Source organism: Nicotiana attenuata, unplaced genomic scaffold (assembly GCF_001879085.1).
Source record: "Nicotiana attenuata strain UT unplaced genomic scaffold, NIATTr2, whole genome shotgun sequence".
Taxonomy (NCBI): Eukaryota; Viridiplantae; Streptophyta; class Magnoliopsida; order Solanales; family Solanaceae; genus Nicotiana; species Nicotiana attenuata.
In genome coordinates, this window is record NW_017672009.1 from 94,639 (window position 1) to 166,727 (window position 72,089).

Consider the following 72,089-nt stretch of genomic DNA (forward strand, 5'->3'; position numbering starts at 1 on the left):
AAATAAAGTAAGTTAAATAAAGTAGCACATAAAGCACGTAGACCCTATAGGCATGTTTTCTAACCTTTCATGCAAATATTAGAATATCTCTGCCCTTTTTTCGTTAATCTCCCCATTATTCGTTATTACAAATTATTACAGGCCCAGATAATGAGTACAAGTACAAACATTACATAAAGGAACAACTGCAGGCCTGGGTATGGGGTGCTTATCAGGAGGATAATTATTCTTAACGGTTTGGCTTATCGGTTATCGGATTATAAATGTAGTACTCCCTAGCCATCCAATAAGACAACGGACAGATTGGTATCAGATTAACAATTATCGGACGGTTATCAGGCGATTTATCGGCTAAACCAAATAGAAATTTTTTGGTATAATATTGAAATGGATTCTTTTTTAGGGGTAGTTTTGTTGATTGACTTCCTATACGCATCCTAACAGACCTAATGAGCTGGATAGAATCGAAAATTCAGGTGGGAAAGTTATAAATTGGAATGGACATCGAGTCTTACGAGTTGTTGCTACTTCAAGATCCATATGAAAGTAAATATAAAAATTCTTAACAAATTAACGGTTTATCTGATAAGAAATTGAGTAATCCGCCCCCAAACTGTTAAGCCGTTAATTATAAAATTTCAATCCGTTCACCATCTATTATCCCGATAATCTGATACCAATAAGCCAATAAGCACTCGGTTCGATTAACGGTTTCGGTTTGATTTTGAACAGCCCTAGGCCTGGGAACAGGCCCAAACAAAGTAACCCAGTACTGACTAGGTCTTCAACGGGATTTCTTTCACACGAATAGCAGGCCCAGATTCAAATTCATCTCAAATAGGATAGTATGTCCATTTTGCACAGCCCAAGGCCATACATGAACTCATGCCAAGCCAACAATTACAGATTGACCACTTAAACCAATTAGTGATCCATACATGAAAATCAATTAAATAACCCTGAAGCAATGCCTCATAGAGATAGGATTATATGGCACTTAGCAAGAGTCACCTAAACACATTGGCATTTCGAAAAGCAAGAGTGACATGATTGATTAGGCAAAGAGAATGATAACTAGAATAATCAATAGGGCTTAATCTTCAACAAAGGGGTTTTACACAGAACATAAGTTCATGCATGAGCCATTATTCAACAAAAGAATGGGAGTAACATGTTGAACACAGTCAAACACTAGAAAACCTCATAGGCATATTTACTTAGGGTGAACAAATACAATGCCAAGTTTCAGAAATCAAGCTTAAGGCATGATCTAGAATTAGTCAAGGAGACTTTAGCTAAGAGACTTAATATGAGAACATGGCAGAGCCATAGACAAGAACAAGTGGGATACAATAGAATGTCTAACATGAGAGCCTAGTGAGAGTAGCATAGCAGAACAGATTCATGAGCAAATACTTAATTGAATGTGAGATAACTTTAACACGCTAAGTATCAGTTGATACCAGGAGCACTTATGGTAAACAAGCAACATGTCAGTTTCATATCAACAGGACAGGCAAGCATCAAATTTCGTACTAGTTGGCTATGTCACACCTCCTTTTTCCGCTACTCCCGCAAGGGTGTAAAGGAGTTTTTCCAATTAAAGGACAATCGGAACGGGATTTATTATTAAGATTCAGAGTCGCCACTTGGGAGATTAATGGTGTCCCAAGTCACCGGTTGAATCCCGAACCGAGGAAATTATGACTCTGTTAACAGTCCGCGAACCAGAAATCCGAGTAAGGAATTCTGTTAACCCGGGAGAAGGTATTAGACATTTCCGGGTTCCGTGGTTCTAGCACGGTCGCTCAACTGTTATGTTTGGATTTATCTGATTTCAAAACATGTGTTAGCTTATGTGCTTTTTAACCGTAAACCGCTTTTATTATTATTTTAATGAGAATTACAACGTTGTGAAAACGTGTCTCGAACCGCGTCACATAAATGCACCCGTGGTTGTTGACACATTTCGACTTCGTTGAGATTTGGATTTGGGTCACACAAATGTGCACCCGAGTTTAGGAAGGTAATGTTATTAAAATACGCGCCTAAAGCGACTAGCGCGTTGTTATCTTTGGGGAAAATCGTGAAATTCGCTAACCGGTCCATCCCGAAATCTAAGTATTTCAATACAATATTTATTGTGGGCCCCGCAATTTATGCGTTTCATTTGGCGAGGCTCGTCTCATTTTATTTAAAAGCCAATCCTAAAGCAATTTATAATTTTCTATTTAATTCGTCTCTAATAATAAAGCCCTACTTAATTAACGTGTCAACGTATCAATGCTAGGATATTCAAACAAGTTCTGAATTTAAATTAAAAGAACTCCGCACAATGCTTTGGGCCTTGAAATTGGCCCCGAGCAATTTCAATTGATGTCTAGGCGAAGAAGTGCAGCCCCAACCGTGGGCCTGATACAGACAGCAAATGGCCCAAGCGGTTGTATCTATTCCCAGCCAATATTGATCATTCTAATTCCAAATTTTATATTTCAATTGTATTTAAACAAGCAACCTTTTCAAACAGAACATCACTCTATAATTTTAAAGCTCTTAATGAGGTTGAACCTCCAATTTATTTCTCACGGTGACAGGAATCACTCATTTGATGTTAATGCAGGCATGCAATTGTAAACTCTACTCCTAACTAACCAAACGAACATTGTGGCTAAAACTATTGAGATAGTGCAACATAATACTTTGATTCTCTAATTTTGAGCTAACATTTGATAATCATGAGTTTCAGACTCAAGTTGTCACGACCCGGATTTCCCACCCTCGGGAGTCGTGATGACGCCTACTAATAGGAGCTAGGCAAGCCAATTAATTTAACACTTCTCTCAACATCAATAACAGTATAAAGAAGAACGAGGCAACTAATATAAAAACGGAAGTCTCGAAACATAAATAACTGAAACCAAGTGCGGAAATTCAAATACACCTCTACCCAGATCTGGTGTCACTAACTCACGAACTTCTACTAAATGCTAAAAACAAAGTCTGAATAAGAATACAGTACTGTCTGATCCGATACAAGGGAAATCAAACGAAAAACAGAGAAAAGAGAGACTCCGGGCCATGCGGACGCCAGCAAGCTACCTCGGAAATCTCCGGACTGAAGTAAGCTCCCAACGCTCCTACTGCTGCGCAAAGGCTCCTGCTCCGGTACTATGATCTGTGCAAAAAGCACAGTAGTGTAGCATCAGCACAACCGACCCCATATGCTGGTAAGTGCCTGGCCTAACCCCGGCGAAGTAGTGACGAGGCTAGACAGGACCTACCAAAAACAACCTGTGCAGATATATATATACAAGGCAACAGAAATAACAACAGAGAACATCAACTAAAAAGGGGAAGGGGGCATGCTCGGGGAAAATACAGTGAATACAGATCAACGGATATAACGACGAAACTACCTCAATACCATAGCTCATATATAAGTGGTCGGCGCGCCACACGATCCCATTTCTTAATTCATAAGTGGACGGCGTGCCACACGATCCCATTTCATAATATATAAGTGATCGGCGTGCCACACGATCCCATATTATAGTATATAAGTGGTCGGTGTGCCACACGATCCCATATTATAGTATATAAGTGGACGGCGTGCCACACGATCCCATATTATAGTTCAAAATATCTGACTTTGTAAAGAAGGCCCCATTAGGGGAATTCGACAACATAACATTTTAACCCGGCAAGGGTACAGCTAACAGCCCAAATATCCCGGCAAGGGAGAGTACATAATAATAGTCTACACGTCCCGGCAAGGGAATAATCACAACACATCCTCTTTTTCAATCACTTCTTTCTCAACTATCATATTCTTGTTCGAGCCAACGCTCCAAAATATACCAATCACAATTCTTCCTCAACCGTTCACATTATATGAAATTTATCAATTAAACAAGGAAGTTATGTCACATCATTCGAATTAAGAGCAATTAAGACCCACGGTCATGCTAGACTCCGGTGCATAGACAACCGTCACCATGCCTATACACCGTACTCCACATTTAGCAAGTAGCAAATAACATCCTAATCCTATTCCCTCAAGCCAAAGTTAGAACAAACACTTACCTCGGTCCAAGAATAGCAATCAACTCTCTAATACCGCCTTTCCTCTACAATCCAACTCCGAAACAATGATATCTAGGCATAATTAGTTCAATAATATCAATAAGGGCTCAAAAACATAATCCCATAGCCTAGAAATGAAATTCCTATCATTCTTCCAAAAACACCAAAATTCGACACCGGTCCCACATGGTCCAAACACGAGGCTCGGACCAAAACCCAATCACCCATAACCCCACGAGTTCAAATATAAAATTTATTTCAAGATTCGACCCCAAATTGAGGTTGAATCACCCAAAATCCCCAAAGACCCTAACTCTACCCAAAACCCCCATTTTCTACTTTGAATTCATGATTTAGGGCTAGGAAATTAGTGATTAGTGAAGAAAAAATGAAGGAATTAGGTGGGGAATTACTTACCCAAAAAGTCTTGGAAGAGGGGAGCTTCAATGGAGTCCTAAGGCTTGATGGAGAAGAGAGCTCGTGAGAAGAAGTGAAGAATTCCCGAGCTACTGTTCTGTTTTTAACTTAAAAATTCGCTGGGCAAAATTGCCCTTCGCGTTCGCGGGAGAGGGTGCGTGTTCGCGAAGGGTTAAACTGGGTAAGTTATCGCGATCGTGGTGGAGACAGCACGCGAACGCGTAGAAGGAAATTGCTGGGGTCCAGGAACTGTTATACGCGAACGCGATAGGGAAACGCGAACGCGCTGAAGGGAGTCCGGCAAGCTACGCGAACGCGGTCAAGTGTCCGCGAACGCGAAGAAGAAAAGGGCTAAGCCCTCAGGGTCAGATGACTCTACGCGAACACGAGGCGAGGGATGCGAATGCGATGAAGTAGAAGGCTAAAGCTACGCGAACGCGGAAGAGACCACGCGAACGCGAAGAAGAAAAAACCTGCAATAGCTGGAACAAAAACTTGCTACATTTCCTAAGTGTAAAAACACCTCGAACCACCTCCAATTCACTCCCGAGCCCCTCGGGGCTCCTAACCAATCACACACACTAACTCAATAACATCCTACGAACTTATTCGAGTGATTAAATCGCCAAAATAACATCAAAATCATTGAATCAAGCCTCAAGATCATCATTTTCATTTCAACTTCATAACTTCAAATTTTAGATTTAGGTCTGAAACACGTCAAATGACATCCGATTTCGACCAAACTTTACAGAAAGCACTTAACACATATTTAAGACTTGTACCGGGCGTCGGAACCAAAATACGAGCCCGATACCATAGTCTTTTGATAAATTTTCATTTCATTTTCCTTAATAATTTCAGAAAAATAATTTCACAAGAAAAATTCATTTCTCGGGCTCTCGACCTCAAAATTCGACTCCGGGCATATGCCCGAGTCCCATATTTTTCTGCGGACCCTCCGGGACCGCCTAATCACGGGTCGGGTCCGTTTACCAAAAATTTGACCAAAGTCAACTTTAGCAATATTAATATCAAAATTCTTCAAAATTTTCACAAAGTTCACATATTTCAGCATAAAAGCTTTCCGGCTACGCGCCCGGACTGCGCACGCAAATCGAGGCAAGCAGAAATTGAGGTTTTTAAGGCCTCGGAAGCACGGAAAAAGAGAGAAATCCGGTGATGACCCTTTGGTCGTCACACAAGTTAATGCCAGAATCTTACAACAAACACACACGCAGATCCTAATAGCTCAAATGTACAAGCACAAACGCCTTAGTAGTTCATCAGTCCAATTACTACAACAAAACTGTAATGAAAGCAGTAGATGATTGGAGATTTCAACAAAAATAGGCTTCAACTTCATTCATTTTCAGTTGGAGATCTATATGTGTCAAGTTTCTGGATATGTACCTGGATTTGAAATAGAACAGGAAGAATGAGAGTCAGCAGCAGCAGAGGTTTTAACAGGAATCACAATCAGCAACAATCAGGGATGTTTTTGAAACAAATTCACTTCACAAAGAGCCCAGAAACACAGCAATGCAACACCCAGCAAATGACCCAAAACTGACTTGTTTGAAATCAAAACCCAATCGAAATCAAACCAGGAGTAATTCTGAGCTTTAGCTACCAGAATTTTGAGCTAAGAAATGCAAATCAATCTCTAAACTTGAAATTAACCTCAGAAATTGAATTAAAACAGTACCTTTTTTTTGAGTTTTCTGTAGTTTTTGGATTTTTAGATCTAGGAGAGATTTTGAAATTCAAATTTTGCTAACAAAACTGGTGGAAAGTAGGGGGAACTTTCAGGGATTCCAAACTTGTCATTCAAGGCACTATTCATGCCTTTTTATAGGCCAAATGAGGGGCAGCCCTCAAATTTTCTGTTTTTCTTATTAGTCCCTCACTTATTAACTTGTTACTCAAGTTAGTGCACTATGTTTCTTGCAATTACTACTAAAGCCCTAGTCTAGAAGGTCCTAGAAGACTCTAATATTAACTACCATGTTCTACTCAATTCCAAATATCTAAACTATCCCTGAACTTTCAGCTAAACTACAGCTATAACCAAACAATTTCCAAAGTTCTGAATTGAACTACTGAAGAGTAACCCCGACTTAAACTATTATTGGACTACTAAAGTAATAATCAACCACACAAGTGAAAAGAACCATTAACAAGTCCTGGATTCTAAAAAACCCCGGATTCAACTGAATTAACTAAGAAAACTGAAAATATAACAGGACAAAAAATCAAATTCACCCAAACTAATCAGTAAAAATAAAGATCAAGCACCAAACATGGTTTAATCAATCAGAACAAAAACTGAACTAAAAATCGAGTTATCCCTAACTAATGACAAAATTATAGAGTAAATTCATCCTAGTCTCTATCAGTGAGCTAAAATTCGAATAAACATGAAGATAAACACATAAGAACAGACAAAACAGATTTGACTACTGATTCTAAACGGAATGCCAAAATCGAAAGGAAAACAAAACCTAGATTAATTAATTTTTGAAGCAATAAGGGTCATGGAAGAGAAACAAGTGAAGAAGACCCAAGAAAACTCGCCTATGAGGTCCTAGGGTTCTTCCACTTCTTGGATTTGCAATTGGAACAACTCCAGAAATATTTGGACGTCACTGGTGGTGGATTCTTCATGAGGAGAGTAAGGAGGCTTTACGGTGTAATTTTGGTGGTGAATGGAGCCGGCGCCGCCGTGTGCGGTGGTGGCGGCGCCTAGGGTTTGGAAGATTTGGGGCGTTTGGTTGGGAGTTGGAGGAAAACAATGCCGGATATGGGACGGGGAGACGAAGACGAGGGGATGGTATGAATTTGGGTAGGTTTGGTTGTCCTCCGCCGCCGTGGGCGATTTCCGGCGGCGGAATTAGGGTGGAGGAGGGCGTCGTTACACTGGAGGTCTTGAGAGAGACGAAACGGGGGGGGGGGGGTATGGTCAATCCGACCATTTTATATTTACGTGACCCCAGTTCCTGGCCGTTGATCTGATCAACCTCAACGGCCAAGATCTTCCCCTGATGAAACGGGGTCGTTTTGTGTGGGGTGTGGGACTGGACCGGGTTGGGACGTGGGTTGGGCTGACCTGGGGTGTGTTTGGGCTGGGCAAAAATTAATCAAATCGGCCCAAATCAAGTCTTCACGGAAACAACCCTTTTCTTTAATTTGTTTTCTTTTGTGTTTCTCTTTTTATTTCTTTTATTTATTTTCATTTTGTATTTTATATATTTTCTGATTTTATTAAATGCTAAACTTAAAATAAAATCAACAATTAACAATTACAAATGCAAAATGGACTATTTGTGTTATTTTCTTTATATTTAAAAGCAACTTAACTACTAATTAATCCTAAAATATGAAATTAAATCCTAAACAAATGCCAAGTGTATATTTTTTTTTATATTTTTCATATGAATTAAAATGCACAAATAAAATGCAAACAATTAACATAAAATGACCTAAAAATCCACAAAATTGCAAAATAATGAAAGAAATTATTTTGTTTGAATTTTTGGAAATAATTCATATAGGGCAAAAATCACGTGCTCACAGGCCACACATAGGAGAAAAGTCCAGGCATGAGGTTTACCCTAAGGTCTCAAACAATACTGAAGAGCACAGGATTGCATAAGTCAAAACATATACTAGAACTTAAATGGCATGGAAACATGCCTTAGCTAACCAGTACAACCTTAGAAACTTAGCAGGTTGGACAGGAATGACTCAACAAGGTCTGAAATACATGCATTGATTTATCACAAAGATACTAGACAAGGCAGGGAACACGCATTAGTTTATAAGTAGCAGGGACAACATGTTTGGGCTAATAACATGATCAGGAGTTAACTCTAGAAAAGTATTAAGTTGCAGATGAATGACTCAACAAGAATTAGAACAGGTTCTAGGCATGACTCGACTTATCATAAGAGTACAGAACAAGGCAAGAGCTAAACTCAGAATAAGCAACAGTAATAAGCATTCGAACACACACATTAGAGAAAACAGGCTTAAGAAAACAGAATCAAGGTAACAAATAGGCAAGTTCGATTACTAGAAGGTATAGAGCCTCAAGAAGAGATCAGAGCATATAATAGCATGTTGGGTCATAAAAAAAATCTCAGAGACATAGATATGCAGAGCAAGAACTCAAACGAAAAGAGAATGAAATTGCAAGGGCCATAGGTACTTACCAGTTACAGATTAATGAACAAGTAAATAAGAGGAATAATTTCAGCAATACTCCAATGTCAATAGAGAAAATGAACAGTAGAACCCAGGAATCTCAGTGCGTCAGAGTTCCCAAGGGTTTCGAATGAACCCCGGGCAATGCTCACACTAAGAAAGGTCCGATAATCGAATTCTGTGCTTTCAACCGACCAAGATATTAAGCATCAGATTAGTATGAGACAAGTGAGAATAGTAGAAATTTTTGCAATTAAGGTATGTCCAAAGGGAATCAGGGAATAGGGTTTATATAGTGGTGATAACAAGTAAACAAAAAATGGAAAGAAGACCAATCTCGCAAAATAAGGAAAGAAAATCAGTCATATAGAATAACGAAAAGAAAATCAAGCATATAGAATAAGGAAAAGACCACATACAAACTGATCTCAAACCCTAAGTAATCTGGACTCGATGGAAATGTACCCAAATCGGAGAGATACTATGTGTCCTTTGATGTACCTAGCCGGAATCCCACAAGATCTTCAAGATCGAGCCCATTTGGACCTGATTTATACGAAATACACATTCCATGTATGGAATGACACTTAGTATTACCATATCAGAGTGGTCAGCATTCAGAAAAGGTAAGAAGATCTCTGGTTCGAGGGAAAATGAGGGGGGAAAGGGTGCGAAGATTTCGGTCGCTAGGGTTTAGGTTTGAGAGACGAGAGGGGGTGATGAGAGGATGCAGGGGTGGCTGGGTGAGGGAAAATAATCTCTAGGGTTTGGGGTGAAGGGACATAAGGAAAGGTGGGGATTTACTGTGGGTCATTGATCATTTGAGATCAACGGTCAGGATTAAAGGGGGACGGGGCGGGTCGTTTAAACGGTCGCGACCGAGTTCAGTAAAATGGTTGTCTGGTTTGGGCTTGGGGTTATTGGATTAGGTTTTGGGTCTGAAATTAACTCAAAAAATTGGGCTAAAATTTTAAATACACGAAAATTATAAAAATAATTTATAAGAAGTAATTAACAAATAATAAAAAATATTATTTATGTAGTAAGATTCTTAAAATAATAGTTTAACATTATAAAAATATAAAAATGCTATTTGGGCACAAATAATGTAATAAAATATAATTATGCACATCATATAGGCTATTACTTTAAAATTGTGTAAATAGCTTTAAAATATAATTATAATTATATCAAAAGGAGGTAAAATATTATGAAACATATATGTGGATGAAAATAATAAATTTGGATGATTAAGTCATCACAAAATAATTTAAAGGGGTAATTAATACATATTCAAATAATTTAAATGCAAGAAAATTAATTTTAAAGCTTTAAAATTTATGGAAAATTATATAAAATACTTGTATGACTCTTGTAAATTGGTGATGATGTAGGAGTGATATTTTAAAAGCATATATGATATTTATAAATATATGAGGACAAAATTGGATATCAACAGTGAAGTGGTCAATGTCCTACGGGAAAATATTATTTGCCGGTTCAGAATACCGGAGGACATTGCCTGCGACAATGGGCCATAGTTCATAGGCTCAAAGGTCACAAAATTCATTGAAGACTTGAAAATTAAAAGAATCACATTTTCTCCATACCATCCGAGCGCAAAAGAAAGGCGGAATCAACTAATAAGGTGATTATTCAAAACCTCGAAAAGAAGTTGGATACAACCAAAGGCAAGTGGCCCAAAGAATTACCAGGAGTGTTGTGCGCATACCGAATGATGACTAAGTCAAGCATGGGAGAGACATTTTTTTCTCTGGTATATGGAGCAGAAGCTCTAATCCCGGTGGAAGTAGGAGAACCGATCTTGCAATATTTCTGGGTGGACGAGGAATAAAAATAACGAAGCTTTGCTAGTCACTTCCTGCTCACTTTGTTGCAACCAAGCCTTTAACTTACTCGCCTCAGCAACTTTTGCTTCCAGCACCGGGAGGCGAGCAGCAATTTGGTCCCTCTTGGCCAACAACTGATCTCGCTCGGACTTGAGTCCTTCTTTATCAAGGATCAATCTTTGAAGGCCCTCGAAAGCAATTAAGGTGTCATGCAAAGCAAATACCAAAGTTAAAAATTCTATCACAACAAATCAAGAAAAAACAAGCAATAAAAGAGCAAGCTCGGTACCGCTGTCGCATTGTGCTTGGCATTATTTAACAAACACTCTCCCGAAAGAGAGTGTATTTTCTTCTTATCCTTTTCTGAAGTCAGTGGCTTCAGATAATTGGTGAGTTTCATCGGTAGGGATAGCAAATGGCACTCAGTAGAGACCAAGAGGGAGACACTCCTCCTCCTCTGGGGATCCGCAGAAGGGGAAGAGTAGTTGTGCCCCAAATTCCCATGGTCTGGGGACTGGGTAGGAGGAACATCCTCCTCTCGGGCATTTGTATCCAGTGGGGAAGATGTAGCAGTTGCTGGTGATGAAGGTATGGCCGGTGTACAAGGAGATGAAGTTGATAGTGTTGTGGGTTGAGAAGTAGCTGCGATAGAGGCAGTGTTATTTGCTGGTGGCTCACCAACCGAAGGTAGAAGAGGCCAGCTAATCAGCCTCGTAATACCGAGAGCAGCTATTGGGACCAGAAAGGGAGAATTGGCATTCTCCACCAAGTAATATTCTCCCCAGAGCGCTCGGGCATCATCCTCGATTGGGGTTATAAGCTCTTCAGATTGAGCATTTTGTTGAGCTGATGATGGTCGTTTTCTCATTTGTAAGGAAGCCCCTTCATCATTGGCTTCCCCATCATCGTCAATAACCACAGTGGTTACGACTGGTTCGGATACGACTTTCTTCACTTTCTTATTCTTTCCCTCGGTCGATGAAAAACGCCACCTTTTTGGTTGCTTATTCTCTAGTCGGGGGCTCCGAGAGGAAGCGCTACACCGAAAGCAGATCCGATGACGCCTGTTCGGGCGTGAGCCTCCTTCAACAACCTCGTAGCCTCTAGGGAATCAACTAAAACTTCCTCCTCAGAGATGGAAACAGAACCTTGCGGGAAAGGGTGTTCATGGTTCGGTTTGGATCGGTTTTTCCCTTAAAAGAAACCAAACCAAGTAAGTCGGTTTTTCAAATATTAGAACCAAACCAAACCAATTAAGTCGGTTTTTTCTCGATTCGGTTTATGTCGGGTTTTGTCGGTTTTTTGGTTTTTTTGATTATTTGTCGGCTTTTCTTAAATATAAGACATACACTACCAAACACATATTCCGGCGACCATATTTTTAATGTAGCACTATCAAATCAATTGCCCTTTGAGAAATCTATTATTTACCAAGATATATTGATGATAATTGAATCAATAGTGATGAATAATTTAAGGACTCAATTAAAAATATATTATTTTTAACACGAAATGAATTCTTACACTTAACAAAAGAAAACCACCAATCAAACTAGAATGTAAATGTAAAGAACTATACTAAAAGTGCAAACTATCAACATTTACCTATTAAATTTTTGAAACTTTGTATAAAAATATACATATAAATATATATGTGTAATAATAAATTTGAAATAGCTACTCCTATAATCGGTTTGGTTCAGCTTTTTTCGGTTTTTTTCTGATTAAAACCAAAACCAAACTGTCACGACCCGGGTTTTCCCCACCCTCGGGAGTCGTGATGGCGCCTACTCGTGAAGGTTAGGCAAGCCAACCAACTGAACTATCTACCTTATTTCCATTTTAAATTCGTTAACAACTAAGATCCAACAATTAATAAACAACATAATTTAATGAGCGGAAGACTACATTTCAAGTTTTAATAAAGCCACCAACATCAATCCATAACAATCTACCCAAGACTGGTGTCACAACTTCACATACTGCCTAAGAGTACTACAAATAAGGGTCTGAAAGAAATAATACAAAAATTGTCTCTGGAAATACAAGAAAAAAATAGGGATAATAGCTAGAAGGAGACGCCAAGGCCTGCGGATGCCTGCAGGACTACCTCGGGTCACTTGATGAACGCGAAACAGCTATCTCACTGCAGTCCATAATCTACAGCACTGGGATCTGCATAAAAGAGTGCAGAGTGTAGTATCAGCACAACCGACCCCATGTGCTGGTAAGTGCCCTAGCCTAACCTCAGCGAATTAGTGACGAGTCTAGGACCAGACTACGAAATAAACCTATGCAGATAAATCATATACAATGAAAGAATAAAAGCAGAAATGTACAGCCAAGGATGGGAGGGGGAAACATGCTGCGGGGAAACAACAAATGATAACGGGAGAACAGCACGTAAACATAAGGAACACCATGACTCAATTCTTAACAAGAATCAAAAATCAAACAAGTGCACGGCATCACCCTTCGTGCTTTTACTCTCATCTTCACCATAGAAGTCAAAATAAACTGCACGGCGTCACCCTTCGTGCTTTTACTCTCATCCTCACCATAAAATCAATATAATCGGCACGGAATGGTACATCGTGTGGCACGGCATCACCCTTCGTGCTTTACACTCTTTCTCACAAAATTATACACGGCATCACCCTTCGTGCTTTAACACTCTCTCACCAAAATAATGCACGGCATCACCCTTCGTGCTTTACACTCTTCCTCACCCAAACAACAATCACAAACAGCAAGGGCAAGGAAATAAATGAATCACGATAAAATTCCGGCAAGGGAAACAATATCAAAACAACAACATCCCCTCAAGGGACCCATATCCAAACAACAACATCCCGGCAAGGGAACAATACCATAAACCTCTTCCCTTTTCACATTCATTTCACAACTCGATTCACAATTTGAGCCAATGCTCTATAAGATTCAATTGCTAGTTATTCTTTCACAATTCACTTCACAACTGGAGCCAACACTCCTCAATTTTCAAACATCACCATTTCTTCCACAAACTTTGCCCAACAATAGAAAGCATCACAAAAGGCATGAACAATACAAACGGAGACATGATAATAATAATATAAGACTCACGGGCATGCTTGACACCAATGTATAGATACCCGTCACCATGCCTATACGTCGTACTCAACAATTAACACATAGCAAATAGGACACAACTCCTAATCCCTCAAGCTAAGGTTAGACCAAGACTTACCTCGATGCCTCGAACACAATTCAAGCCTCAACTATCGCTTTACCTCTTGATTCCACCACCAATTCGCTCGTATCTAGCCACAAGTTACTTAATTATATCAATAAATGCTAAATGAATCAATTCTAATGCATGAAAATAAGTTTTTCTAAAGTTTTTCCCAAAAAGTCAAAACTCGAGGTTCGAACCAAAACCCGATTACCCATTCACCCACGAACTCAAATATACAATTTGTTTTTAAATCGGACCTCAAATCGAGGTACAAATCCCCAAAATTTGAAAAACCTATGTTCTACCCAAAACACCCAGTTTCCGCCATGAAAACCTTTGATTTTGAGTTGAAATCATGTGAAAAGATGTTAAAGATTGAAGAAAAACGAGTTAGAAACAACTTACAATCGATTTGGAGAAGAAATTATCTTTGAAAAATCGCCCAAGAGTGTTTTTGTTTTGAAAGAGTGTGAAAATGGTTGAAATGCGTCTAAGTTATGAATTTACAGGTCTCTGATGTCGTAATTGCGAACCCAGAAGTTTGCTATGCTCGCATTTGCGAAGGGACTTTCGCATTTGCGAAGTCACTTTTGCGATAAATCTGTCGCATTTGCGACACTGGGGAAATCTGGGCCACTTCGCAAATGCGATGGCCCGTTCGCATTTGCGACAACGCGTTTGCGATGACTGCTTCGCATTTGCGACCCCAAGGCAGACCGGGTCCTTTCGCATTTGCGGTTGTTTTCTCGCATTTGCGAGCCAGGCTTCGCATTTGCGAAGCCTGCAGACCTGATCATACGAGCTGAAAAACCTGCAATTTCCTAAGTAAAAATTTCCACTCTGTGGCCTATCCAAAACTCACCCGAGCCCTCGGGGCTCCAAACCAAACGTGCACGTCAACTTAAAAACATCATACGGACTTGGTCGTGCATTCAAATCACCAAAATAACATCAACAACTATACATTTAGTATCAAAACCATGAAATCACTTTAGAACATCAAATTTTCCAAATTTTCTCAAATAAGGTCCGATTCACGTCGTTTCAAGTCCGTTTCTTACCAAACTTCACAGACTCAACTTAAATCACATATAAGACCTGTACCGGGCTCCGAAACCAAAGTACGGGCCCGATACCATCAAATTTCAAACACATTTCATTTCCAAAAACTCATATATATTTTTTCCAGAAAATAATTTTCTTTAAAAATTCATTTCTCTGGCTTGGGACCTCGGAATTCGATTCCGGGCATACGCCCAAGTCTCATATTTTCCTACGGACCCTACGGGACCGTCAAATCACGGGCCCGGGTCCGTTTACCCAAAATGTTGACTAAAGTTAACCATAATTAAATTTTAACTCTATAAATTTCTATTTCTCATATTTTCACATAGAAGGCTTTCCGTATATAGGCCCGGACCACGCACGCAAATCGAGGTGAGGTAAAAAGGAGGTTTTTAGGCCTCAGAACACTGAATTTGTTTCTAAAACAAGTGATGACCTTTTGGGTCATCATACAAACCAAATTTGATCGGTTTTTAAAATTCAAAACGAAAACCAAACCAAACCAAAAGGTATGGGTTTTTTGGTCGGTTTGGTTTGGTTCGAACTTTTGGGTTTTTATGAACACCCCTACTTGGGGGAGACCTGTATCCAACAAAAAAGTGAGGTTAGCCAATTTTCCTACGCACAAAGATAGAATGAAGGCAAAATCAGTTTACCATGATTCTTGGCCCTCCACCCGTACTTGGGGCCCAACTCTTTCCACCAGCGGGTCTCAAGCATGGTTATGTCCAGAATCTTCTAAACCCACTGGTCCAGGCCTTCAACCCTTGGTGGTGTCCACCGAGTTGCTGATATAATGAAAGGAGAAGGGTTAGCAATGATATGAAACTGCCTTTTTTCAGAAAAAAGATATAGACTTTGAACTTACGTGAATCAGTCCAGGACTCAGTGAAGGATGGAGTTGTGCCCGGGATGATATCATGGTAGTAACAAACCGCTCCATCCATCCACGGTCGTTGTCGTCATCCATGCTGGTGAGCAAAGCATGGTGGCCACACTTGCTGAAATTATTACTCCCCCATGAAAAATCTTGGGGGAGTAGAGGTTCATCATTTGAGCCAAGGTGAGGTCCTCCTTCATTTCCTGGAACAGACGCCGCAGACAGGCCACCGTTCGCCACACCGAAGAGCCCACCTGTGCCAAACAAATCCGGTACCAGTGGCATAGCTCCAGCATCACGGGGTCAAGTCCACCCCTCAAAGAAAACGCACCCAAAGTGAAGGGGTACGTGTAAACATACGTGAAACCCTTCTTAGTGAAGGTTACTCACTCCACCAGATAGGGAGCAATGATATTTAGGTCATGGCAATCACAATCCTCCTTCACAACAGGAATACTAGAAGGGCGAATAGAAGAAGGCAATTTTCCAACAGCCCACGAGCGAGAGTTTGAAGAAGGAAAATTCTCTTCGAAGTTCTTGGCTATGTTGAGATGTTTGGGGATGATGATGCTCACCGTAGGAGGATCAACATCAACATCGACCTCTTTTTCCTTGTTCCTCCTAGGTCCCCCACCAAAGAGAAGGCTGGAGTTCTTGAAAAAATTAGTAAAAGAAGCCATAATCAACAGAAGGTAATTAGAGTTTCTGAAGAGGATTAAAGAAAGATGAAAGCAGAAAAGAGTTGAATGCAAAGAAGTTGAGATAGTTAATGGAACTGATAAGTGTAAAAGAAGAAGAACAAGGCGTATAAATAAAGGAATAGGCAGCTAAATTTGTTCGGAGTATTAAATCAGGAACGTGCATCTTATTAAGCGTCAGAAACTTTTCAAAAGGGTTTAGAAAATTTTCCGCCAAGAAAGGAATCTTCACCAACTTTCTGGTGACACAAAGATATGCTACCGAAAAGTAGTGGAACTATCTGTATAGGAAAAAATTGATTTATATTAAATGATCATATGGTAGCGTGACACGTGGAATCGGAAACAGATGGAAGATGAAGCGAGTAGAAACCAGGTCCGAGGACAACAACTTTAGTTGGCACCGGAAAGATCCCGAAAGGAACAACGTCAATGGAAGCAAATGGATGTTTGTCACCATATGGCATTTAATGAAGAATATTCCTCAGTATTAAATAACGCGACCGTTGTAGAGATTTTTGGCATTCATGGCCTACCGTTACATATTCATCAATGACCCTCATTATTGTCATTTAAGAGGGGCTTGATCCTAAGACCTTGTTCCCTAGGTATAGCTATAAATAATGGCTTCAACAACCATTGAATGACAGGAAAATTCGGACAAACTTATGTTACACACTATTTCAAGCTGAATAATACTTTATTTTATGTCTAACATTATTCTTATCGCTGCCTTCGGAAGCCCGCTCCCGAAACCAAGTTGTCTGGTATTTTATCTCGATTTCAATGCTATGTCTCATATTTTATTTAGTTTATTTATCATTTTGGGATCAAATCGATTCACTTGTCTATAAAATAACGCTATAAATTCAACTGTACCGTTTTACAGGTAAACAGTTATATACTTACAATATATGGTTATGGATATATCTTACATAAATTTTATATATATATATATATATATATATATATATATATATATATATATTATACATTTTTAATTTGCCCCTCACGCTGGGTAAAAGCTTAAAGCAAATTAAAAGGGAAAAGGCAAGTGAATTTACGGGTAATAAGTATACTATTATAGTATATTGTATACTATTACAGCATACTGTTACAGTATATTGCATATTATTACAGTATACTATAACAATATATTGTATACTATAATAGTATACTGTTGCAGTATAACTATATACTCCTATAGTATAGTGTATACTGTAGCGGTATACTGTTAGGTAACTGTGTTCTTCTTCGATTATTACAATATACCGTTGCAGTATATTGTAAACTATAATAGTATACTGTTGCAGTATATAGCTATATACTCCTACAGCATGTTGTATACCGTAGCAGTATACTATTGGGTAGCTGTGTTCTTTTTCGATTTTCAACTGAAATTTCCAACTCAATCACCTCAAATCAGCTCCAAATGCTATCAAATTTCAGTATGAACTTCCAGAAGGTATTATAAGCAATATTGAACAGCACCCACTTTGAATCAGATAAGAAATCTTCAAAATAAAAATTTTAAGCCAAGGCAAGAGCAAGAGCTAGGAAAAGAACAATCAAGAAAAAGTGGAGCAGAATTGAAACTAGTAGAGGTCAACTTCTCAGATAATCAGATCTAATTTCTTTTTGAAGAAGGATATAAGGGAAATGGAAGAATAATTTTGTAAGAACAAATTACAAGTAAGTCAAGAAGTAGCAAACAAGAAAATAATTCAAGGATCTGGAGTTACTAAAATTAAGACCAAGCCTTCTTTAATCTTGGGTCTTCACCCAAATTTCTCTGCTCCTATAGAGTCATCAACTACCTACTAGGGGTAACCTGAAGTTGTGCCCTCGTCCAAATTCTTAGTGTAGAAAGAAGAGCTATTTTAATAGAATAAATGAATAACCAGGTAAATAGTTTGGGCCGCATGGGTAGGAGTAGTAAATAGTTTGGGCCTGAGCATTAAAGGGTAAATAGTTTGGAATTAATGGCTATAAAGTGAGATTTTTTCTAGGTTAAATGGGGGCGGCCAAATAGGACGCCTCGTGCACTTTTTACAAAAAAGGATGGTAGGAGTTACTGGGTGGGCTAAGATATGGGCTCAAGCATTCAAAAGGCCAAAATTTCACGGTATAGCCAGTTTTCGGACTGGTCAATCAAAAATAGCCAGTGTTTACCAAGTCAATGAAAAATAGCCACCGTTTTGCTGCAATAGAGACCGGTCCAGCATAATATACTAGAGTTCGGTGCACTTGTGTATGAACTCCAGCATATTATGCTGGACCGGTATACTTTGCTGGCTCCAGTATAATATACTGGAGACTGGAGCACTGGTGCTCCAAACTCCAGTATATTATACTGGACCATTATACTTGCTGGAACTCCAGTATATTATGCTGGAGTTCTAGTGTATTTATGCTGGAACTCCAGCATATCCAGTATAATATGCTGGAGTTCAAGTATACTTATGCTGGAACTCCAGCATAATATACTGGAGTATTTTTCGGGTTTTGAATAGTGTTTTCGCTCAGATTTATCTTTACATAAAAAGTGGCTAAATTTCGATTACTTTTGAAATTGGGCTATTTTTGAACGACAAGTTGTAAATCTGGCTATTTTTAAAAATCACCCATTCAAAAGTGATCACTCTGTGAAACATAACCAGCCCACTCCATTTAAAACTTCATCACCTTGTACAACTCCTACAGTTGCTCGGGCGCCAAACTCACTCTCTAGGGCTTCAAACTTCACTTCTCTTCTCCTTCTCCGCCGCTAACCGCCGCGCCGCTGCCTGTCTTCCCGGTGCCTCGTTTTCTCCTCCACCACTGAAAAATTCTCTTTCTACAACTAAAACGAAATATCCATCTTTTCTCAATGTCTTTGCTGGAAGTTATAACCAAAGCTTCGACTGAACATTCTCCAACCACCTCCGAGGGAAATTACTCAATTGTTCTTAGCGGAGAACCAGTTCTGCTTCAAGTGAAACCGGAAAAGGAAGAGGACGACGGCGTATCGCTAGTCAAACGAGGTACTGGATGGAGAGTTTTATCAACTGATGTTGAATTAATCGAGTTAGGGAAAAATTTCATCAAAAAATTGAAGAGGAAGATGAAAAACCCTAAGACATTCAACAAAGACGACTTCTTTGGGATGTTTGTTGCCTACGTGGCAGAAATTTGGGAGAAATTTGGTGTTTCAATTCATGTGGATGGGTTGGATGAGGGCAATATTGTAAAATTGACCGAAAAGGTGGGTAATTTTATGGGTAGAGATGTTAAGGCTTTGGTTTTGGAAGCGTGTTTTGTTTTAGAGAGTTGGGAGGTTTTGGGGAGTTTGATTGTTAATGGGCTTGTTGAACATTCATGCTTATCGAATTTGATAAATAACCTAATTGAAAAGAAGCAATCTTGGTTGGTTGTTTTGTGTGTAAAGCATGTTTTAGATATTCAAACTTATGATATGATTCGTGTGTTGAAATACTTTCTTTCCCTTCCAAAAAATGGGGATAGTAGCTTGACTTTTGTGAGGAAGGAGTGGGAGAGTCAAGCAATGTCTGCAATTGATAAGGCAATGGACACGAGCCTTGGTCCGGATAGGATGAGTCTAGCTAGGGATGCTTCATTTTTGCTTATGCTAGCACATGATGGGTTTTCGGTTTACGAGATGTGTTTGCATTACTTTCTTGCGTCGAGGAATGTTGATGAAGTTATTTTGGGTGCTTGCATTAGTAAATTAACGGGTTCAGAGATAATGGTTTTGATCCGGTACCTGCAAAAGTGGTTGAATAAGTATGAGAGGTTTCCTCAGGTGTGTCCTTGTCCTAAGGCATCATTTGAATTGGGGTTGAAGGCTTGTGAATGGGCTCCTTCACTTGAAGACGTAGTCAAGTGTCTCGGTTTGGTTGTAGATGAGCACTTCTCTTCTTTGGTCTTGCATCAAGAGTTTCATGAGGAATTGAAATCTTTAGATGAAGTTGTCAATTCCTTAACTGCAGAAGCAAAAGTATGTGGCATCATGTCAAATTTGACTGAGGCATTGAAAAAGCAAACTCAAAGGTTTGTGATTGAACTTGAATCTTCTATATTATCTCTATATCTCTTGTCTGAATTCTTTGTTATACACACTTCTTTCCACTATGTATTGACATCTTAGAAAGTTTTTATTTCAGGAATGTACTATATAGTAGGTATAAGTATTCAATATTTTCCTGACTTCATTTCTCAGGAGAATGTACAATGGTCGGTATAAATGTTTTTCAGTTTTTATATTTTTGTGGTCGGTAGAAATTTATAATCAGAGCATAACCAAAATCACGTAGTGTTGATATAGAAGATGGTAACACATTTATAGTTGTTGCTGCTGATATTTCAGTAAGCATCTGTTTCACTTTATTAATAAAAAAATGCCATCTTGGTAACATCGTGTGTGGTCCATTCTTAGATATTGAATAGCTTGGAAAGGTAGTAAAATTGCTGATCTTTGGATGTTGTGAACTTGACCGTGGCATTCATAGATACTAAGTAGCCTAGAACGGTGGTATAATTTCCTATCTTTGGATGGTGTAACTTGATCATTCATAGATATTGAATAGCCTAGAACAGTGGTAAAAATGCTAATCTTTGGATGATGTGAACTTGAATCTAGAACTTCCATAGCCATGTTTTGAATCACAGATTAGTGAGTATGATAGAGATAGAGCATACGACCAATTCAAATGCAATCCAAAATAAATAGCACGGCAATGGTATGTGATTTTGTTGTACATCAGGAGATTTGTGTTTAATAGCTTTATTAAGTGATTTGATGTATTTTATTCATCAAAAAACATGATTTGATAAATTATAAAATTATCAAGCCTTCCAATTATATGGCATACTAGAGTAGCTTGAAATTCCAATTTCTTCCTTTGCAATTAATGGAGGTGAAGTGCCTATTGAGGAAAGCCCCATTCAGCAATGTTTGACAAAAAATCACTTTATGTTATTGTACTTTCTAGACAACCAAGAATGAGAAAAAAAGCGTCAAATGTAATCTGGACCACTATTGCTGCCAAGTTAGATATGCCTGGTTACATCTTGTATTACAGTCATTGCTGCTGCTGTTGACATTTTCCCTTTATCAAATCCATCTCCTCGTCCTCCTCTAGGCCAACTATTTCTTCCAGTGCTACTTGCAACTAGCACAAATACCACCAGGTCAAATTGCCACCCGTATTATCAGCTAAATCAGTTTTCAGAAGCATTAACCTAGCTTTGTCTCGTTCACTGTGTCTCCATCTGTATTTATACACTTGGTATAGTCTAGACAAGTAATATTGATAGAAAAGAAGGTGGTCGGATGGAAGATGAAGCAGACTTGTGTGCACAGCTGCTTGCAGTTCAGTTTAGTACTTTGGCTACTGTTGGTGTAGTCTCTTCTCCCTACTTGGCAAGGAAGTTGTGATACTTCACATTATAGTGGACCGTAATGAAGCTCTCAAATGCACTGAAGCTGAGCTCTGTTGATGATTCTATCAACTATTAGTAAAATAATGTTTTCCTTATTTAAAACACCGGATGATTTCTTCTCATATGCCTAAGCCTTGGTGGCAAAGCTACCCGTACCTGTGCTAGTGCAGGTAGCTTGCTAAGTTGCTCGGACTCGAGTCGGGTATCCGATCCGGGTGCGGATCCAGAGGTCGGATCCTTTATAATCTAAATTTTAAGATTTGGGGGGATCTAGGTACGGATATGGGTGCAGGAATTCGGCAAAAAATAATTCTAAATTCTAAAAATAGATATATTATTCAAGAGGAAAAGCTGTAAATGAGACAAAAGGAGTAGAATTTGCTACCTCGCAGCAGCAGAATATTGAAGGTATGCCATTTCCCATGGCTTTAAATCAGTACTAGCTTTTATCTTGAGAAATCAAAATTCAGTTTTTCCTCAATTTGTCCACGGATTGTGGTCAAAGTAGCTGATCTCGATTGACCACATCCGTTACTAATATCAAAACCTTACCCGTACTAGTGTCGTGTCGACGCGTGTGTGGCGCCTAAAATGAAGAGTCCGTGCATCATAGGTAGCAGGTACCTTGAGGAATAATCGAGGTGTACACACTAGCAGGCCCCAGAACATCCGTCATTAGAAAAAGGAAAAAGATCCCTTATTTATGCAAACAGGTATCCTGTGTTATGCTTAAATCTATTTCCTTTGTGACTATTGTCAATATATGAGTAGTTCAATCTTTTCTTTCATTACTTATTTTTCCCAATTTTCCTACTCTCAACTTCGATGCAAGGCGTCAAGGATATCTACAAACAGTGAAGTACATGATTAATGGATGTACTTGTGCATTATTATGTTCATATTAGAGATTCCTTATACTTGTGAAATATGAATTTCTTCACTATGTTTAAATTAAGAAGCATAATTCTACTCTATTGCTCAATTCTATTTTATGATATGGATTTTGATTTGCAAGCTCTTGAAGTTCTCTAGATGGGACGCTTTGACAGTCAAAGTATTTGCAGGCTAGTTGGCGATGCAGCTTACGAGTGATCTCTCCTACTTTTTCAGTTTATGCTGAATATGCAGTTGAAGGATCTCTGACAAGATCAATGACGTTGCTGGAGTTTGCTCTGTAATTTTGCCAGTCACACTCTAATGGGTGAATGTTTTGGTTGCCAATTGAAAGAGTCAACCGATTTGGAGCTCCCTTTCTCTTGACTTCGACTACACGAGACACAAAGAAAAGAATGCAGACTTGTATTTTCATTTAAGGTATACACTAGATGTTATTTGCAGGGCAAAGGTCAAATTTCATGTTTTCTGTACTAAGCTAGTTAAGCCAAGTATCGGGCAAGTACATCATTCGTTTAAATTGTGATATGGTTTTGATTAGTTTAAAAACAGTGTTAAAGTAAATTCGAAAGCTCAAGAGATCGGAAAATTATTTTTTTGGAGAACATTTGTGTAGTTATAGAGAACCATGTATTTGGGTTGCTTTTTGCTAATCTTTCTTTCTTTCTTTTGTTTAAAGACTCTAAGTAGGGTGATTTACTTGAATACATCATTTAACTTGTGTTTGGGTACTTAGTTGTGGATATTTTTTAAAACCAAATTGGGGGAATTGACTTCTCTTAGTTTTGGACGGAAGTAATTCTTTAACATAAATCCTAACTCTTAAATTATTACTTACTTTGATCAACATTTGGACATTATTATTAATATAAAGCTGAAACTATCACCTTTACACTGTCGCATACAATTTCTTCAGTTTTGTAGGGTTAATGTGTTGACTACATTGTAATAAATCTCTCACGGATAGCATTTTTCTTGCGTATAAAACGCATTTGGTTTGTAAGATTCCTTCACCAAATATATATATATAGTAAAGATTCATAGGCATCGGTATTTATCCTCATGAAATTTTAGGATAACACGATCGCGTTAAAAAATGTAAAAATAAGAAGAGAAGAAAGACTACTAAATAATTTAAGAAGTCACTGAGGAGAAACAAATATAGATAATTTCAAGCCATTACCTGGCTCATAAAAGATAGATAAATAATTCATTTTATTTTGTAGTAAATTCATAGAAAATTTAGGAAACACCAGCCAATATATCTGGATTAAACAGTTTATCCAAAGAAACAAGTAGACCAACAGTTGACCGTTAGAGGTAAAAGCGGTTCCCCACTTTTCCCTCTCTATTCCTCATTCTCACATTTACTTGTAGCACTTAGTGGTATTTAAACACACTCTTCTCCCTCTCAGATAAAGAAGCCAAACATATGGCCTCTCCATAATTGCTAGATTTAAAGCCTACCCATTACTATTAAAAATCATCCCTATTTGTCAGAGGAAAGAAAGATAGGGGAATAATTGATTAAGTAAAACAAGAAAAAGAAAAAAAATTGTACACATATAGCTATTGAGAATGGGAACTCTCAAAAATAGGTTGATTTTCTTTGTTTTAGTCACTCTAGTTTTAAGCATAGAGGCCAATATTAGTGAGTTTGATGAGGTGTGGCAGACTCGAGCTACGCAAGCAAAGAAAACTGCTCAGGATTCCTATAATACTCATCCTGAAACCGTCGCAGACAATCTCAACAAACATGTTCACAAGTATTACTTCTCTCACATTTCTTGCTTTTAGACTTTCTCCTTTTCCCTTCTTTGTTTCTTTAAAGTTTGAGAAGAGCTGGCAAATTATATATGTATACGCATTATATATACAGAGTTTCTGCAGCAAAATGTTAAAATGTCATAGACGAATTCACGACCTAAAACCTTTTCTGAACATCATTTTGGTACTACACTAGAAGCTTTTGTTACGTCAATGGGATTCAATAATCAACATATATACATAAAACGAATTCATATAGTTTCATGTCAAGATTACTTTTTTCTAACACTGAAAACAAACATTTTTGAAAAAAAATTAATAATTAAAAAGAAGATGCAAGTCAAACCTCACATTTTCATCGTATTTATTTTGAAGGTCGGATGAAGGTAGCAATAGCACAAGGAGAGACTTGCACAAGTACAATGGTCCATGCATGTCTACTAACCCTATTGATCGTTGTTGGAGATGTGACCCAAACTGGGCTAAAAACCGCATGAAGCTAGCTGATTGTGTTCTCGGATTCGGCCACCATACAACTGGTGGCAAAGGTGGCAAAATCTACGTAGTAACTGACCCTTCAGACGACGATATGGTGAATCCTAAACCAGGAACACTGCGCCATGCAGTCATTCAACCAGAGCCACTTTGGATCATATTTAAACATCACATGGTCATTAGGCTTAACCAGGAACTTATCATGACAAGCAACAAGACAATTGATTCCAGAGGGCAACAAGTACACATTGCCTTTGGTGCTAGTTTCATGTTACAGTTCATTAACAATGTGATTATTCATGGTCTTCATATCCATGATATTAAGGCTGGTAATGGTGGCCTAATCAGAGACTCGATCAATCATTATGGTTTTCGATCAAGAAGTGATGGTGATGGTATTTCAATCTTTGGATCCACAAATATTTGGATTGATCATGTTTCCATGTCTAATTGTGATGATGGACTCATTGATGCTGTCCAGGCTTCAACTGCTATTACCATTTCCAACTGCCATTTCACTAACCATAATGATGTAACTTAGCCTAAACTTGATATACTGGAACAATTTTCTACTGAAGAATGAAACAACAAAGCATGTATTAATATTTGCATGTTTTTCGTTCAGGTTATGTTGTTTGGAGCAAGTGATAGCTACTCAGAGGACTCAATTTTACAGATAACACTTGCTTTTAATCACTTTGGACAAGGATTGATCCAGAGGATGCCAAGAGTGAGATGGGGATTTGTTCATGCAGTCAACAATGATTACACTCACTGGCTAATGTATGCAATTGGTGGAAGCCAACACCCTACCATCCTCAGCCAGGGCAACCGGTTCATCGCCCCGCCTAACCCTAATGCAAAGGAGGTAAAATTAACAATATCTGTGACCAACAAAGCTGCATCACTATCCTGTGTATGAAAGAAAGTGAACACACCCAGAGGCAAACCTAGAGTTTTGGGAGTGCATTCAATTGATCCCATCATTTTCAACATATTATGTGAAAAACCCTGAAATAGGATAAATAATAAATTTTGAACCTATGTTTCCAAAGAACCTAGTACCTTGAACCTAGAAAAGCACACCCAAAATAGTACATTGTGACTAGCTCTTAATTGAAATTGATGCTCATTCTATTTTTACTTGTAGGTGACCAAAAGGGAGTATTCACCTGAAAGTGTGTGGAAGAATTGGGTGTGGAGATCACAGGGAGATCTGATGATGAACGGAGCGTTCTTTGTGGAATCTGGAAATCCCAATCATATATTCATGAAGGGTCCTGATATGATCCACCCTAGGCCAGGATCATATGCAAGCAGGCTAACAAGATTTTCAGGCTCTTTGAACTGCATTGAAGGGAAGCCTTGTTAGAGCTGTCTGCACCAAGTTACTAATAGAAATAGGACCTGAAACTATAGAAGTCAGTTTGCTCCCTTTCTCCTCTCAAATGCAAAGCTGGTAGTAGAAGGGGAGAATGAGTGTGAGCTAAGATTCAAATGCTTTTAGGTTTTTGATGCTCTGTGCTTCTGTAAATTCTTGAGTCGATGTCCTTTTTCCTTCTACCAATGTAAAAGTGATAAATCCAATAAAATCGCAATTCGAATTAATAGTAGCTATTTTTCATTATATTTGGACATTCCAAGATAAGGATGTTGCTGCCACTGAAACAACAAATAAACAAGGCATTATAGAAATCACTCATTTCTGCAATACAAACGTGAAGGTTTTCTGTATTCTAATAAACAATATCCCTGGTTTTGGAGTCAGGAGTACATACCAAAAGAAAATACATCTGTACAAGATAATCATTGTACAAAATTTCTACTTCTTGTATTGTGCCAATTGAAGGGCATAATTGCTTGCTCTGACAAAAATTCTGCACCTAATTATATAAATATTGAAAGAAAATAAGAATAAAGATCTGGATGCTGTTTTATCTGTCAATTGAGTAACTAAATCTGGCAGCTAAATTGTGTTCATCTGATCTGCTATCAAAAGCTGAAGATAATGGTGTTAATATCAAATGATTGACATTGATCCCCTCAAGGTATATCATCTCTCCTCCAAGAAGATGTCATCTCACTAAATTGCAGAAATTGTTTATCAATCAGTTTAAGATCTGAAAAGGAGTTGATCACACAAATAAAAAAAACTAGTGTAGCAACTCGTAAGTTGGGAAAAAAGTGATATCCAACAAATTAATCATGTCTAAGAATTAGTAAAAGCATCAAAATTTGGAGTATTTTCACGTCAAAAGATATACATCCAAAATAGCTAATACATGGTGTGTTATTATGTTATCTCATAACATTAACATTAGGATGGATTTCCAAGTATAAATAAGCACATTCTGATTTTACTTAAAAGTACAACATTAATTTGAGAATAGCCAGATTCTATTTCAATCATAAATTTCAGCTTTACTGGTTCAAAGATTAGTTGTTGACTACTTTAGGTTATATCTCATATCCTATCTACTCCCTCATTTCCATTTTATATGACACTTTTTCCTTTTTGGTCTCATTCCAAAGATTGATACTTTTGACTTTTCTATATTTGGAAAGCCCTTAATATTAACATTCCCATTTTGCTTTAGGGACATGCTCTTATAGTAATTGACAAAGGATGTTGAAGACCACTAAGTACTAAGGGTACTTGTAGTATGTTACAAAAATATTTGGCTTATTTGTCGAAACTGTTTTTAGAACTCTGCTTCCAGTTTAACCCCATCATATAAAATAAGAGGGAGTATTATTTATTAGCTACCAATATATGACTTCTCCATTTCAAAAATACCACCAGATATAGAGGTTCTTTTGTGTTATAAACTTGATGCAAATTCATTCTTCAGGTAAAAACAGTATAGATAGAAACTGATTACACACCCCTTCAGAGTAAGAATTTAGTGTATGTAACATTATCCAAAGCTAGAATCGCAGGGCGGAACAGTAGACCAATAATCTAGAAGTGTATACACATAGGTAAAAGACAGGAAACTACTGTCAATGATAGTATGATGATATTTGCATGCAAAGAATGTGTAAAGATGTCCCACATAATTTTCTCTTTTCCCCTTAATTTCATAAACCACAGTTGCTTTCAGAATGAGTGGTGTAGACAAACCAAAATGTGATGCTGCAGGCATGACAAACCTTTCTGATTCTGATTGATAGTCCTAATTTCTCCTCTTGTCAAAAGAGGTGCCTCAAGTTTCATCAATTTGGTGAACTGCAGGAGACAATAGAAAGATGCAGCAGAAAAAGACTTGTCATTCCTAAATTGCTTTCAGAAGGTAGAGCAACTCTTCGCCCTCTAGATAATAAAAAGCATGTCTAATAGCATAGAAATCAATTTACCAAGGATATATACCTGTGAAGTCTTCAGCTCGAGCTCTTCCCATTCTAGAGATGAATCACTTCCTTCCACTATCCCAGTTCCCGCATAAATTAATGCGCCAAGACCCTAGTTATTTCATTTTATCAGCATTTTAATAGTTCAAAATAAATCACTTAAATATATTATAAGATCTTGAAAATTTAAAGTAAAATATCTATAACATATGAAATTGGATTAGAAATATTTGTAACAGCAAAATTGATTTTTTTCTAACATGTGAAACATTAAGTACGGAACCTGTGAATCATTATTGATATATAGTAAAAATTATTATACAGCAAAAGTAAATTATTAGTATATAAATACTTATATAGGCGATGTCTTATTTAATTAGTCCCTCATAAAAAAAATTACATCATGTGGTTATCTATCAATTCTTATTATGTGTGGAGCATATACATGCAAACGAGTTCTCTGAAGAGAGGAAGTACTCTAGGACGAAGGTGAAATGCAATGAAATATTAACCTCACCTTTTCAACCAAAGCTGACCTTATTCCAACAGCAAATTCACTCTCTTCCCCTCCAAACCAACCAACAGGACCAGCATACATTCCTCGGTCAAACATTTCTGGGAAACATCAGCTGATATTAAAAGATATACCAGAGCACAAGGTCCAAGAAGCCATCGGTTGATTATCAAAACCTATTAGAATGACTAATTACAGCATTTGAAAGCACCAGCATCCAGGCCGCACATGGAAATCTATGCATGACTTTGCCTTTTGAAAAATATTCCCATATACTGCCAGTGAATATTATGATGAGGATAACTAAGGAGAAGTCTAAGGTTAGATATAGAAAAGCATTTTGAAGCAACGGGAATCAGGCTTTCTATAATTGGTTGAGGTAATAAGTGGACAATCTGACCCATTAAGGCATTAACTACAAGCCTATATTTTCCATTCTGTTATCTTTCTACTCTATCCACCAAGATAAGAAGTCACCTAACATTTTGGGTGCAAAAAGAGCTGGGTAAAAAAAGAATAATCATACCGGTTTCTGAAATAAAAGCCCGTGCATCTTCTGTAGGATACCCACAAACTGCTGGAGTAGGGTGAATGGACGACAAGATCTTAAACTGGAAAACTGTAAATGTTTAGTATGGTACTTTATAAAAGGAACAGAGGAAACAATAAGTTCATCTATACGTATAATCAGCAAATCTTTACTTAATAGTAGAAATTCAAAGTGAGCTTTTGTTTCATCAGTTTTGCCAATTAGAGGGACTGATTATGAACTAATTAAGGAAGATTGGTCGAGAAAATAGTACGGATGCGTCAGTCAGTTCTAGTTCTCATGAAACTTACGATCTCAGTAACTAGTAGATGGATTAAAAAAGATGTCAAGAGTCAAGACTTACCTCATCATCTTCAGTCTGGAGTCTCCCCCTCAATCGAGCATAAAGATGTTGAACTCTTGGAAATTTTCTTATTGCTTTCTTTGGTTCAATTAAAACGCTGGAACACACAGCCTTTGAAACAAAATAAGCTAGCTTTATACAACATGAAAGGTTCCTGAGATACCCTAAAAGTGGACAAGGGAACTTTTGAAATTTCAAATTTGGAATAGATCAAATTTGACATGCTAAATTTTCAACACGTCAACAAAATGGACATGTCACCAAAAAATACTGAACAAGTTGCAAATCTCAAATTGGAAAGTTCAAAAGTGTGCCTTCCCTTATGAAGTCCTCTTAAGATTCTGTTTAGAAGCCACTTAACCAAGCTTACCTCCAATTTTCTTCTTATGCACTCCCGTACGATGGCAAACTCATTATGGTCCTTAGCACTGCAGAAGAATAAAAGAATATAGACAATACGTCACTGGACAAAGAAATACAATAATGACATAATGTGTTTTATCTATAAAGCACAAAAGATGAACCTGGATAGTAAATCCTGTCCTATCTTAAGATCCAGAAGCTCTGATCCACCCCTAGCCCGTGTTCCAGCTAAAGCCTCGCTACAAATGCTGAGGCAGTCCCGATGAAATAGCTGCTCTGGCTATTCAAAAAGAGCATAAGTATTAAATAAAACTATTTTATCTCCTCGCCATTTCTACATCCAGTGTACAAAAAATCCATGTACTTTGATACCATGGCTTATAATTGGCACTAGAAACATTCAGAAGTGAGTTTGATGCTCCAGATAAATAGAAGGTATTACTGAATTTCAATAGATGGAGCAGGAACTTCGTCACAAGAATCCAGTTCTCACCAGTACAACTGCTTTGCTTATCTCCTGAACTTGCTATCAGTAAATGGTTTCATCTATTTACCAGTATCGTAATCAAAGTAATATTTAAAAACTCAGCTATAAAAAGTTTAATAAGATTCTTTTCATTCTAAACACATTAAGGATGTTTGTGGCCAGGCAATTTAGCTTCATGTCCTTTCAATGTTATGGCTTCATGATGGCATCAGGATTTCATACTTGAAATTTTTTTCAAAATGTACGCATAATTAAAATATTTCTCTTCACTCAACAAATACACCAACACAGAAATAACTGTTTTCAGTGCCAATAACTCTTCACATATTAGATGATATAATGAAAGGTGCAATGTAGAACCATCCGGAAATATTTTGCTTGATGTGAATAAAACGTCATTTCACCTGGTCGATGGACCATAATCTATGTTAGTGTCAACCTTGAGGGGATGCACACCAAAGAAAGGATACATTCTATGGATTGAATACATTGCTTCATTACACCATTTAGTTATTGAGAAAGAGTTTGAATTACAGTGTTTCCAATGAATGCCGCTGACTGGGGAGGTTGCAAACAGAACTGATATGCATTTTCTCCTTCAACCTGCAAGACTTAATTCTCTATATTTTAGCAAAAGAAAAAGATACTATGCTAGTGAACTGTTCATCATTATAAGGTAGCTAATCAACACCTTTAAGCAAGATAACCATGTTAAAGGATCAATGTCCGCAGCTGTCACAACTCTGGTGCTACGAGCAAGTACCACCTGTGGTTTACAAGAAAAGGTATGCACTTTAACGCCACCTAGATTTACTCGTTATGAACCCACATACTAATGTGAGCATCAGCTGTATCATTTTGTTCTTCTATTTCTATTAGTCCTCTATGATAATACTTCATTTTAGAGTAAACGCATAGGTGAAGACAACAATACATTGTTAGAATATAACTCAAAGGTAAAGAAAACAACCGACAACCTTGATAAGCATCGGGTCGTTTCTTCTTATTATTTGCAAAGCACGCTTAACAGCTTGGTCCCAAGATGCTTTACCAGGGACATGAGTACTTGCGAGTATATGTGAACAAGATATTTTTTTCTGCACCCTCATAAGAACGGAGGAAACCTGCATTCATTAACATAGGGTTTAAAAGAAAAGTTAATGAGGAAAGAAAAAAAAAAGGAATAAAATGAAACAACCAAACAAAAAGGATTGAATGAAGCGAGAAGGAGAGACCTGCCATATTGTGGCCTGAAGTGCTTCTATTGCCCTCTGGTACGTGCAAGAGACAGCATTATCCCATGCGACTGTTGCAGCAATAACTGAACTTCCTTCAAGCTCATCAAACTCAACCTGTCATTTAGCATCTAGCAACAGATGGATTATATTCAAGAGACAACATGTCTAACAAATAGGTCCTAAGTAATGAAGAGTTGAAAGTCAATCCATTTACCTGAGGGACCATGAAATAAAATGAACCAAAAGCACTCCATTCAGGACCTATATTGGCTGTTGCATCAAATCGGATTGCCCCATAAGCACGAATTAGAGGACATTTCTTGGAGAGGAACCTTTGGCAGAGATAAAACAATGCTAGAGTTCAGAACATAAACAATGAATTTAACCAAGTCTTTTGCTAACTATGGTTCCAGGTTGTTCAACTATTGCTAGTTGAAATCCTTGCACCATTTTGGTTCTCTTATTTCTTATTTAAGAAAATTTTCTGAAGTCTAGCTTCGATAATCTCTGATTAGGATACCATATGACAAAAAATGTCAGTTCTAGCGTAAAACTAAATTTCGAGTCTAGTTTATTATCTTTTTATTAATAAGCATGCTGCCCGCGCCAGATTACATGCACCTCGACTAATTACACGGGATACCTGCTACCTCCCACTAGCAACAGGTACCAGGTAACTCTATCCACCAAGGCTTTGGACAGATTTCAAGTCCAGTTTATTATCATTGTGAAGTTTGTCCAGCTCCAAATTTTCTACCATGATTTAGTAACACTAAAATTGCATAAAACATCATTAGCCACGTCAGATTACCATAAAATGTGAAAGGAAAAGATAACATCCGTGGGTTGATCAATTCAACTTGAAATAATATATGCAAAAAAGTTGTATCAGTAGTGGAAAGATAAGATAAACTAAGAAACTGTGAACTTAGGCCTAGCAATCTCATTAACTCAAACCAGATGGCAAAACAAAGTCAAAATTAAATCATAACTTCTGAACCTATGTGTTACCACTACCCTATTTGGGACCATGTCATGTGATGATTTTTTTCTTTTTTTGATCAGGCAAAATAGATGTGCTTTAACAACTTTGTTTCTTCAAGTTGGTTCCTGATTTTCTCAAATCATTAACTTCATCAATCTGAATCATATTTAACAAAGGTGGATCCAAAATGTAAACTTGATGAGTTCAGTCTTTAAGATTCATAGGTTGAACTCGTTAACTTACGAAATTATGGATTCAGAAATTAATATTTGTTGAATTTTTGGTATGTTGTACACACACACATACACAAAACACATTTAATTTTACACATTCTGTGTCGCTTGAACCCATTGCTTTATCCGCCTTTGATATTCGCACTTAGAAACGACTCTTTTTCTCCAAGTTGCTTCATGTTTTTCTCATTCGCTACACTAATTTCATCAGCTCTGTCAGTCAGAGTCATATCCACACTTAAAAAGAACATTTAGTTGCCCAAATCTTCAGGACAAATTATACCTTAGCCAAAATCCGTGAAGAATCATTTTTGCATAGGCATTTCTGTTTTAGCCATTAAGAAACTCCCTTAAGGACGTAATCTTTAGCTTAATCCTTGAAAGAGAAATACATAAAAATTACCTGCGGATAGCACGCCAATCGTCAAAGGAGAAGGGGCGTAAATGAGTAAAGAAGACAGCAGAGCCGATACCAGCTACACTGACAACTTTAGAAGAGGAATGAGAAGTTCCATTGAAGCACATTTCAGAATCAACAGCTGGCCTTCGACCGGAGAAGAAACAGCGCGGGAGGAGGACATGGTTCTGAGCATGAAGCCACTCAAGCGCTTCTATCTGCTCTTCAATTGGCACCTTTCCAGGACAATACCCATTGTCACAAATATTTTGCAACAGAATTACTAAGATATCAAAATCAATATTCACAAACTATGTAAAATGATAGGGAGTAGTAATTTTTACTATAATACTATAGTTGAAATATGTTTTTAAATTATTTTGAATAAAATTTTGTTATAAGACGGAAAGAATACTACTCCCTCTATTTCCATTTGTTTGACTAGTCTTAGTTTCATGATTAATTTTAGAAAAATAAGTTATAACATGAATTGCACTTTTAATCACAGAAGTATATTTTACAAGAATATAATTATACAAAATTAACGCATGTACAATAGTTTTTATACCTAATTTGGGAGAAAAATATTATAAATAACAACAACAACAACAATAACCCAGTGAAATCTCACAAGTAGGGTCGGGGAGGATAATGAATACGCAAACCTTACCCTACCTTGGAGGGCAGAGAGGTTGTTTCCGAAAGACCCTCGGCTCGAGAGGAAGAATAGGAACAAGTAAATAACAACAACATGCTAGGAAAATGATATCAACAATGAAATAAATGGACAAAGCAATAACAATAGCAAAAGCAATATCCACAAGCAGTAACACGACAGGGTATTAGAAAACCGAAGTGGTAGATAGTATTAAAACAACCCTAATACTAGCATTCTAAGAATCGAAGACAATGTACAAGTCAGCTAGCCCTAATAAACCTAGAACATATCAGAAAAACAGATGACGACCTATTACCCTTCTACCCTAATCTTCGACCTCCATATCTTCATGTCAAGGGTCATGTCCTCGGTAAGCTAAAGTCGCACCATATCCTGCCTGATCACCTCTCCCCAGTACTTCTTAGGCCACCCTCTGCCTCCTCTCCTACCTGCTAGCGCCAGCCATTTACATCTCCTCACTGGGCATCTGGGCTTCTCCTTCTCACGTGCCCGAACCATCTAAGCTTCGTTTCACGCATCTTATCTTTCATAGGGGCCACACCCACTTTCTCCCGACTATCTTCATTCCTAATCTTGCCTAACCTAGTGTGCCCGCACATCCATTGCAACATCCTCATTTCGGATACGTTCATCTTCTGGATATGGGAGTTCTTGATCGGCCAACATTTTGTCCCATACAGCATAACTGGTCTAACCGCTGCCTTGTAGAACTGACCCTTAAGTGTTGGTGGCACATTCTTGTCACACAGGACGCTGGATACTAGCCTCCATTTCATCCACTCCGCCCCTATACGGTGTGTGATATCCTTGATAAGCTCCTCGTCCCCTTGGATAACTGACCCGAGATACTTGAAACTTCCTCTCTTGGGGATAACTTGTGGATTAAGCCTCACGTCTATATCTGCTCCCCCTGACACTACGCTGAACTTGCACTTTAGTTACTCCGTCTTCGTCCCACTCAACTTGAAACCCTTAGACTCTAAGGTATGCTTCCAAACCTCCAACATTTCATTGACAATGCCTCGCGTTTCATCAACCAGTACTATGTCGTCAGCGAATAACATACACCATGGTGCCTCCCTTTGAATATGACGCGTCAGTGTATCCATCGCCAAAGTAAATAAGAACGGGTTGAGCGCAGATCCTTGGTGTAACCCTATCCTAACCAGGAAAAAGTTCCAAGTCCCCTCCCACTGACCTCATCCGAGTCATATCTCCATCAAACATGTCCTTAATCACTCTAAGGTATGCTACATGAACACCTTTAGCCTCCAAGCATTTCCAAAGGACCCCCTAGGGACCTTGTCGTACACTTTCTCTAGGTCAATAAACACCATATGCAAATCTCTCTTCCTATCTTGTACTGTTCCACCAACCTCCTAACAAGATAGATGGCTTTCGTAGTCGAGCGTCCGGACATGAAACCGAACTGGTCCTCGTAAATAGACATTGTCCTTCTAAGCCTCGCTTGTACCACCATTTCCCACACTTTTATAGTGTGACTAAGCAACTTGATACCCCTATATTTTCTACAATTTTGGATATCTCTTTTGTTCTTGTACAATGAGATCATCGTACTCCACCTCCACTCCTCGAGCATCTTTTTCGTCCTAAAATAGCTTTAAATAACCCAGTTAGCCACTCCAATCCAGCCCTACCCGCATACCTCCAGAATTAAACTGGGATCTCATCTGACCCGGTCGCTCTGCCCCTGCTCATCTTACGCACCGCTCGCGCAACCTCCTCGAAACTATACAGTACCTAAAATCACAATGACTCGAAGTGCTCCAAATCGCCCAGCACAATGCTCCTATCCCCATCTTCATTCAGGAGTTCATGAAAGTAAGCCTGCAACCTTCGCTCAATCTGTGCCTCCTCCATTAAAACTTTATCGTCCTCGTCTTTGATGCACCTCACTTGGTCCGGATCACGAGCCTTCCTCTCCCTCATCTTAGCCAACCGAAACAACTTTCTGCCCCCGCCTTTGTCCCTCAACTCTTCATACAAACGAGCAAATGTTGCAGTCTTAGCTTCCGTGATCGCCAACTTCGCCTCCTTCTTAGCCTTCTTATATTTTTCTCTGATGGTCCTCTTCTCCTCCTCGTCCATGCTCTCTACTAACTTCATATATGTTGCTTTATTGGCTTCTACTTTCCTTTGGACCTCTTCATTCCACCACCAGTCTCCTTTATGGCCTCTAGTGTAACCTTTTGAAACCCCTAACACCTCTCTTGCAGCCTCCCTAATGCAGTCCGCCATCCTCGTCCACGTACTACTCGCGTCCCCACTACTCCTCCAAGCCCCTATAGCTAACAACTTCTCTTGCAACTCCTGAGCCTTGTCCTTAGTCTGAGCTCCCCACTTGATCTTCGGTCGACCACACTCAACCCTCTTCTTCCTCTTCAGCACGATATCTAACTCCATCACCAAAAGCCTATGCTGGGTCGTAAGGTTCTCACTCAAAATAACCTTACAAATAGTACACATACCTTTATCACACCTCCTTAAAAAGGAGATGGTCGATTTGGGTCTTGGTCGCCGTGCTATTGAAGGTAACCAGGTGTTCCTCCCTCTTCTGAAAACTCGAGTTTGCTATCACCAAATCAAACGCCTTAGCGAAATCCAACAATGAAGTACCTCGTTTCTGACTCCAAAGCCAAAGCCGCCATGCACCTCATCATATCCCCCAGCAGACCTCCCAATATGCCCATTAAAATCCCATCCAATGAATATCCTTTCGATAGACGGAATATCACGCACAACCTCATCCAAACCTTCCCAAAAGTGCATTTGACCCCCCCCCCCCCCCATCCAAGCCCACTTGGGGTGCGTAAGCGCTAATAACATTCAAAGTACGCCCTCCAACCACTAATTTAATGGCCATCAACCTATCATTCACCCGCCTAACCTCTACCACTAGCTCTCTGAGATCCTTGTCCACCAAGATTCCCACTCCGTTCCTACCCCTCTTACATCCTGAGTGCCACAGTTTAAACCCGTCCACCTCCGCGCCTTATACCCTACCCACCTAGTCTCTTGGACACAAGCTATATTAATCTTTCTCTTCTAGAGAATCTTAGCTAATTCTATAGACTTCCTTGTCAAAGTCCCTATGTTCCAAGATCAATTCTCAACATAATAGCGAGAAAAATATTATAAATAAATTGTTTAATTTATGTAATTTTTAAATTTTAATTAATTTTAATGTCCTAAACATTAGGACTTTTTGTATAGTATTTCAAATAAGAAAGTTTTGATAAGCAAAGTTGGTTGACTATAAAGTTGTAAATCTTTAAAAAATAATTAAATAATTATTTTGTGTAACGTGAGATCTATTTTCAATAGTGTTAGGGTATGCGCTTTCTAAATGGCAAAGCATATCATAGTCTATATTTTTAAAAATAATATAACTAATATTCAAAACAGATAAAACACCTTTTTTAATTATGCATCGAGAAATTATAATGTGATGGTTGACATGTCTATAAATTCTCTCCTTGTGAAGGTAGTTTAAACCAAATCTATGTTAGGTTCATTATGAAACTATATCAGATTTTACTAAATATTTGGTTAGTGTATGAAAATTTTGCGAGCAATAAAAGGTTTAATTAGATTCAGACAACTACTTCAAATGATATTTTTATTTATAGACAATCCAACTAATTATATATGTAGTATATTTCAATTATTTGCATTAAATTGATTGCGATTTGATTTAGTCTAAAAATGATTTAATTTATTCTAACAGGAAAAAGAAAAAACAAATTGCCAAAGAGTTAGAAATAAGAATTTTCTAACATTTCTGAGATAAATAAAGAAGGAAGAAAGTCAAACTTAGAAACAAACTCTTCCCAACTATTCAAATTTACTTCTTTTCTACCCGATAAATAAACAACTACATGTCACAGTCTTGTATAGTTTTACTGGATTAAGTTCTTAGTTTCTTATTATTCCTTTGAATTGTTAAATAAAATTTTATTATACTTATTTGAGCATAATAATTGTAATGGATGATACATAAAACACGACGCATTGGAATATATTTAGAGAGCAAAGACAAGATAATTCATTATAATTGAATTATATAGTTAGTTTACACAATATTTTTCATTTTCTATTCCAAAATATTAGGATTCAAACTATTTTAAATAAAGAAAGAAAATGTTAATTGATTGAAAAGTCATAAATATTAGAAAATAACTCCAATTACATTTTATCCAATGAAAAATTAATTTTTAAAAGGGTAAAAAAAGCGAACGATATTTCGCTAAGAGTTTTCGTGCTTTTAATACAACTAGTCTCTATGTTCGTGGAATGCACGAGTATGTTTAGGTATTAAAGATAGAATTACTTAAAGGATTCTTGAAACAATTCTATTCTCAACCAAAGTCTGGTTCTCTTTAGTTTGGATACTTTTGGAATTTTTTTTGGTTATCAAATGTGGAATCGTTAAGTTCAATTTAAATTCATTTTCCTACATAACTTTACCTTTTTCTAGTAACTCCTGACTTTACTATAATTCTTAATATGTATTCTACTGAAAAGTTAACTTAGTGAGTCTTCGATTTTACAAGTTTATTCATATTAGAATTGTCTCTTTGAACACTAATTTATGTTTTGGAAGGTATACAAGTTGGTCAACATTTTTAGGATATTTTTGCCATTTAGTTAGTTCATCTAAAGTTTAAAATATAAATGAGTTACATAATTTATCCAATATAAATTGTGGCAAAAATGTAATTAATTTTTCCAACACGAAATTATCTTTTGAAAAAAATCGTTGCTACTCATTAGAACTTGTTAATTATAATTAGGATAGTTTCGACATAGTTCGTCATAAGTTTCTGGACTTCTTTCAATCTTAGCCGAATTCATTGGACGAGAGGACTTCAATCAGACAACAATAAAAATAATTGTTGTCTGTATATAATTTTGGAAAAAAGAAAAGGTTCTATCGAGATAAAGTGGATTGGGAGAGTAGTACAAGATATATAGAATATATATTGAAGGATTAAAACCCTAAGAATTTGCTCCCTACATAATTCTCGGTCGTATGTGTTCAAAGTAAAGATAACTCTCCATACAAATTGTTTACATCCTTGTAGAACTGGTTTGGTTTTAGAATTGTCAATAATATGTAGGACACGATATCCCAAATAGCTAAAAGGTTGGAACTTTACTAAGATTAGAAGTCCATATAAATTAATATTACATAAAGGTTATTACAATTTTATTCACTATGAAATTATTTTTTGAAGAGATAACTTAACTATCAAAGGACATAAAAGTCAATCAATATTTTAAAGATATTTTAGTCTTTCAACATTTAGCATGTGATATTCGTGCTTTTATAATAACTAGTCTCTATGTTCGTGCCTCGCATGAAATATTTTAAATCAAATATTATAAAAACGCGTAACAAAATTATAAACTTTCACTTACCTAAAAATTCTAATTAACCTTGCTACTTGTTACTCCTAATAAATTTAATTTCAGTATTTTGAAAATATCTGACTATATAAAATTGATTTAGCTTCCGCTGAATTGGAATGTAGTACTCTAAGTTTACCTAGAGGAAAGCTTAGTATATTTAATCTTAGGTTTCTAATTTCACATAAGCAATTAAAGGATGGTTTTTAGTTGAATTTAAAGTTGTAAATATTGGATAAACTTTTTATAAGACAATTTTATCCAACATGGAATTGTCTTTAGAGGGAACTTAGCTTTGAAAAGACATAAAAATCGATCAACGTGATATATTATTTTTTTTAATTTAATATATTTTACTATAGTTTCAACATTTAATAAATATCTATTGAACGTAAAAGTATAATGCATATGAGTAAGTATAAGCTTTTTCATACAAATTGGAGAACCAAAAATCAAGCGTGAAACATGCATATTGCTATCCATAAAGATTAATGATACTATCCTTTGAACCATATGCATATGCGGTGAGTACAATAGCAGTCCAAAACGAATTAGAATTTTACATCCATGTGTAATTTAAATGGAATAAGAAGTTTATCCGTGAATAATATTTTAAAATTTACAATTACATCCATTTTTAACTTGGTTTGTTAACAAATATTTTAATCTTTTAAGAGCATAAAAGTCTATCAATAATACAGGGATATTTTTGTCGCTCAACATTTAGCATAAATTATTCGTGCTTTTATAATAATAATATCGATACTAGTCTCTATGCTCGTCGGTTGCACGAATATCTTAAGTCAAGTATCACACAATTTGTATAAAATATGTTAAAATTTAAATCGCTTTTATATTCTAATAGTATCATTTATTAGAGTAATATAATGAACAAATTAATGTATTAACTACCATCGTTAGTAAATTAATATGAATTAGAGCTTCAGTTTAAAGAATTTAATGTTTAGCTAGTCTACTTCAAAATATTAAATATTAGACATTCCTAATTTATTACGATTTTATTCAATGTGAAATAATTTATGTGAAAAATAATTAAAGCCTAATCCCAATAAATTTCAATTTCTTTCGGTCCAATGTGATTTAGTCTTGATCCTGTGTTGTAAATATAATTCTATAGTTGTTCCTTTGATCTACAATTATGCTAGCTTATGATTACTAATATAGTTATCTTATTAATAAAAATTAAAAAATTTAATGTCCGGAACATGGAAAAGAGGGTCAAAATCAGATTTCTAAAACTATAAAATCAAAGACAAAACCGTTTAAGTACGTTATATTTGTAATACAATACAGTATAAAATGTACAAAAGTTCTTTTGAATAACAATGTGTTGTTAGTATTAGATAACAAACTCAAAATGTTTTAAGAAAATAAAATTAGTCGAACCTTTGTTTTTCACCTCTTGGAATTCAAACGAAAACTAAAAAGTTTTCTTCAATTTTGTAAACTAATTATTATTTTAATTTTAATACTTTGAAAATATTTGAATATATACAATCAAACTAACTTCGTTCAATTCTAACGTATCTGTTCCACGTTTAGCTAGAGGAAAGTTTAGAATATTTAGGGATAATACATAATTACCACATTGAGGTTGTACCAAAGTGTCAGTTGCACTCCTTAAAAACGCGGGTGTCCTATGACTTAGATTTTAAGGATTTTTTTTTTTTTTTTGTAAAATTTAATTTAAATTTTATATGATATTTGTGTGAATATAAAACTTAAATTTATAATAATTATTAAACATGCTATTAAATTTGTGTTAATATAAAAGTTTGAAAAATTTACAATTAAATTATTTACAAGTATCAAATATCTCAACCTTGTTTAGAACAGGGAAAAGAGGGTCACATATATAAAATATTTCATAAGTCTCTGACTTCTTAAGATTTTACAGAACTGATGCCAGTTAATATCAAAATTAATATTTTTAATATCTGACAATTAAAAAATTTCCCATATTCGGGATATTGTGCATAAAATACACATTGTCAATATCTAATTTTGCTAGTGACTGATCACTAATTCACTATAATGTCATTGACAAGTGTAATCATTCGAAACCTTTTAATTTCAGCCTTATACTAGTTTTTCTCTGTTCATCAATTTTTAATTCGAAACTTATGATTAATATTCTAATAAATATTAATTTGCTTGTGATCTCCTAAATACTATTACTATAACTTATAAAATTTAGAACTTGATTTATAAGTTAAGTGAAATTTACTCTTCTATTAATTACTGTATTTTGCAGGGGAGCCTTGGCGTAACTAGCAAAGTTGTTGTCATGTGACCAGGAGGTCACAGGTTCAAGCTGTGGAAACAACCTCTTGCAGAAATGCAGGGTAAAGCTGCGTACTATGGATCCTTGTGGACCGGCCCTTCCCCGGATCCCGTGCATAGCGGGAGCTTAATGCACCGGGCTGCCCTTTATTAGTTACTGTATTTTCTAAGCCCAAAATGGAGTGGGGAGTTGCAACTCCTATAAATTTAGTGTTGGTGGTAATGGTCTATCCTCAAGAAGATCGATTGTTTGGTTTTTGAGGCTAGATAAGGAATACGATCACGAACTCTATAGGCTAATCTGAGCCAACCACGTGTCTTATATATACTCAAAGATAGACAAGTTGGATTACTATCCTGGTTAATTCCCTTGTAAACTGCATTCGGCCTTTGACATTCAATTGCAATGATGAATTGCGGATTCAAAATTTTAGATTAGTTATGCAAACTAATTCCCTCATAACATTAACGGCGTTTTCCATATATAGAGAGTCTATTTTTGCACACTAAGTATGTATGTATGTATGTATGTATGTATACATATGAAATGAGTCCATGTTTATGTGAGTGATAAAGATTTACCTCAAGACGAATGATACCGGAATGGTAAGGAGGAGGCTGGGACTTAACCAAGTCAGAGATGGCAGAATTGAGACGTTCCATGGCTAATGCAGGGCTAGAAACTGCAGGAAACGTTCTTGTTTCTATGGTTCCAATAGGAGCTCTTGGGTCGCCTTGGCACCCATTCATTGACAATGAACAAGACTGATGATATGATCTCTGTTTAATTGACCAAACACAAAGACATGATAATATATCTGTAAGAGAACAAGCAAGCTATTGCAGAATACATTAATTATCTTACTTGGTTAGAGTTGGAGAAATGAATAGACTGCTTTCCAATTCCATTGAGAGGAGAAGACAAGAGCGAGCATTTCATGAGAGATGACTCACGTAGAGTGCAGTGCTTTGCACCTACAGCCATTAACATGTACAAGAAACGATAGGAAAACTATTGTTTTCTTTTGAATAACAATTTGCATACATACAGAAAGAAGATTAGAACTCATAAACATACCATAAACAAATAGTCAAAAGTTTTGGTAGGCTATTATTATTGGCCATAGATGCTCTGAACAGTGGGCCACCACTACCATCTTAGCCCACTACAAATTAATTGTGATAGAGGAGTGGAAAAACTCTCGTCGCATTGTGCCCATTCGTCTCACTATATCTCTTCTCTCTAATTATTGTTATTTACTCTTGCAGCTACGAGTAAGCTTCACCCTTTTTATAGCCACGTGCCTAAATTTACTTTAGGCCCTATGATTACACCATTTTATCCTATGATTATATTAAGGTCCTGTGGTCACCATCAAATTCAGTTTGTGATTACATCAAACGCAATTTAAGTTCCCTATTTTCATTGATCTTGTAAGTTATGCACATGCCTAATTTTACTTTTAAGTTCTATGCTTCCTCTATTGAGCATTCTCGTACTTGCCGGAAATATAAAAATCTTTCAGTACTTCTTATATTTTATATAATGTCGTCTTAAAATAAAATTTTAATGAAAAATATGGTTAATGAAGATCCATATTACCGACCTGAATTTGGGTAGTGGTCTCAGGACTAGGCTATTTCATCAAGTCTATTATTACCTCGAACCATCAAGACTTACGGAAATAAAAAGATTTAGTATTTTCGTGTCTGTCTCCCCAAACACATCTAAATGAAGGCGTATAATCATACATCTCTTTGCTGAGATTACCTCTTTGCAACCATTGTAGCACTGCGCAGTCTAATCTTTTAAGATAATGCTTGATCGTGCTCCTTTATCCTTACTTAAAGACACTAAGTGGACGTTTGGAGATAAGAATTGTAAAATTCCAAAAAAAGGGAAAAAAAATTCAAGTGAAAATGGTATTTGAAAATTATAGTTATGTTTGGACATGAATATAATTTTGATTTGCTTTTGAAATTTTGTGAATGATCTGAGTGAAACTTTTTCAAATTTTCGAAAAATTTCAAAATTCTATCTTCAAGTGAAAATTGAATGGCTCGAAAAAAAAATGTAAAAATTCTTATGCCCAAACGGGCTCTAAAGACCCCTAACGGAAATATTGAGGTAACCAACCCATTGACAAAATCTGGAACCAAGGATTTACTGTTCCTTAGGCAAAACACCTCCAAGTTCCAGCAAACTTATGCGATTACCGAAGAACATTCATGTATATGTAAATGTTTGCTTATTTAAATCTCTAACAAACTCCTCAGTTCTGCAACACAAGGAGAAACTGCAAATTGGCGCTGAAACATGTGGGAACCAGGTAGGAAGAGATGACATCTTTAGCTACTTTGCATGAACCACTTTTGCCATTGAACCCCCTTCATTTCCAAAATTTTCCATAGTACAGAGGCAAGAATGCACCCATGGCTATTGCCCAGGCCCACCAACTATCCATTTTTCTCCTAGTAAAACGAATTATTACTAAATTATAACAGAAATAATTTAGCCTCCGCACAAGGCTGGCAGGTTTCTTCCTCTCCAGCACTGCTAAGAAGTGATTTTAGACCCATCTTCTCATGTACTATTCATCTCCAGCATCAAGCCCAGATATCCGATGCCGCCTCTTGTCAGAGCCTGTTCTGAAAGACTCGAAAACAGCCCTAAACGACTCACGCTCTGCTCGTAGTCTCTCTTGAAATATGTTTTGCCTCTTTGGTTCACCATTATTTCTAGTTGATATCAACTTCTCTTCTTCCGGCAAAGGGTTAGACTTCTGCATATATGTTGAAAGAATAAGACAGCTTATCGTATTGGTTCCAACTTCCACGTATACAGAAATTGAAAGCATATACCAACCAAATGTTGTATTATGAAGAACAAGCTTTCCAGAAAGTAACAAGTTACTCAGCAAGGTTACAAGCATAATATAGCTAAATAAACACCAACATGGAAATGACGATGATTCAAATCATTTAAATAATAGTGTTCGTGGAATCTCACCAAGTTGTATCCTGCACCAGGACCAATTAATAAGGATACATTGGTCGCTTTTGTTGCCCCTATTGAAAAGCCTCTTTTGGTCACCTAAAAAAAAAAAAAAAACACAAGTGAGCAGAAAAATTTAGCGAGAGAATTTTTTAATATGAACAGTAGAACAGATAGGGAAAAAACACAATCAGATTGGTAGAAACAGGTAAATCTCTACTTCCTCGTAAAGATTTTGGTAACACTGTAATAGATAAAGTTAGTAAACTGGAACAAGTTACAATTATCATCAAAATCATTCAACACCACCAACCTTATTGCTCCCTCTGTTTCATTTGGACTGGTACGAAGTTCAAAAAGGGTGAAGAAGTCTTTTGAATCTTGTGATTTTAAACTAAAAAGTTTGCAGAATATACCAAAATTACCGTTGTAAATCTTGTGATCTTAATGCCAAATCATTCCTACAAGGGAGCGTCATCACTGATAAAATTGGAATGTTGTAAATAAAAACTTACCAAATATAGAAGGTGACATTCTTCTTGAAGCAGACTAGAAGAAAGTACGGCATAAATTGAAACGAGTAATAGCTACGTAAACATGCCAATATGATACACACCAATGCCAATGTGAATGAAGAAACTTCCCATCAAGCGTAAATTTTAATGAGATGGAACCACTTACCACTCAATCTTTCCTCCCCCTAATGCTAATGTAAAACTGGAAAAAGAAATCTCCCCACAACCTTTCAATGACATGGAACCACTCAATTCAATTTCCAAAAATTCTTCAATCCCCTTCGGGATAAACAAGATCTTTGCTCAAAGGTTTTCTCATCATTCGAAAGTAATCAATATCAGCTATATAGGTGCTTCTCTTTCTGATAAGTATCTATAACAGTAATGAAACCCACTGATATAAAGCATGCGGATACCAAAAAAAAAAAAGCATGAAGATACATACACTCCAAACTTACAATAATATTGTTAAGAGAAGAATCGTTGAAGTTCCCCATGTGCAACCCAACAAAAAAAGGGGAAACTCTTCACGACAGTGTATCCAGCAGACCCTTGCTAGGTTTAAGTGAAAGGAGATGAGACGATGAGAAGAAGAAAAGATATAATGACTCAAATACGTCAATCTTTGCTGGTAAACCCATCAGAAAAAAGCAGAGATGGAAAGCAGACAGCTGAAAGGTTTTCACCAATCATTTTCACATAAAGAGAACCACATCAGCAAAGGACTAGGAATAGCTATCGTCCATAACACATATATGTTACCTGGTCACCCCAACGTACTGACTTCCCTTCTTTGCTGTAAGATTGTATCAACCCTGAGAGAGCATTTAAGTTTTTAGTGGAGTCTTCATTTCTTCGAGTATCATCTTCATCCAAATCAGATGACCATTTACTCTTTGCTAATCCTTTTACTTCAGCTATTTGGTCAACTTCATGGTCCGACTCCTGATCATCCTTTACATCGCCTAGTATTAAATTAAATAATGAAATATAATTAGATGCCTTATTAGACACCTTTCTGAAACCAAGACAATGAAGAAAGGACAAATTTGTATGTATCTACTCCGGAATGATATACATAAAGATAAAGAGATCCTTAGACTACATTTAATAGAGCCTAACTCATGTGACAAGTAATCACTGGAAGGGAGAATATGTTCAGCCCCAGTGGTCAAAGATAAAAGGGTTGACAGCTGAACCTTGGAATTAGCCAAGTTCAACCACCATAAGAAGTTGGGTTCTTTGTGTTATTACACAATAAAATTAGCTCAACTTTGCTTGAAGTCTCAAAACAATCATATGACCTACAATTACTACATCAAATCTAAAATTTTAGAAAAAAGGGCAATGACCATTGTTGCTAAGGTAGGAAACAATATACATTTACACTAGAACTATAGCAAATTTGATTTGGGATAATTATTCAGAAATGACTCCATCCATGCTAACTGTGAAGTTGTTCACTAGTTAGAATTTGCATACAACAAGAAGGACGAGATCATAATAAATACAAACGATCCTAATGAGTAATGACAGAATCATGACCTACCATCAGCCGGAATATCCTCTTGGGGAGGTATACTAAACTTCTCAATGTTCTCTTCATCTAAAGCAGAAGGCATTCCCAATGAGTCATCATCTTCCATGTCCATGTCCACCTGCAGATCCAAAATAAGACCCATAATTTTAGAAGTTTCTACCTCCCAGTAGCACAAACCGCACATGCTTTGGTAGTACCACCAGAGAAAGATGTGAATAAGACATTATAAGTTAGCACATTATCTCAGTTTTATGTTTTATAAATAAAAGCCACATTATTAAATGAACAAAGCTTAGGTGCCAAAAGGCGAACTATTCTCGAAGCTAAATAATGTCAAATTTACAAGCCATGGGGTTCTTCTATTTTATTTTTTTGACAACTTCACAAGCCATGAGAAAATTTTACTTTATGCCAAAACTGTATAAAAGAAATTGTTGGACTCTCCAAGTAGCATTTCCAACGCAATCATAGGCTAGTCTGTTTCTTTTTTCCTTTTACAGTTAAAAGGCCAGACAGCTACTTCCAGATACTCCAAAGCACAGATAAAGGTGGCAGCATCCCATGCCATTAATCTGCCTCTCATACTTGAGTGGATGCCCAAGTATCCATCGGGTGTTTACACTAGGGGATGCAACAACTGGGCTTATTTGAGGTTATTTACAACAGACCCCATTCCTAGTTCCTACCTCCTCCTTCCTCTCCTCTTTCCTCTTCAACCCCCTACACTAGTTGTACAGGGCTTTATCTTTCGCTTAGTAGCTTCTATCTGCAACTTTAGGCAGGCCTCACTCCATCTCCTAGGAGAACTCTAGGGGTTACATTGAACATGTGTGTCTCTGTCCACACACACGGTCATGTGCGTGCATCAATTGAACCTAGGTTGGATAGTCAACAACAACAACCCAGTAGAATACTAGGTTAGATAGTATTCAATGAAATATGAATAGCAAAATTTACCTCTTGGATTCCACCCTCCTCCAGAGCATCTCCATGAAGTAATGACTGCCACATTGTTGAAATAACACACAAGAACAAAAGACATATTAGCATCCAACTCCTAAAAGCTGATAAAACTGACTTCTTACATAAGGTCTAAAAGACCACACTAACAACAACTACTCTGAAATAAGTTGAATTGTATAAATCCACTTGAGAGTCCAGGAATGTAGAACCTACCCAACTATGCAACAGGATAGTTATTAAGGAGAAAGTACCTTAACATCAAGTTTCAAGTACATGGATGGAGCTTCCTCCCACTGGGCAGCCATCTTTTGTACGTCATCCCGCGTAAAACCGTGTACATTCCTTGCTGCACATCCCTGAATCGACAAGGACATGAGGATAATAGAGTAAATTCAGTGGATATATACAAGCTACGGAAGAAAATCAATAAATCAGACATAATGCTCGAAAATTTGTCACGGTGCAAAGAAATACATGACTGAACTTACCGCTGGGTCCTTATAGGTCGCCTCTAGCAAGTACACTTCATAACCAGATCTCTGAAATAATAAGCAACACAAAATAAGCAAACAAAACAATCATGGTAAACAGATGGGCAACAATCAGTTCCTCAAATAAATGTGATGGTGATTTTGAAGATGATAATCAAAAGTTGGAGAAGCCACAATAGTACAGAAGTAACAGAAGCAGCATGCATCACTGTAGGAAATGACACGAGCAATAGATTTAAAAAGCAAGGGGCACCATTCTGGTCCAAAATGCCAGAACTCCGACCAAGAGTGTTACTGCCACTTAACATCCAAATAAATGATAAGAGACCAAATAATATCAGCTTTACTTAGTCTCATCTTTTTATGAACGAAGACAATTTATGCAGCTACTTGTATAGTTAGATGGACAAGCTTGGTGGACAACTTTGAATGACTTGCGTTGAGTCTTAATTTAAACCTTGAACATATTTTTTTTGAAACCTACCGGGTGTTTTAAGAATGAAATCATTGCCTTCTAAGAAAAATGTATCAAGAAAGACTACATAAGCCACATTCATGATGTTATACAACAGATAACCAAACTGAATAAAATAAAGAGGAACCTACCGAGTTACTGAAAGAGAGTTTGATTGCCTTCACACAATGAAATTTACACTAGACTCTAAATGCTTAGCTCAAATTTCAAAATATATGTATAACAAATTCAGGCAAATCCCCAACAAAAAACTAAACTACAGTAAGTCAACTCAATTTTGCTACTTCAATTAGATGAACTCAACCAGCATTACTCAGTCTCATCACAAAAAACAGAGATAAAAAAGAAATATGACATGAAAAAAGCATAGCACAGCATCAAGCAAGTACATTTCAAATATCTGATTAACAAATTTTAACAAATTGAATCTTAGTCCATTGGTTCCAATTTATGTGATACAGTTTCACTCGGCGCGGAGTTTAAGAAAGAAAGAAAGAATTTTGAAACTTGTGGTCTTAAAATATGCTGTACCATTGGTGTGGCTATAAAACTTGTGAAACTTATGGTCTAGCACATGCCATACCATTTGTGTGGCTATAAAAGCTTCTCATTAAGGGGGAAATGGAAAGTTGAAGTTAGATTGTTTCCAAATTATGAAAATGTCTTTTTTAAATGGACTAATAAGAAAATAGTGTCACATAAACTGAAACAGAGGGAGAATAATTGATCACAAAGAGGTGTTCATAATGAAAGATCCATATACCAGCTCCTCTGAAAATTCATGCATAGTAACCATCGAACTAATTCTATGTAATAGCAGAAACAAGTCATCAGCAGTTACGTGGCTCCTACCTGTGGAGGCTCCAGCCAATACAGAAACTGACTCTATACAGAAAACCAAATTACTAGAGGACAAGCTTAGTGGCTCGAGATATGGTTCAAATCTCTTTTGGCCACAAATCTGAAACATAAACCCTACTTCAATTATATGGTTTATTAGTTGCTTGGCTTCTCCACATATGTATTGCTTTCATCAAATCAAGCTCTTTTTAACACATCCCCCCCCCCCCCCAAAAAAAAATAACCTAAGAAATAAAATTTTGTTCGAGTAAAGAAGAAAACTTCCATTTATATGATTGTTAACAGAGCAACTCTTCTCTAAGCCATCATGATCATAAAAGTTATTTAATAGGATCTGTCCGGCAAAATACATAGATACAGATACACAGTCATCATCCACAAATTTATACTTTCTCAATACATGTAGCATTTTAGCTGTATTTAGATAACCAGCAGTGCCTCGACAGCAAAGCAAGTTCTGCAGATGATAAATCTAGAAATTCTACACCCATTTGTCATCCACAGATTTCTAGCTTTTATAAAGAAGTTGTAGATCCAAAGAAATGCTATTAATTTTTGCTCTACTTTTCCGTTGCTCTAGCTGGAAATTTTAGCACCATCACTAATGATAATTGAGCTTGCTCGCAGAAAATTCACAATTCTGCATTGTTTAAGTAAAACTTAGTCTGAAGCTTCAAATTTAATGAAACTGCACGTCAGGATATATGACACTCTTATCCTATAATTTAGTAATAAAAATTAAGTTCTAGAATCTGTCCAAGTTGATGTATGAAGCTTTGTGGTTGTTGAATAGCAATTATATTCTGAATCAAAATATCAACATCCCAAGATTTCAAAATCCTACCACAAACCAAACAACTAGATAAGACTGTTTTTGGTAATATCAACACTTTGCTTGAACCTTTTCTAAAAAAATCAAGTAACACTTTCTTGAACCATAGCAAGTTAGCAACCCCCCTTTATAATCCTAAACGAACTTTCACCTAGAACAAAATTCACAAGTTCCAAAATCCACGAGCCTATCCAATCAAATCGAGACGTGAAAAAGATAACCTTGGCAATTCCTATCACATTGATATGTTTTACACTAGAATTGAAGCTCACTGTGAACAAAACAAGATAAAGCAAAAATGTCTTAGGCGAACTGCAAAGCAACATCACCACTAAATGATGACACCACATTGGCCAAACAAAACCAAACACACAAGACATGGTGCTTACTTTTTACTTCTTCAGTAAATCTACCATCTAAAGAAATGCATGATAAGGTGTTCAATATGAGATCATTACTACCCGAGAAAAGAATAAAATCCTAAATAGTACAAAGACAAGAAAGGAATAAAATCCTAAATAGTACAAAGACAAGTGATCAGGAACCGATACTTTTGAGTGGACAAAAGAAAATAGAAATTCCGGAAAAATGCACACCGTGAATTAAATAAATTGCAACTGACAAAAGCTGATAATAAAAGACAACTATAAAAAAAGTTAGGATTGGATGGAGTGAAAATATTCAAACACGCAGTTTAGACAAAAAGTTCTATTGATCAACTAAGGTTATATTATTTAGAACTCCAAAGAACTAACAACCTATAAAACAGTGACAAACCACATATAGACAAACACAAAAGGTTACAAATTTCAGACATCCAAAGTGCCCTAGAAAACAATTAAACAAGAGTATAGCACGTGAACTGGTTGCATAATAGAGAGAACTGAGAATATACCTTTGCAGTTGCCCAAAACTGAGCAAAATCAGCTACCCGCAGATTGCGGTCATCCACTAAGATGAGGCACAAATACCAGCAACAAATGGGTCAATTGCCGAACAAAACTGCATCTGTAGTTAGTAAACTGAAGGCAGTGCAACGCACTGCATCACCACTTAATCTATAATTAAACTATGGTTTAACTTTTAACTAGACAATCTAGCATGACTCGAGAACCAATGTGCTAACTATTATCAAGAAACCTATGAGACACTGTTTGCCTTCGAGTTTCCTAGATCCAACAAAAGTGGAGGTTCTCTTTAGAAATATGCTACAGTGGAGAGCAACAAAGGACATGACAAAACAGCTGATAGCAGTGTGCATTCATATCACAGGCAAATTTCAATGAATCTCATAGACATATTAAACAAAAGAATTGCCATTCAGCTGTAAGGGGAAACATTGATGCAAATTATTCCAAAAGTCAGGCTTAGATGATGGTCAAAAAGATGAAATATGGAAATGCAAAGTAAGAGCAATCCATTCGCCCCAGAATATCATACCAATTACGAAAGAGAAAGCCCCCTCATCCAAGGTCTTTTTAAAAGACTTCAACATGCTGGACCGATAGGCCTGAAACACAGAGAATCAAATAGGTAATAGGTAATAATATATACGAGGCACTAAATTGCAGAAAATTAGGAAAAGCAAATTAACATCATGATGAGTTAAAATCCGAACTCATAAATATCAACCAGGAATTTCAAAAGATCAGTTCTACATCATTGATTGATTCCAAAATCTCTAGAGTCTGGACGAGTCAAGCTTCTCGAAAGATGAAATTATGATATACAATCACACCAACATTAAACCCACAAGAGAAATAGCAACACATGGGCACATACTATCGCCTAGTGCTATGTTTCTGTTACTAAAGGACTAAAGGTATAATAAATCAGTGACATAGTGATTACGTCATAGTTTTACGCAAAAAGTATGCAATAAATATGAAAATGTTTCTTTGTAGATACGGCGAACTCAACCCCCTCACACCCCCTAACCAGTAACCAAACATTGGCTTTTCCCAATTTGCTCCCTTGGTGACTCAGACACCCAACCTCAAGGTTAGAAGGGGAGAGCCCTTTCTACTATGCAATCCCTCGTTACAGGGGGGAAAAGAGAGAATAGAACCATTGTCACTTGTATGCCTGATTTCACATCCATAAAAATATTTCAATTGTTAAGCGCTAATTCACGGGAGTAAAAACAATAGAGGATACTTAACAAGGATTTATTGCACTTCCCCCTAGCGTTGCATAGTAAGCACTTGAAGAATCTAAATGAACAAACAAATTGCGCCGTTAGAAAATTGGAAAATATGGACAAACCGAAACTCAAAATCAACACTGTTTTCTCTGAATGGTGCACACCAAGTTGTAAATTCTCCATACAAAACCAACTCATACTAGCCTTACAAAGACTAGGCAAAGCAGAACATACTTGGCCTTAACTTTAGCTCTATTTCTTTGGTCTTGTTAAATACAATCGGAAATCTGTACAGCTTGTAACTATGTTTGGCACTAACTTGGTGCTTTTTCTTTCATTAATAAAAGTCTTTGTTACTTATGAAAAAGAAAATGTAACCATGAACTTGGGTAACCAAATAAAATATCCTTTTCGAGTATAAGTTTGAACTTCTGTACAAGTCATCTATCACTAGATCTTACAATTTTATGGATAAAACTCAAATACCAAACAAGAGCTTTGATGATCAACAACAAAAAGATGAAAGGAAGCTATATCAGGCCTAATTCCTGATCCAAGATGAGAACTGCAGAATTAAGCGAGCACCTTATTTTCCTTCTTTTTATGTGGTGGTGGCTTTGGGGGGTGGGGGGGTGTTATGGATTCTACTCCACTGTAAATAATATAATTTATAACTAATGGCTCCAAATTTAAATCATGGAAGTTCAGTTATCTCTTAAGCTTAGGTAGAGATGTCTTTACCTCCTCCATCTCAGGTTCATAGCAGTATTCCATGACCTTCTTTGTGATTTTTTTGCCTCTGACGGAACCAGAAGATTTTGAAATCTCACTCTCTTCAACCTGAAAGTACTTGCTTTATGGGAGAATTCTTATTCTAACTAGAAACGGATATTAATAGGAGGCTAGAATATATGAAAGAAAGAGAAGTGGGGGATGTCGACAATCAAAAGAACTGACAATCAAAAGAACTTCAAGTAAGATAACGAGATAGGAAGACCTTATCAACTTCAGTCATGAAGTAATCGTCCATTGAGTGAATGCGAGGCGCAGTGCCACCGTTTTCAATCTCAAGGTCACGTAACATCTTTGCCAAATAGCTCTTTCCACTCCCTGAAAAAGGTAATATAAAGCTGAAAATACAAGCAGACAATTTAAAAGAGAGAATCCAAACTCTTTAACCTTGTTACAAATGTTTCTCTACAGTACGCTATTGCTTTTTAGTAACAATTTTCAAATAAGAATGCAGGTACTCAAGTCAGTAGTCACAAAAGGACATATAACATGAATGCCTGCTTTCAGTGGTTAGCAGAGAAAGTAACATATCAGCCCATGGTAGTAGCCCTCGAGAATCTATAGATCACAATGTATCCACTTCTTTTCAGAAGATTTACATGAAAACATTTTAACATCATCTTTAAAAGATGAAAGCAAATGATCATACTTCTCCTGCCCCTACACTATTTACAGTCAAATTAGATGGAATGATGAAGAAGACTAACATATGTAATGCGACAAGGAAAAAGTGAAAGAATTGTCTCAACGGATCCCAGTATCCCAGGAAAAGGATAGTTCTAATCCTACGTCACACTTCAATTTTATGCCAAAGCAAGAATGTACTACCATGACAACTGCAAAAGGAGGGAGAAATAGGGGAAGAAAAAGGGGGGGGGGGAGTTAAAACAAGTTCATTCAGAATTAACTAATACTCGTGCAGAGAGGTACTCTCTAATTTTCAGCGGTCTGGAAGAATTGTAAGCACCTAATATGTCTCGAGCAGACTTAACATAGTAAAGAATTCAACCTCCTTTTCAGATAACTTGAAGGGCTCACCTTTTTCTTTTCCTTTTCTTTGGGGAGAGGGGGAGGGGTCTCTTAATCAAGTAATATAAGGATCATAATTTTCAATTAAAGATCTCAAGCTTGTAGTCCATCATATGTCAACTAAAAACAAAATGACAAGTGCATAACTAAATGAAATAGTTCCTGGCAAAGTAAGAAGCACCTGGAAGCCCTCGAAGAATTATAACAAGATGATCAGGGCGGGTAGCACGGTATGGATGCCTTAGTATGTGAGAAGCATCAATGACTTTTGACTTCTCCGAAGGTAGGTCACGCAAAGGTTGTTCACTTCCTCTGGAGCTCATAGATGATGACGTATAGCGGAGCATATGGAGTTCCTGGATAAAACAAAATCAGATATATTAGGCCTGCTTCACCATAACATAACACCAACATAAAAGGGATATCAACTTGTTAAGTCAAGAAGCAAGCTAAAGACACAGAGGTGTAAATCTGTTATTAAGAAGACCCTCTTTCCAGCTGAGGGTGCAAAAGAAAAGAAAAGGCCAAAAAAAGACAGAAAAGAGAATTAGAATCCCAATACTTGATAGAACCACAAAATCGCACAACAGATTAGCTTAAGAAAATGTTAGGAGATATTGTTTAGGCGTGCATAGGATGTTGTAAGACTCAAAGTTATCAATTGGGAGCACATCCAAATACACATCATATGAAGTGTGTATGTCATTGTGAATCATATTGCAAGGATTAGAGCACAACTAAAAATACATAGGAGATCAATATATGGATGAAGAAACAACCAATTTAGATAAGCTACCACAGATATGCTAGAAACCCATGTCAACAAAATAATGCAGAAAAGATCAAATTATTATAGTACGACATTTTCTTTACAATTGAGAAATCCCAAAGGACCATAGGCCCGCCCAAATTGTTATAGTAAGACATACCAACAATAACAAATAAATAATGTTAAAAACACAAAGAGTTGAACTCGTATACCCCAAAGCCTGCCTTGCAAAAGTAGAGCATTGTTTCAAGTCTTCCACAAATTCAAAAATTTAATAGCAGAAGACCGTAATCTTAATTGGTAATACATAAAATAAGTCGACCTTAATTGAAAAAAACACATAGGAAGCGTTTTTTTGGTGTTTATATTTTAAATATGCATAAGAACTTGTATCAATATCATGTGAATCAACATACAAGAAGGCAATCACTTCCCTGGATTTCCCTGTACATCAAAGTAATTATCACTACTCAAGAGTTTGATCCTATAAGTACTGTGTATTATCCTAACACAAGAAGAAGAATGAATTTCTTTTTTCCTCTTTCATAACCCACCCCACCTCCCAAGGGAATCATTCGCAGTGCTCGAACTCCTAATCAACTAGTTGGAAGTGGAGGCATCTCCCGACCACGCTAACCCACTAGTTAAAGAATGAACTGTTTAGGATCAATAGAAGAGACAAATGGATAAAGAAAAAACAAGATCCGAAATACCTCACAATAAATTTAAACAGTCAACTAATGGATTAACATGCATATCCCAAATTAGCAATAACATTAACGATCTAAGAGGAAAATTGACAATGTAATCAATCATTCCCTCTAAATAAATAATTCATTAGTTCTTCATATAGTACACAGTTCAAGAAGAGTGTAAACAAGAGGTACAATCTTTTCAAAGGAGGAAGGTAAAAGATCAAACTAACAAATACCTACAACATAGTTATACGTGGCAAACTAACAAAAACATCAATAGATGGAAACCATCAAGAAAGAATATACTAGGATACCGGTTCTCCTTTAGAATTACTTCCAAGTAACTAGTATTGGTACTCTTGTTGTTGCTTTAATCACGTATAACAAATTATTGATCAAAACTTAAGGTTTTAAGAACAACATTATAGTAAAGAAAAAGCAGAACAAACCCAATACAGACACAAATTAATATGAATTTTGAAATTTAATATGTATAATTTCAATATTTATTTGATAAATTAGGCAATCAATCAATATATATAAATAATAGCATATCCTGAGTCAATCGATAAAAAATTGCAAAGCCAAGAACACTAAACGCCCAAAAAAGCTGAAGAAATACCTCATTTGCAGATGCGGATGAAACATGTAGATTGGGCTGATAACTTGATATGGACTGATTATATTCAGGAGGTGGAGGATAAGTTGATGACAAAGGAGCTGAAGAACCAACAGAAACTGGAAAAAATGAGGCAGATGTTCCAGGTGGTGAGGAAACAAGCCGCTCATGCCGAGGCGGCTCCATTGGAAGAGGAGGTGGTGGAGAAGCTGGAAGGGGCGGCTGGCTAGCAAATGCCTTAAAACCCTGTTGTGCTGAATACAAGCTCAAGCCACTGCCGTCCACTGAATTAACAAGCCTTTGGTCGTATGGCGAACCATAGTGAAGTAATTTCGATTCCATATGACTATTCTGCATTGCATAAGCAGCCTCCGAATAATGATTATGGCTATACCCGTGACCATCCATGGGGGACTGTAGTCCATGGTACAGTTTAATCTGTCGGTCGTGCTCTACATTGTGGTGGTAACTATCAGCTTGAGGACTACTGTATTTGTAACCATTTTTTCGTGGCAAATAATTGTCAACTTCATCATATCCTAATTTTCCAAAATGTTCTTGCTCATGAAATGTTCGTTTTCTATCCAAATTACCATAACCTGGATCAATATAACTTATATTATTGCTATTTTTAGCACCTAAAAATCCATCAAACTTTCCGTATTTTCCACCATCAAAGCTACCATGCCCCGTGTCTAATTGGTGATTCGCTGCACCAAACTCACTAATCAGTTTCAATCTCCTTTCGTTATCAGTTGAAACCCTAGCTAAATTTGTCAAATTTTCGTTCATAAACGAACCTGTTGAATCATCGATTCTCATTCTCTTTACTCCAACATTACCGTAATCAAAACTAGGGTTTGTATTTTCATATGCATCGGACGGCCTTGGATGAACTTGAGGGGGCATGGGGGGCCCAGCGCGATGATCGACGAAGGGGTCGTAAGCCGCCGGTTGGGGTGGAAGTGGAGGGCGGGGGAGGGATTGATGAGGAGGATAAGGTGGATATTGGGTGAAACTAGGATTTGAAGGGAAAGGGGGTGGGGGTGGTGCAGGGCAAAAAGGGAAGTGTGAGATTGAGCAAGTAGGACAGATTCTACCTTGGATTGGGGGTGGTGGAAGATAAGGACGCCATGAATGATCCATCACACAATCTGGAACTTTGCACCGGATGAATCGATTGGATTTTGGGGTTTGTGATTGGATCACTGGGGTGAAAATTGTCTGGTTGGTTGAGAAAAGTGAAGATGGAAAGGGAAATAGAAGAGTGAAGATGGAAGTCTTGAGGGTCTTATTTTGGAGGGGTAGGTTTTTAGTATTCACGAGATCTGGAATTATCTTTTTAATGACCTTTCCTTGTCGGTAACAGAGTACTAAAACCAATGTGAAAAACAAACAGAGATTACTAGTAGCAATTTTTTTTCTACTACTTTTAATCCTCAACTAGTATTACTACTCGCGCGATGCGCGGACATTATTAAAGAATATTAATCATATCAAACATTCATGATCTGATTTGTTTGAATACTTTATAACAAAATTATAGTTATCGTCTCTCAATGTAAGTATCCAAATAATAAAAATATATGTAGTTAAATTAAACAAATCATATAATCATCAAATAATTCTTGGATGATACTAAAATATCGTACTCTTTTCTTTTCAATTTATGTGGCAATATTTGAGTTAGTAAAAAAATAAAGAAAGATTTTTAAAATTTGTCGTCTAAAATAAACCATAAATAATTGTGTGCCTTTAAATCAATTCATTAAGGGTAAAGTATAAATTCTACAGATAAATTATTTCTAAGTAAGGAAAGGTGACATTGTTTTTAGACCGACTAAAAAGGAAAAAAGTATCGCATAAATTGAGACGGGTGAAATATTATATAGTTTGTGCTCCATACAATCTAAAAATATAATATGATTCAACATGAATAAGAATATTTTATAATTAAATAAATCTATAAATACTTGATTTTCTGTTTTTCTAACTTCATTTGTTATTTGGTCATCATTGTCATCGTAATCAGCATCATTAAAATCTTCAATTTCTTCTTACCTTCAATTTCTTCTTACTTGTAACTGGTAATGAAAATCATAAAGTTATTCTTTTGTAAACTGATGTATATTTAGAATTGTCCCATTTGAGAAAAATAATTTGACATGTCTTTTAATAACTAAAAAAAAGAATAATGTGAGAATTATCTTCGACTGGATTAGTAGGTATTTTGACTTAGATAGAGTCAGAATTATTATTGGGATTATCACTTTTTATTCAACTTATTTTCTGATAAATTCTTATTTCAGTAACTCGATTTATAAGTCTTATTCATTTACTTATTTTATGGAATGTTATAGCTTTCAATTAGATATAAGTGGATTATAAATATCGATATTATATTCTTACTTTTATGTATATCTATATATATTACTTCTGTACATATATAAATCAAATTAATATAATTAAATTTTATATTTTATCATCAGTAGGAAAAAATCGTAAAATTTTCGTTAGATGTTTCAAATTAGTATAGAGTTACATTAATTGCAACAACAACTTGTATAGTTGCACTATTCGTGCATCAAGTAAAATGATACTACTATAATTTTTTGGTCAAAAAATGATATTATATTATTGTTGGAGAAATCAACTAAAGTTTAGTTAATAGCTTTATAAGATTCTTAAACATTTTACTTATAAGTTATCGTAATACTACATTCATAGTTTTAGAAGAACATTACGTTCATTAATTAAAATCTTTTGTTTGAAATAATGTCCTTTACCACTATTATGCATGTTTTTCATAAAATTGTTCATCTTTCCATTTAATTTTTTTAATTTATATTTTAGTCCAAATTCGAAAACCTTATAGCATATGGAAAGTGTTGTGTGTACTAATTGAAAACTTTTGTAAATAATATCTTTCACCATTATTTTCATTGATATTTTAAAAAGACATCATTTAATTCAAAAAATTAATTTTTACATTTCAATACAATTCAAAATCCTTATCTATAGATTCAAAAAATTGTCTTTCAATTCAAATTTATTTTTATTACATAGTCTAACATATATTATCTTAAAATTATCAAGTAGCTTTTCATTAGCTTGCCACATGGCATAATCTCAAACTACTCAATTCAAAAAAATTATTGATAATTCTTAGTAGGTTTTGTGCTAATTTCTATTATATTTTATTGTAGATATTATTAGAATTTATCCTAAATTTTATTAAATTTTGTCCTGAAAGTACTACGTGGCTTAATATCGCTGTCAACTATTCTATTTATTGATGTATCAACATTTTTTGAGTACTATTGTTTACTTAATTTTATCAAATAAATTTAAATTGTGGATAAAATCATGTTATATCTATTCTCCTCCTTATACATTAGTTTATGTTCATCAATTTTTTTTCATTTAGTTTTATGTATAATACAAATATTATTGTATTATTTTTCTAAATGAATGATGTTGAATTAATTCAAAGAGTAAGCATAGAAGTTTTTTTATTATATGACATAAATGTACTAATAATCATAATAATTATTATTTCTGAATTATTTTTATTAGCAATATAATTAACCTCTCCTTCCCATTTGTATTCTTATCCTTTTATATATCTACACTAAAGTTAGAGGGAAAGAATATTTTATGAGTCTTATCAATGTTAATAGGAAATAACATAAGTTTCCACCGTTGAATTGAAGTAGACTCTTCCAAGAGAAGGTCCAATTGGATGGACATTTTGAGATTGCATTTTCTTTTAATTTGTTACGCAAGTAGAAGCATTGTCTTAGCAGTTCGCGCAATGGTAAAAACAGTGGCGTAGAAGATTTCCTCAAAGGTGTTCAAAGAATTAGTCCAAAGGAAGAAAAAGAAAAAGATTCAAAAAAGTTGCTACCATAAAACTCAATAGAATGAGAAGAATAATATCCAAATTGGATGAGAATAATACCAAAAAAATAGGCAAAATAGAACTTACCTCATTACTGAATATATACTCCCTTCATCGATCACATTAGAAGAATTCTATCATAGATCCTCCTTGTGAACAATACTGCAAAAATACAAAACAAACAAAACGTACTTAGAAGCAAATTAATTAAAACTGAAATGCAGAAGCTGTAATTTTTCGAATAAAAAAAGAGCACATTTTCTGGATGAAATTGTGAACCGACTATTTTGAAGACGAACTTTTTGCAATTCAAAATTTACTCCAAAATTGAACTTCGGAGGGCACGAATGTAGAATCACTATGGATACCTTGAGCGAGAGATGTCAAATTGCAGAAATTTCAAGCCCACGCATGGAACAAAGTCCGTAATTATGAAAAATAGGAGGAGAGAATCATTTATGAGGGAGAGAGTGTTCATGAATAGTCCATAATGGGCATTGTTTCAGTTTTTTTTTTTTTTTTTTTTTTACCTTTGCGATTTCTATTTTCTTATGATTGTATTGAGTAATTTGATCGTTGAAGTTTTTTATTTACTGTTGCCTTTGAAGTTTAAAAACTTTATGTGAGGGGGGAAATGGAGGAAGTGGGAGTAGTTGGTGGTTTTTATGGGTGAGTTCTATTGTTTGAAAATTTAAAAATTCTTAAAAAAACGTGTCTTTACTTTCTTTTTTTAAATAAATTTAAAACTCCAACAAAATTGGAGAATTGTCCAAAATATTTATATGTGTCAATTTAATGTTATGACACTTGTCATCATAATATTTCTTTGCCTCTCCTATTATATATAAACAGATAGATTAGCTGATGATAGGGTTGTCTAAGGTGAGGGGATTAGAGCTGTTCAAAAAACCATCACCGAATCGAACCGATGGCTTATTAGCTTATTGGTATCGGGTTATCGGGATAATGGATGGTGAACGAATTGAGATTTTATAATTAACGGCTTAACGATATGGGGGCGGATTACTCAATTTTCTTATCGTATAAACCGTTAACCCGTTAAGAATTTTTATATTTAGCCTTCACAGGTGAGCCCCACGTCTTTCTCGTGGTGTTCAAGAGTTTCCGATTCAAGTGCTACTATGCTGTGATATTTCGGCATCATCAATTGTGCAGATCTAGTAGCTCAAGTACACACACTGCATGTTCACAGTAGGATAATATAATCCGCATTTGTGTTTACATAATAGAACAGTCGGGTTGATGATCATAGGAATCTCTAACTTGATAAAGAGGGTAATGAGGCAGAGTATAATAGTAGGAAGTTTGCCATTGTGCCACGACCGCAGCAGAAGTTTGGGATCAGATTTGTCTTTATTGTCGCCACCACCGATAGAAGCATCCATATTTTTATTAAGAGTATTCAAAAATTTGTTCCAGAGATTATTCTGTGCACTTCATGACAAGTCTTCATTGAGTAATTTACTGAGGATTATGAATGATAAATTAAAATGATAAAAGCCAATGAACTATGCAGTTTGGCCGTTTGGTTTTCACAAGACTAGAATTGTTCAAAAAAAAAATTTATTTGGTTTAGTCGATAAATCGCCCGATAATCGTTAATCCGATACTAATCCGCATGTTGTCTTATAGGATGGCTAGCGGATTACTATATTTATAATCCGATAACCGATAAGCCGAACAGTTAAGCGTAATTATTCACCCAATCCGCCCGATAAGCACCCCTAGAGGGGATTGCTCGGAACCGGTCTGGTTCATACCGATATCGGTATCGCTCCATCCTACCACATGTGGCGTTTCTCCACGCCCTTCATTCTTCCAAGCTCCATAAATCAGCAGCACAATAGGCCAACACGAGTGGACTATAATACAGTCCACTAAAAGTGAAATAAATCGAACTCACGACTTCTGACCACCGTCCCGTGAGTTCTAACTATTAGGAAACGAATTTATCAACCTTCCTTGATATTTAAAAGCTTAAATACAGAAAGTAGACATTTTTTTAACTCTGAAGTACCTTCCAAAACTCAAACTACAAAGAAAAAGAGAGGCGAGATAGCGATACTTACGTCGTAGGGATCGTTCTAATGTTATCGCTTCTTGATTTCGTACCCGGTATGTTAATCTTCTTTGAAACCTTAGAAGAGAGCTTAAGGATATGTTTATGGGTGTTCTCCGGTCATGTTCTATGGAAAAATGAAGATAAAGACGACCTAAGACCTATATATATCAACCTTTGAAAAGTCAAAGAGGTGCTGGCTTGGCACCCTAGCATTGGCCCATCTTCCGACGCAATAGAAATGCGGAGTGGGGGTACCGGAAATGTTACCGATAGACCGGTCCAGTTAGTACTCATAAGATACCTGAACCGGTACCCTTAACGTTTATTTATTTTGTTTATTAAATTTAATCATTTTTTGACTGTTAGCCACTGATTATTTTTAAAAAAATTGACGTTGGCAACAGTAAAAAATGACTATATTCTCTCTACACCCTAACACCCTCTCTACCCTCTAATTTTTTTAACCCCTAAGTTTGTGTGTATTTAAATATAGCAATTTTTTAAAAAAAGAATTAATTAACCCCTAAGTACCCTTACCGACCCCCTTAAGTACCCTTCCCATGTGACCAGTAGTGGTACTGGTACGATAATCCCAAAAATCCTCTTAACTCGTACCCTTTAACTCCCCTTAGGCCCAGTCCCTTTAAGAAACCCTTCCCTTACCGGTACCGATCCCTTACCTAGTTCCTTTATATACCCAAAATTCTCCCTTAAATCATACTATATACTATATCTATACTATATTAAAAGCACGAAGGGCCTTAGCGAAATGTCGTTCGCCTTTTTTACCCTTTTAAGAATTAATTTTGCACTAGACAAAATAGTCATTTAACTCATTTTCCTAATATATAGGACTTGAAAATTAATTACTATATTTTATGTATTAAATCATTCTTTATTTAAACTGGGTAAAAAATCCTAAAATTTAGGACTTTAAAATTAATTAAAATTTTACCTTATATTAATCACTTTAAAAAAACACCAATTTCATTATCAAGAGATACATTACCTATTATATATTTTCTTAATTCTACAATATCAGTAAAATAATACTACCAATGAATTAATATTTTCCTAATATTGATTATTGGAACTTAAAACTAACGGCTTTTTTTTTGTCTCAACTATAAATAAACAAAAACTGCAGTCCTTGGAGTATGTGTCAAGTAGTATAAGAAATAATTTATTGAATAGTCAATTAATTATTTCTTAATACTTAACAGTTTAAATGAATTAAAATTTTACGCACTAAAATCTTTCTTATTTGAATTATGCAGAAAGTCCTACCATTCACAACTTTAAAACTGTTAAGAGTTTACTTTATACAAATCTATGTTTAGGAGTTTAAAATTAATTAAAATTTTACTTATTAATTTTTTTCTTATTTAAATTATGTATAAAGTCTAAAACCTTTAAAATATAAGAGTTTATTGTATGTAAATCGTACACTTAAAAACTTATACTATATTAAAAGCACAAAGGGCCTTGGCGAAATGTGTTCGTCTTTGTTACCCTTTTAAAATTAGAGTTCACCCTAGACAAAAAGGTTATTTAATTATCTCCCTAAGATTTAGGACCTTTAAGTTAACCAAATTTTTTAAGAATTTAAAATCAACATATAACCATATTCTATTTACCAACACCATATCTTTTAAGACAAGATAACTTTCGTTGTCTTTTAATTTTGATACAAAGTTAGAAAGGTTCTGAGTCTATACGAACGAATATTATGTACCTTGGTTACAAAAACAAATATTACCACCATGTAAGAAATAGACATATAGATTTCAAGGGGGGAAAAAAGACTCAACCCGAGAAAAAAAAATCAAAACATATTTTAATACTTTTAATCTCTTTGTTATATAAAAATAATTTATTTCCTACATAAAATATTTCTTTTAGAGTGTTGACAAATTAAATTCGGTTTTATTTTTTATTCTTCATGGAAATGGAAAACTAATTTTACTTACTTATAATCTATAGTCGTAATAAATATTGTTTACTAAACCTTCCTCTAAATTAGAAAAATCAATCTTTAAATATATAATTCTCTATCATATTTTTTTATGTTGAGCAAGTTTTTAAATTTGTAATCTCTTTTGTTATAAAAAGTAGCTTACCTTCATTTTTCTACATAAAATATTTGTGTTAAAATCTTGAAGATAAATTAATTGTGAAAAAGTTACCATTTATTGTAAAGCTTTTTTAGTATTCATTATTTGATAATTAATAAAAAAATGTTATTATTTCCTTGTAGGGTTATCTTAGGAATGCGCTAGATCTCCTTTTCAAAAATTTAAGTTATTATTTAATTTTTCAAGCTTTTAATATTTTTAAGAAAAATAATAACAACTTAATTAATATTATTGGATGAAGATCTAAGAAAATTTGTTTAGAGAACAGCTTCCCGAGGACTGGCCTAATTAGGTGACTGGAGTTTTATGAAAAATTGCATTATTTAGTAGATGTATTTGGGGATGTAGCGACGCATCTACCGAATAAAGAATCAGGTAAAATATTTATATCCAGCAGTTAAAGTTTATAATATTTTGATGAAATAACAATTTTGACAAATTGTGACGTAATATAATACTGTCACACCTCCTTTTTTACACACCTACCCCGAAGGATAATGTATAAGGGAGTTTTTCCATTTAAAGTGACATTATTCGAAATGGGTATTATTTATTTGTTCTTTGAGGTCGCCACTGGGATAGGATTGGCTTTTGGATTCCCAAGTAACCGGTTTTTAACTGAATTTCCCAAAATCGAGAAAATTTCGACTTCCCAATTGCGATCTCTAACAGAAATTCTGAATAAGGAATATCTGTTGACCGAGGAAGGGTGTTAGGCACCCCCCGGATCCCGTGGTCATAGCACAGGTCGCTTTAAATTATTATAATTGGCTAAAAAATCTTGATTTTAATGACATCTGTTCTACCCTTAGGTAGGGGAATTATTAGTTAGAAATTTTTTCCGCTTTTAGTTATAAATTTTAGAAAGTGAATGTCGTTTAAAAGCGTTGTGTTTCAATCACGTCACATGAAATGCACCCGATCCTCACACATATTATTCAATTTTTTGGGTTTGGATCTTGGTTGCATGAAATGCACACCCGTATTTAGGAAGGTTAAAATCTAGTAAAAGCGCGCCGTTTAAGCGACTAACGTGTTATTACTTTGCCGGGGGCCATTGAAATTTCGCTAAATCGCACACCCCGGATTCTAATATTTTAATTAAGCATTTAATGGGGCCCGCCAAAATTATGATTTTGTTCGCGAGGCTCATTCTCACTTTATTATTTAAAGGCCAACTAAAGCAACTACGTTTTTCTATTTATTTTGTTGTCTCTGAAAAGCCTAATTTAATTTGCATTTATAAATTCGGCTGTCGCAGTTCAAGTCCGAATTCAAAACAAAAGGGTGGACCCTCCTTAATTTGAACCCGCTACCTAACTCGAGAATCTAAATTTATATTGCAAATTAAATTCCCATATTTTCTAATGTTAAATTTAATCGGATTTTTAACTTTCAGCTTTGTTTTCTTTTTTTTTTAGGGCCTTTCAAACTTTCCTCAATACAGTTTAATGCAGCATTGCCCAGACGTGACCTGGATGGTTGTCGCGGAAATTTGGGCTGCTGTTATGTAAATGAGCCACGTTAGGCCCGAGTCATTAGGTTGCGCCCAAACGTCCAGGCACTAACAAAATCAACCAATACAGATCATGCTTGGTTAGGCAGCATATTGTATACGGTGGGCCATCTGGGCCTTAATGGGCCCAACAGGATATCAACGTATTAATCCTAATTGTGCCAGCTCAAATCTGCCTAACGAAGTCTTACAAACATTTAGAGGAGGTGACAGATAAAACAACGTAATCAAATCTCAGTTAATGATAATAAGAAGTTGACTGTTTGGATTCAAACTCAAAATGTTAAAAGGGCATATGGAGGTTTGGCTCGGGAGATCCTCGGTTTTTTGGTCGGGATTTGGAAAGAAAAAAGCTACTCGGTTTTTGTGTCGGGAGATCCTCTGTTTTGGCCGAGGATTTGGAAAGAAAGGCTCCTCGTTTTTGGCCAGGATTTGAGAAAGAAAAGCTCCTCGTTTTTTCGATGGGAGAATCCGTCGTTTTTTAGCTGCGATTGGCTAAAGAAAAAGCTCCTCCGGTTTTTTGCCGAATTTTGGAAAGAAAACAGCTCCTACGGTTTTGTTGCCGGAGATCCTCGTTTTTGGCCGGTTGGAGAGAAAAGGCTCCTCGATTCTTCTGGCCGAAGATCCTCGTTTTTTTGCGCCGGCAATTCTGGAAAAGAAAAAGCTTCCTCGGTTTTTGGCGAGAGATTCCTCGATTTTTTCTGCGGAGATTTGAGAAGAAAAGTCTCCTCGTTTTTTGCCGGGATCTGGATTTGTCTCGGGTTTTAGCCGATTGGAAGAAAAAGTCCTCGGTTTTTGGTGGGAGATCCTCGGTTTTCTGGCCGGATATTTAGGAATGGATCCTTATGCTACACTATTTTTTTCTTTTGGGATATTCATTTTTATTCCTTCTTCTTTCTTTTTATTTTGTTTTCCTCGTTATAACTGTTTTCCTTTTTATTTAGCAAAACGATTGAAAGAATTTGGGGAAACTTTCCTTTTGGTCAGTTTTCCTGCTGCACAAGCTGTTTCAGCGCATTGCGGCATTTCATTCCTTTTGGATTCACCTGCTTCTTGCATGTTGCTTTGAATTAGACCTGTTTATCACATCAAAAACAATATTTGTAGTTTGAAACGTGGTTGGTTTTTGGCCAGTTGATCAATTCTAATTGCTTGATCCGGCTTCCCATTTCCCGTTGAGAACTTTGCCTGCTCGTTTGCATTGAGGATGAATTCTCATTTTTCAAACCGACCGGGTTCAGCCTTAGGAACCTTCATGATACCTCGCCCGATGTGGCTCTACCCTTTCACTTTATTCTGCCCTTGGACTTGCCTTGACTTCCTTTTCTTTTTCCAAATTTTGCTTTATGAAGCATCACCCCATGGTCAGATGGGATTGGCCTGACGCACTCACTGAGGCTGGAATTTCTTCGACTCTGACCAGGCAGAGGCCCTGTGAAGCCGTCCTCCACCTTTTCTTATTGTACTAGATTAGAATCACGAGCTTAAACCGAAAGGATTCAAAGAAAAAGGTATGCAAAGGCAGCATATGAATTTTCAAAGAGAAGCTCCCTTTCGGGGGGGGAGGGGGAGAGGAGAACATATATCTGGTGCATGCTGCGCTATCAACATGGAACAGTCAGTTTAGCAACTCAGGCGCGCCCCTACCTTGAGACAAAGGGACAAGTACAAATCCAATTTTGCTTCTAACTTTTAATATTTCTGATAACATAGCGTACCCGCTATACCAAGACTGGAGGCAGGACAATTCTCTTTGTTAGTTTGATTTTGTTGAAATCAGGCGCTCACCTGGAGAACAGGAATACATCTTCAAAGCATCTGCAATCCGGCGACCACCCTGGAGAACAAGGAATACTTTTCAGTTTTAGGCAATCAGGCGCCCACCACGGAGAACAATGGGAAACTTTTCAAAGTTCAGCCAATCAGGCGCCCACCTTGGAAACAAACGGAATACTCTCTTCAGATCTTTAGCAATCAGAGCGCCACCTGGAAAACAAGGAATACCTTTTCAAGTTTTTAGCCATCAGCGCCCCCCTGGAAAACCAAGGGAATAACTTTTCAAGTTTAAGCACGTCAGCGCGCCACCTGAGACAAGGAATCACCTTTTCAAAATTCAAGCAGTCAGGGCCCACTGCGAGAACAGGAATACATTTTCACCAAGTTTTAGCACATCAGAGGCCCACCTGGAAGAACAATTGAATACTTTTCAAGTTCTTCATGAATCAGAGCCGCCTGGGAATGGAGCATATATTCTCAAACTTTCAGCAGTCAATGCAGTCGCTCGGAAGAATGGCAAAACTTTCTCTGATCCTAATAGCAAGGAAACAACAAGATTCCACCGGAAGAATACAAAGTTCAAGGCGCACAAGAGCAAGTTTGAAGACCTAGATGACACTGTTGTAACTCATAGCTTAGGCTACCTTCTTTTATTTTGAACGACTATAATAAGGAGGATCAGCGAGCAGTAGCAGCAACAACAGCCGAATCACAGCCTCCTAGTAGTCCACAGCTTACCAAACCTTCACCGAACTACGTTTCCCTTGTTCTCCAGGTGGGCGCCTGATTGCTAAAACTTGAAACGTATTCCCTTGTTCTCCAGGTGGGTGCCTGATTGCTAAAACTGAAAAGTATTCCCTTGTTCTCCAGGTGGGCGCCTGATTGCTAAAACTGAAAAGTATTCCCTTGTTCTCCAGGTGGGCGCCTGATTGCAATGCTTGAAATGTATTCCCTTGTTCTCCAGGTGGGCGCCTGATTTCAACAAAATAAACAACAAAGAGAATTTCTGCCCCAGTTTCAATCAAAGAAAAAATTTGTTAATGCAAAATGGTGATTAGCTGCTGGCATTCTTGTTGGCCATGCCCCCGCTTCCGACTTTACCCTGACTTGCTTCCTGGACTTGCTTTGGCTTGCTTTGGCTTCGCCACGGTTTCCCAGTTAACTTTCAGCCCTCTGATCTCGGTGACCCACATGTTTTACTTCATCTTACTGTTTGGTGTTCTTGTTCCCTTTTTAAGAACCTTGCCTCTTCCTGGCAAACATCTGATTATTCCACTGATTTTCATTGGTCCTTCATGTTGTACTCTCTTTTGACCTGTCCCCAACTTGTTGTGCCACCTAACTGGGAAGCTGGTAGTTAGCTTTGACATCCTTCTTTTGTTTTTGAATAGAACTGACACTAAAACATTTTATAGACAGATTTCAAGAAAATGAAATGCAATGACCTCAAAGGTTTTTGAGGATAGAAAAACGCTGAAAATGAATGAGTGGTAATGAAGAGAAAAGGACAAGACTTATCTGAGCGGAAAGGCTGATTCCATTGATCGTGCCATGCATTTTGGATCCCAACCTAGTCTGTCCAACCAATCAATTGTTAATTACCACCTTTGTCGTCTCATACTTCCACGCCCGACTTTCACCAAAACCCAAGCTTTGCTTCTTTTGTCATGTTTCCAAACATCTTTCAACCACAGACTTCCTTTATTCGCACCTCTGAAGACTCACTTTCGCCTTATAGTGCCTGTGAGGGTTTTCACCAATAAGACTCTCTCATTTTTAATATCTCTCAAACTCACTTCGCCTTACGGTGCCCGTGAGGGTTTTCACCAATAAGACTCTCTCATTTTTAATATCTCTCAAATTCACTTCGCCTTACGGTGCCCGTGAGGGTTTTCACCAATAAGACTCTCTCATTTCATCATTTTTCTTCTGGCACCAGAGTGTTGTCCCCAACAAGGATCACTTTACCTGCTTGTATTGACATTTCTTAAGATTGATCAGAAGGTCTTTCTTTGGACCGTAATGTGGCTTTTGGATGGGTTTAGAAAGAAAGGTATAAAAGCTCAAAATAATTCAAAAGTAGGTCCAATATTACAACTTTCGGAATCATATCTCTTGCAACAACCATAACTTCTGCCCCAGTTTCCTTCCCGGGGATTATTGGATTTTTCTTTTGTTATGACTGAACCTCAGTGAGGCTGCCTACGTACCCTTTCGGGATCAAGTCAAACGTAGTTCAGATATAAAACTACGTTCGTTGTTACGATTTTTCCTTTTCTTCCACTTTTGTTTTCTTTCCTTTCTCTTCTTTTCTTTGCCTTTGCTTTTCTTTCTTATTTTTCTGTTTTACTCACTGTTTTTTTTTTCTTCGCTTCTTTTTTTTTCTTTTCTTTTATTTTTTCTTTTCTTTTTTTTTCTTTTTTTTTTTCTCTCCATTTTCTTTCCCTGCTCGGGCTTACGAGCTTGATTATTGATTCCGAAAGAGGGGTATGCAAGAAAGTAATTAAGGCTCAAAGGGGTAACAAGGGATAAAGTGTTTAGATAGCAGAACAAAATGCCTTCGTCATTTCAATCTCAAAATATGCCAAATACAATCAGGTACACAAAGATAAAGAAATCATACATAATATCTCTTGACTGCATCAGAATTGATAGCCATTTCTACACATTTCCCTTCTACGTCCGTTAGATATAAAGCGCCATTGGACAACACTCTGGTTACAACAAATGGCCCTTGCCAGTTTGGGGCGAACTTTCCTTTTGCCTCAGCCCAATGAGGTAGGATACGTCTCAGCACCAACTGCCCTACTTCGAACCTCCGCGGACGCACCTTCTTGTTATATGCTCTTGCCATTCTCTGTTGGTATAACTGACCGTGGCACACTGCTGCCAATCTCTTCTCATCAATCAAACTTAACTGTTCCAGGCGGGCTTTAACCCATTCATCATCATCAATCTCTGCCTCAGCGATGATCCGGCGGGACGGGATTTCGACTTCTGCGGGTATTACTGCTTCGGTTCCATACACCAAGGAATAGGGAGTCGCTCCTACTGAAGTACGGACAGTAGTGCGATAGCCTAACAAGGCAAAAGGTAGTTTTTCGTGCCATTGCCTTGACCCTTCGACCATTTTCCGAAGTATTTTCTTGATATTCTTGTTAGCTGCTTCGACCGCCCCATTTGCTTTAGGGCGATATGGGGTAGAGTTGCGGTGCATGATCTTAAACCGCTGACATGTCTCGGCCATCAAATGACTATTGAGATTGGCACCATTATCTGTGATGATTACCTTCGGGATCCCAAACCGGCATATGATATTTGAATGCACGAAATCGACAACTGCCTTCTTAGTCACAGATTTGAAGGTTTTTGCCTCCACCCATTTAGTGAAATAATCAATAGCTACCAAAATGAATCTATGTCCATTTGATGCTGCTGGCTCAATCGGTCCAATAACATCCATTCCCCAGGCAACGAAGGGCCATGGTGCCGACATTGTATGCAATTCAGAGGGCGGAGAATGAATCAAATCTCCATGTATCTGACATTGATGACATTTGCGCACGAAACTGATGCAATCCCGTTCCATAGTAAGCCAATAATACCCTGCTCGGAGGATCTTCTTTGCCAATATATATCCACTCATATGAGGCCCACAAACTCCCGCATGTACCTCAGCCATGATAACTGTAGCCTGTCTGGCATCTATGCATCTCAATAACCCAAGATCTGGAGTTCTTTTGTACAACACTCCTCCACTGAAGAAAAATCCGCTTGCCAAGCGTCGAATTGCTCTCTTTTGATCCCTTGTAGCCTGTGTCGGGTATACTCCCATCCGGAGATATTCTTTTATGTCATGGAACCAAGGCTCACCATCAAACTCTTCCTCCACCACATTACAATAGGCGTGCTGGTCTCGAACCTGAATATGTAACGGATCCACGTAAGCCTTGTCCGGATGATGCAGCATTGATGCCAAAGTGGCCAAAGCGTCAGCAACCTCATTGTGCATCCTTGGAATGTGTTTGAAATCTATTGACTGAAACCGTTGATAAAGTTCATGCAAGCACT

General features: G+C 36.6%; 4 protein-coding genes across 10 annotated transcripts; 2 read left to right on the forward strand and 2 right to left on the reverse strand.

Moving 5' to 3' along the window:
• The first annotated feature begins 19,094 nt into the window (after nt 1-19,094).
• Nucleotides 19,095-23,430, forward strand: LOC109211318. Of its 2 annotated transcripts, none has more exons than XM_019374849.1 (2): nt 19,095-20,466; nt 22,969-23,430. In XM_019374849.1, the coding sequence occupies exons 1-2, from the start codon at nt 19,286-19,288 to the stop codon at nt 22,976-22,978; spliced, it is 1,191 nt and encodes a 396-aa protein (XP_019230394.1). In that variant the 5' UTR covers nt 19,095-19,285; the 3' UTR covers nt 22,979-23,430. The 2 variants fall into 2 exon arrangements, with proteins under 2 accessions (XP_019230394.1, XP_019230393.1); XM_019374848.1 differs by having other exon boundaries at nt 19,096-20,466; nt 22,923-23,396.
• A 759-nt stretch (nt 23,431-24,189) lies between these two features.
• LOC109211316 (pectate lyase-like) lies at nt 24,190-26,622 on the forward strand. The gene is made up of 4 exons (XM_019374847.1): nt 24,190-24,518; nt 24,895-25,546; nt 25,640-25,882; nt 26,165-26,622. Exons 1-4 carry the CDS (start codon nt 24,331-24,333, stop codon nt 26,384-26,386), a joined length of 1,305 nt encoding a protein of 434 aa, XP_019230392.1. The 5' UTR covers nt 24,190-24,330; the 3' UTR covers nt 26,387-26,622.
• LOC109211315 (isochorismate synthase, chloroplastic) lies at nt 26,276-43,103 on the reverse strand. 6 transcript variants are annotated; one of them, XM_019374844.1, is made up of 17 exons: nt 42,967-43,103; nt 42,754-42,863; nt 42,471-42,668; nt 33,482-33,711; nt 32,075-32,192; nt 31,858-31,974; nt 31,600-31,746; nt 31,314-31,388; nt 31,157-31,225; nt 30,297-30,415; nt 30,143-30,200; nt 29,773-29,883; nt 29,406-29,490; nt 28,883-28,980; nt 28,385-28,477; nt 28,168-28,243; nt 26,685-27,134 (listed from the first exon to the last, which is right to left on the reverse strand). In XM_019374844.1, exons 2-17 carry the CDS (start codon nt 42,826-42,828, stop codon nt 27,058-27,060), a joined length of 1,746 nt encoding a protein of 581 aa, XP_019230389.1. In that variant the 5' UTR covers nt 42,829-42,863; nt 42,967-43,103; the 3' UTR covers nt 26,685-27,057. The 6 variants fall into 6 exon arrangements, with proteins under 6 accessions (XP_019230390.1, XP_019230389.1, XP_019230391.1 ...); XM_019374845.1 differs by lacking the exons at nt 26,685-27,134; nt 42,967-43,103 and adding an exon at nt 26,276-26,361 and having other exon boundaries at nt 42,754-42,956; XM_019374846.1 differs by lacking the exon at nt 42,967-43,103 and having other exon boundaries at nt 26,685-27,097; nt 42,754-42,956.
• Nucleotides 43,104-44,028: 925 nt separating this feature from the next.
• Nucleotides 44,029-57,942, reverse strand: LOC109211314. Its single transcript, XM_019374840.1, has 13 exons — nt 56,611-57,942; nt 54,706-54,880; nt 53,701-53,813; nt 53,445-53,543; nt 52,001-52,070; nt 51,456-51,511; nt 48,390-48,440; nt 48,153-48,257; nt 47,896-47,940; nt 46,948-47,056; nt 46,161-46,363; nt 44,899-44,982; nt 44,029-44,671 (listed from the first exon to the last, which is right to left on the reverse strand). The coding sequence occupies exons 1-13, from the start codon at nt 57,751-57,753 to the stop codon at nt 44,480-44,482; spliced, it is 2,445 nt and encodes an 814-aa protein (XP_019230385.1). The 5' UTR covers nt 57,754-57,942; the 3' UTR covers nt 44,029-44,479.
• Nucleotides 57,943-72,089: the final 14,147 nt, after the last annotated feature.

What these genes read in the sequence shown, in the direction of transcription:
- LOC109211318 (XM_019374848.1), top strand. Translation starts at nt 19,286, where the DNA reads ATGTCTTTGCTGGAAGTTATAACCAAAGCTTCGACTGAACATTCTCCA. An exon ending in TTGAAAAAGCAAACTCAAAG is followed by an intron (nt 20,467 to 22,922) that starts GTTTGTGATTGA and finishes AAGTATTTGCAG; the next exon opens with GCTAGTTGGCGATGCAGCTT.
- LOC109211316 (XM_019374847.1), top strand. Translation starts at nt 24,331, where the DNA reads ATGGGAACTCTCAAAAATAGGTTGATTTTCTTTGTTTTAGTCACTCTA. An exon ending in CTCAACAAACATGTTCACAA is followed by an intron (nt 24,519 to 24,894) that starts GTATTACTTCTC and finishes TTTATTTTGAAG; the next exon opens with GTCGGATGAAGGTAGCAATA. An exon ending in ATTTCACTAACCATAATGAT is followed by an intron (nt 25,547 to 25,639) that starts GTAACTTAGCCT and finishes TTTTTCGTTCAG; the next exon opens with GTTATGTTGTTTGGAGCAAG.
- LOC109211315 (XM_019374841.1), bottom strand. Translation starts at nt 42,879, where the DNA reads ATGTTAATGGCTGTAGGTGCAAAGCACTGCACTCTACGTGAGTCATCT. An exon ending in GATTGGCGTGCTATCCGCAG is followed by an intron (nt 32,193 to 33,481) that starts GTAATTTTTATG and finishes TCTCTGCCAAAG; the next exon opens with GTTCCTCTCCAAGAAATGTC. An exon ending in GCATAAGAAGAAAATTGGAG is followed by an intron (nt 29,884 to 30,142) that starts GTAAGCTTGGTT and finishes TTTGTTTCAAAG; the next exon opens with GCTGTGTGTTCCAGCGTTTT.
- LOC109211314 (XM_019374840.1), bottom strand. Translation starts at nt 57,753, where the DNA reads ATGGATCATTCATGGCGTCCTTATCTTCCACCACCCCCAATCCAAGGT. An exon ending in CATCCGCATCTGCAAATGAG is followed by an intron (nt 54,881 to 56,610) that starts GTATTTCTTCAG and finishes TGTTTTATCCAG; the next exon opens with GAACTCCATATGCTCCGCTA. An exon ending in CGACCTATAAGGACCCAGCG is followed by an intron (nt 48,258 to 48,389) that starts GTAAGTTCAGTC and finishes TTGTCGATTCAG; the next exon opens with GGATGTGCAGCAAGGAATGT.